Source organism: Embiotoca jacksoni, unplaced genomic scaffold (genome assembly GCF_022577435.1).
Source record: "Embiotoca jacksoni isolate LCO1_2020_lvr unplaced genomic scaffold, fEmbJac1.0.p SCAF_76, whole genome shotgun sequence".
NCBI lineage: Eukaryota > Metazoa > Chordata > Actinopteri > Embiotocidae > Embiotoca > Embiotoca jacksoni.
Window position 1 is genome coordinate 835,658 of NW_027185432.1, and position 71,395 is coordinate 907,052.

The 71,395-nt window shown below is 40.8% G+C and overlaps 4 protein-coding genes and 1 long non-coding RNA gene across 5 annotated transcripts; 4 read left to right on the forward strand and 1 right to left on the reverse strand.

Moving 5' to 3' along the window:
• Positions 1–3,378: 3,378 nt before the first annotated feature.
• LOC138215481 (synembryn-A) lies at positions 3,379–17,543 on the forward strand. The gene is made up of 13 exons (XM_069177668.1): positions 3,379–3,468; positions 4,365–4,412; positions 5,723–5,740; positions 7,321–7,422; positions 7,985–8,547; positions 9,130–9,265; positions 9,915–10,103; positions 11,741–11,835; positions 12,087–12,237; positions 13,841–13,936; positions 14,903–15,047; positions 15,750–16,032; positions 16,782–17,543. The coding sequence occupies exons 1-13, from the start codon at positions 3,379–3,381 to the stop codon at positions 16,939–16,941; spliced, it is 2,076 nt and encodes a 691-aa protein (XP_069033769.1). The 3' UTR covers positions 16,942–17,543.
• A 1,488-nt stretch (positions 17,544–19,031) lies between these two features.
• Positions 19,032–27,822, forward strand: unc119c (unc-119 lipid binding chaperone c). The gene is made up of 6 exons (XM_069177674.1): positions 19,032–19,068; positions 20,098–20,169; positions 23,987–24,100; positions 26,192–26,282; positions 26,939–27,111; positions 27,360–27,822. The coding sequence occupies exons 1-6, from the start codon at positions 19,032–19,034 to the stop codon at positions 27,491–27,493; spliced, it is 621 nt and encodes a 206-aa protein (XP_069033775.1). The 3' UTR covers positions 27,494–27,822.
• Positions 27,823–29,217: 1,395 nt separating this feature from the next.
• On the forward strand, positions 29,218–41,217 carry tspan4b (tetraspanin 4b). Its single transcript, XM_069177691.1, has 8 exons — positions 29,218–29,552; positions 31,872–31,941; positions 32,190–32,381; positions 32,505–32,579; positions 33,577–33,672; positions 37,300–37,413; positions 38,374–38,457; positions 40,398–41,217. Exons 2-8 carry the CDS (start codon positions 31,873–31,875, stop codon positions 40,464–40,466), a joined length of 699 nt encoding a protein of 232 aa, XP_069033792.1. The 5' UTR covers positions 29,218–29,552; position 31,872; the 3' UTR covers positions 40,467–41,217.
• A 968-nt stretch (positions 41,218–42,185) lies between these two features.
• Positions 42,186–51,995, reverse strand: bcl2l12 (BCL2 like 12). Its single transcript, XM_069177690.1, has 8 exons — positions 51,950–51,995; positions 49,158–49,338; positions 48,259–48,463; positions 45,889–46,081; positions 45,577–45,681; positions 44,480–44,556; positions 43,763–44,026; positions 42,186–43,570 (listed from the first exon to the last, which is right to left on the reverse strand). Exons 2-8 carry the CDS (start codon positions 49,334–49,336, stop codon positions 43,529–43,531), a joined length of 1,065 nt encoding a protein of 354 aa, XP_069033791.1. The 5' UTR covers positions 49,337–49,338; positions 51,950–51,995; the 3' UTR covers positions 42,186–43,528.
• Positions 51,996–62,448: 10,453 nt separating this feature from the next.
• On the forward strand, positions 62,449–64,850 carry LOC138215482 (uncharacterized). The gene is made up of 2 exons (XR_011179731.1): positions 62,449–63,654; positions 64,430–64,850. It is a non-coding gene; the product is annotated as an uncharacterized lncRNA (long non-coding RNA).
• Positions 64,851–71,395: the final 6,545 nt, after the last annotated feature.

The window sequence follows — 71,395 nt, forward strand, 5'->3', positions numbered from 1 at the left end:
CCGTTTCTCTACCCGCCCCATGTCTCTACCTCTGTTGTCCCGCCTCGTGGCTCTACCGCTGTTGTCCCTCCCCCGTTGTCTCTACCTGCTCTGTGTCTCTACCTCTTTTATCCCGCCTCGTGTCTCTACCTCAGTTGTCCGGTCCCGTCCTGTCCCTGTTTATTTCTGGATTTGTTGTCCCGCCTCGTGTCTCTACCTCTGTTGTCCCCCCCTTGTCTCTACCTGCTCCGTGTCTTTACCTCTGTTGTCCCGCCCCGTGTCTCTACATCTGTTGTCCCGCCCCGTGTCTCTACATCTGTTGTCCCGCCCCGTGTCTCTACCTCTGTTGTCCCGCCTCGTGTCTCTACTGCTGTTGTCCCGCCTCGTGTCTCTACCTCAGCTGTCCGGTCCCGTGTCTCTACCTCAGTTGTCCGGTCCCGTGTCTCTACCTCAGTTGTCCGGTCCTGTGTCTCTACTTCAGTTGTCCGGTCCCGTGTCTCCACCTCTGTTGTCCCGCCACGTGTCTCTACCCGCCCCATGTCTCTACCGCTGTTGTCCCGCCTCGTGTCTCTACCGCTGTTGTCCCGCCTCGTGTCTCTACCTCAGCTGTCCGGTCCCATGTCTCTACCTCTGTTATCCTGCCCCTTGTCTCTACCCGCCCCATGTCTCTACCTTTGTTGTCCCGCCTCATGTCTCTACCGCTGTTGCCCCCCCCCTGTCTCTACCTGCTCTGTGTCTCTACCTCTTTTATCCCGCCTCGTGTCTCTACCTCGGTTGTCCCGCCCCGTGTCTCTATTTCTGTTGTCCCAGACTTTTTGGACTGTACCTGTGACTCTGAGTTGGATCTCCCTTTTGCTTACTCAGTTGTCACTTTCCTGGTTTTCTAAGTGAAGACCATCAAAACTGAACTTCCTGTCTGAGAGACAAAACGTTATTAATAATCAAAAACAGCTTCCCTCATACAATGAACAGGTCAGCAGGTTTTAAAATCAGTTTATTTCTCTGGAGCATCACATGTTGCACCCACTACTATTACACCATCAGTCAGGAGTTGCTCATTCATGGCGTCACATGTTCCTCAGCATCCCTGGGCCTGGAATCAGATTCAGGAGTGGCCAACATAGTGTCCCATAGTCCAAACCCCAACTATCATGACACTATTATAAATTAAAATGCTGGGTGAATCGTCTAAAACAGCTTCTGAACTTCAGACCCAGAAAATTCCCTTGAGACCAAAATGTTGTTTCTCTACAATCTTTTCCTTCTGATTTATTCAGTTCGCTGTTTAACATTTACTGATGATCAGACATCAGCTGTACACGTAACAACTGATCATCAACTGAATTAGTTCTCTGGAGCCAGACCTTCCACTGTCGGCCCATGCACATGTCACAGGTCACAACCAGAACCGAACAGAGAAAATCAGAATCAATACCAAGCCATCATGTGATCCTGCATAGGGTAGCACCTCTGAGTCTGGTTCTTCTGTTTAAAGGGAGTTTTGCTTCACTCATGTTGAATTGTCGGGTTCCTCCCTATAATGTTGTACCGTTCCTTGAAATAACTTGTATTATAATTTGGTGTATATAAAAAAAAAATGAATTGAATTGAATAGGAAATGGATGGATGGACATCCCACATGAATACAGTCATTTAGTTTTGTAGTAAAAACTATCAATGAATAATACAGTCTCTGTTCATTGCGGAGTATGAAAACATAGTCATTCCACATTATTTCTTCAATTCAAACTGATTTCTTATTTAAAATGTATTTAGTAGGCTGAATCAGAGGTGCGTCACAAGAGCCAGGATCATTTTTGATGTTAAACACTTTTGTCTTGGACTGAATTTCGATTTGTTTCGTTGTTTTCTTGAGACAGCTATTTAAAAAAAAAATATATATATATAGGACAAACATAAAAAACATGTTTCCCTACATGTTATATATAACGGGGACTAATTCCCAGAAATCCACAATCATCTATTGAGCATTGAGAGTCACTCAAAAAATCTATAAGATGGAGCCATTTCTTTTATTATTTTTTTTTAAATAGCTGGTTATATAAATATTATTCTGAGTACTATGTGATTCGCTGCTTCTGTTGTGTATATACCTCATTTACAAAGATGATATTTTATCCTGAGGGCAACGTGACTCTGCTCCCTACATCGATTTTGGAATTTCATGTCTATAAGTGGAGGTTTGAGCCTAGCGACCATGTTTGGGGTGTTTCCTCACACTCTCCAAACTCAGCTCATCTGCATCCCTCGCTGCAAGTGGAGAGTGCTGAGTGCAGTGTGGGGAGGCCAGATCCAAATCCAGGGCTTAGAGCTTGAAGGGGGAGGGGAAGGGGGAAGCGGGTAAGATTACACATCCATGGTTTCATCAGAGAAGAAGTTGTCAGAGGCTGTGTGCGTCCACTCTTCTCCGGAACAACAACAGGTGAGTGACAGGCATCATGCTGCACGGTTCAAACATGGAAATGTTGCAGAACTAAAAGTCTTGAATCTAAAACATTTCATATATTCACTTTATACAGTTTACTGAGATGTGTTTGCATTTTTTTTTTTTTTTTACATTTTTATTGCTGGAAAAAGTACAGTTTCCTTTACTTCTGGTCATAAAACTTTTTCATTGCTATTGTTTCATCAGATCGTTGTCATGATTAATGCATTATTTTCTTGTTATTACTTGATAACAGTTATTTCAATGCGGCGAGATCATTTGGAGTGAAACACAATTTATTAAAAAGAAATGACAGTAATAAGTTCGAAAACGGATCTTCTTTACTGAACTTCTGCATGAGCTTCGTTTCATGTTTCATAAATATTGATCCTTCAGACAACCAAAGATGTGGAAGTGTATCTATCTATCTATCTATCTATCTATCTATCTATCTATCTATCTATCTATCTATCTATCTATCTATCTATCTATCTATCTATCTATCTATCTATCTATCTATCTATCCATCTATCCATCTATCTATCTATCTATCTATATACGTGTGTATATGTATATAGATGTTCTAAGTTTAGTCACAATGAAAAAATACTCCTGGATGATGGTGGTGATGATGATGATGGTGATGTCATGATGACGATGATGATGATGACGATAACAATGATGATGATAATGATGTCGACGATGGTGATGATTATGACGATGATGATAATGATGGCGATGATGATAACGATAAAAATAATGATAATGATGGTGATAATGATAATGATGATAATGATAACGATGATGATGATGATAATAATAATAATGACGATGACGATAATAATGATAATGATGATGATGATGACGACGATGATAATGACGATAATGATGATAATAATGATGACGATGATGATGATGACTGTTCTCTTCATCCCTCCTGCTGGGTTTCAGACATGGTGCCAGACATGGAGCGGATCATTGAGAGCATCGTCCAGGGAAACCAGGACACCGTCCAGCTCCTACTGAGCAGCTACAATACCCAGGTCCCATACGGTTGCTATGACTACTACATCTGTCTGGCACTGGAAATATTCATTTTCGTAACCAGAGAAACAGTCTGCATGACATTTTCAGTGGCTGAATTAATTGGTTTGAAATGATGCTAAAGCAATGAGCATATCGCTCGTTCATCTGCACTGATGGAGCCTGTTGTCTGCACATTATAACATGTTGTCTGATGTCATGACTACGTCTCCTTCCTCTGCACTGTGTTCTGTTGTCATGACTACATCCCCCTCCTTCCTCTGCTCTGTGTTCTGATGTCATGACTACGTCTCCCTCCCTCCCGTGCTCTGTGTTCTGATGTCATGACTATGTCTCACTCTGTCCTCTGCGTGAAGGAGGACACTTGGGTTTTCTCTTTGGGTGTAACAGCCAGTGAATGATGTTGCAGCCAGAGGAGCTGTTTAACTGCTTTCTCTCAGGATGTACTGAAGTTAACCCTCGTTTGTGAGGTGGAGGATTTCTGGACAAATGATGGTTGCCCCTCTCTCTCTCTCTCTCTCTCTCTGTGTGTGTGTGTGTGCTCTTTTCGGTTGATTTTAGTCAACATTGGCAGAATTGTAACAGCCCACTGTCACTCCCTCTAGTCACTGAATATGTTCCAGTTCTATATTGAATACTCACTGTAAGCTGGTTTTGTAAATGTCAGTAGGAAATCAAAATTGAATATTGTAATACAATAATATTGTGTTATAAACACACACAAAAAAAACAGAGGTACTACTTGATTTCCTTCATATATTGTCTTTGTGAAATAGAAGTTGCCGATCGATTGACATGCGGATATTGTATCATAACCTTTTTGGTGCAAGTTGTAAAATATTTGATTTGTTTTCTTCCACTTTACTGAGTCGTGTATCTTCTTGTTTTTCCACAGTATGCAGATTGCTTCTTTTTCAACACTGAGGTGCAGGAGAGAAAAAAGGTCAGCATCTTTAATTATTGTGCTTTTTTTTTCTCAGCGCCCCCTTCACCTCAACCTATCGTACACCTTAACACAACACTTATTCGACATCTGACCTCATCTATTAAAATGTTTGAAAATACCAAACATTTACTGGCAGCATGTATATGACACAGGCCATATTTAAACTATTAAAAAAAAAAAAAAAAATGCTTATTAAGTTGCAGCAGTAAAAAAAAGAAACAACAACAAAAAAATTGTCAGTAAAATAAACAAAGACCTAAAGTAGTGTTAACACATTTCAATGAGATATTTCTGAAGATATTTCTGTGGTCCTTTAAAGGAAAAAAAAAAACTTTTCTGCATGCGCTAAACTTCGCGTGTCCTTTGCAAATGTTTAGTGACTTTATATTTAGGTTGGCCTCTCTGTAACTGTGGTACTGTTGGCAGAGTGATCAACAGGATGTGCTATATACAAGATTAACCCAATCTACAACTACAAAGAAGCAATCAACGTTTTGGAGAACTTTAATGTCGCTCAATGCTTACATTACTGAATACCAAATGCAAGTCCTATTTTGAGGCCCAGTAACCATCCAGTGTTTGAGCAGTGCACGTAAAAATACAGACTGGATGTTATTTTGACAGTTCATTTAGAAGGGGTGGCATGTTGAGATTGATACGTCATGATGAGGGAGGACATCAGTGGAAAATTATTCAGACGAGGAAGATGAGCTTCAATGGTCCCACCTCACAGGATGTTTAACAATAGGTTAGGTTAGGTAGTTACTTTATTAATCCCCGAGGGGAATTTTTTTTTCGCTACAGCAGCATACAGAAGCAATAAGATAATAATAGACTAATAGAAAAGCAATAAAATAGCAGTAAAAAATATTAAATATAAATATAAAATATAAAATGCACAGTATATACAGTATATACAGTACAGTATATATATATATATTATATACAAACAACCAAGAAACACAGTCAACAGTGTTATTGTTATGTGATGGATTTTGCCAGAGGTGAGTTATTATACAGTCTTATTGCGGTCGGCAGGAATTATCTCCTGTATCTGTCCTTGTGACAGCGGAGCTGGAGGAATCTTTTAGAGAAAGTGCTCTGCTGTCCCTGCAGCAGGTGGTGGAGAGTGTCTCAGTAGTAGCAATAGTGTCTCAGAATAACTCGTCTCTATCTCTGATGCTGTGGTTCTGCTGATGCCCCTCTCCTTCCCCCATCTTAATTGTTATCTTTCTGTAATGCTTTAATCTCAACACTGCTTTTAACGCATGCAATTCTGTCGCCGTTCGTGGACAAACTGGCTGCAGCAACGGCGGCTGGAAGAGGTAAATAAAGAGAGAGAGTGCTGACTGTGAGTTTACTGTGTATTACAGTAATCTGAAAGAGTGCTTAGAATGCTGAGTCACTGTGTGTGTGTGTGTGTGTGTGTGTGTGTGTGTGTGTGTGTGTGTGTGTGTGTGTGTGTGTGTGTGTGTGTGTGTCTACGTGTCTGTGTGTTTCAACACCGATGGTTAATCATGTGTAGATGTTCCAAAGCTGCTTGGAGCGTGTGGACTGCGTTGACCTTCATCCTGCAGACATGCTGAAACTACAAGAACTCTCCGTGCAGGAAAGCTTCTGTTCTCTCTGACAATCAATATTATCAAGAACATCAAGAGCATGTGCTCTACTGGGTTAGATTTGACATCCTCAGCCTTATCAGCGATTCTCCAGGAGGAGAATTCTAACCCTTCTTGCCACAGATGATAAAAGTCATCTCCTCCGCGTGGAGTAATCTCAGTGTTTTCTCGATAGTATGAGGGTGAGCGGCTTTTACAATATGAGCCAGTGTGAGAAAAGCTTCCCCAGCCTTTGAAATGGGAGATGCACGGTTCTCGATGGTCATTTTTTTGTTGTTAAAATGAAATTTTCTTTTCAAATGAAATCAAAAATCAGACGGCTTCATGCTGTCAGTGGTCAAAACGTCCGAACCCACACAACTCACGGAGGTCTTCACTACTCCTCTGGTCCCGGGAGGGTAAACTAAACTGAGCTGGCTGCCATGGAAACGTCTTTTCACTCTATTGTTAGACTGGCAGCAGCTCAACTCCAAAGTCCGACTCCTTTTCAGCATTTAAAGTTTCGTCGGAACTGTCAGGTTTAGCGTCGTCACTTGTAGCTTCATTTCCAAATCTCCTCTCATTCTGCTGCTCAAAGACTTCAAGTTAACGTTATCATTGTGCTGCGTTGGACGTGATGTAAGATCCCCATACACAGTGTAGGTCTGCGAGGTTCAGACCCAGTCTGGTTTTTGGATTTGGTTTCAGAGGTATTTAAGTGACGAACTAATTCAATTAATGTGGCCAGATTCCAGACAGGTGATGAGAATGAGACAGGCATAGATGATGATGATGATGATGATGATGATGATGATGATGATGATAATGATGATTATGTGTTGATGATGTTGATGATTGTGTTGATGCTGATGGTGTGTTGATGATGATGATGATGATGATGATGATTATGTGTTGATGATGATGATGATTGTGTGTTGATACTGATGATTGTGTTGATGCTGCTGCTGCTGATTTTGTGTTGATGATGATGATTGTGTTGATGCTGATTGTGTGTTGATTATGATGATGATTGTGTTGATGATGATGATTGTGTTGATGCTGATTGTGTGTTGATGATGATGATTGTGTGTTGATGATAATGATGATTATGTGTTGATGATGATGATTGTGTTGATGCTGATTGTGTGTTGATGATGATGATTGTGTGTTGATGATGATGCTGATTGTGTTGATGCTGATTGTGTGTTGATGATGATGATGATTGTGTTGACGCTGATGCTGATTGTGTGTTGATGCTGATTGTGTGTTGATGATGATGATGATGATTCTCCATCTTGGTCCAACAGTTCAGGAAGAACAAAGTGAGGGACGTTGCTCCTGATTCTGATTCTGATTCTGATTCTGACTTTGACCCAGATGATGACAAACCGGATCTTCTTCTCAGAGAGGTAGGCCAGTGATTGAATCGGTCTCTGGATGTGAGGTTGAGTGTGAGGGTGTGTGTCTGTCTGTATGTGTGTGTGTGTGTGTGCAGAAATGTCAGAAGCACCAGGTTTTTGCAGAAGTTGTCAGTATATCCCACATATCTCATACATCTCGTATAGCTCATATATGTCTTATATCTCATATCTCTTCTATCTCATATATCAAATATTTCTTATATCTCAAATATCTCGTATATCTCATATATTTTGTGTAGCTCGTATATCTCATATTTTGTATAGCTCATATATTTTGTATCTCACATAGCTCATATATCTTGCATCGCATATATCTCATATCTAATACATCTTATATATCTCTTATCTCATACATCTCATATCTTTTGTATCTTATCGCTTATCAGATGTGATAAGTTTGACTTCTCAGCTGTGTCTTGTTGTCGAGTGACTCCTCAGTTAAACGTCTACTGCCTGTATGCTCGTAGTTTCTTTCATTCTTTTCCTCTTCCAATGATGCTTCTCAACCTTCATCGATGTAACTTCTCCGTCTCCACTAAATATTTCTCAGCATCTGGCCGCCGCCCTGCTGTCCTTCATCGGCAGTCAGCTGCAGCCAGCCGTTTTAAGGGTTTGCCTACATACTCTGCGTATCCTGTCCCGTGACCGGAGGGCCCTGGGGCCCTTGGTGAATGACAGCGCCCTTCTCACCTTCGCACACCTGGGAGGCATCACATTACCGCAGGGATGTCCACTGCAAGAAAAGACAACAGACGCAGAAGACGAGTCAGCCCGAACACACGGTCAGATCGGCGGAGGAGAGGCGAGCAGCCACGATGAAGCCGCCGTCGCTGACGCTCAACCGGCGTCCGTCAGCTCGGCCATTTCCTTTTCTATATCTGTGGGCGTGGCTGGTGCCGCCGCCACAAACAGCTCACCGTATCACAGCCCCAAGCCGAGAGGGGATGGAGGTCAGGTGGTGCTCGCCTGTGGAAAGAAAGACAACCGGGAGGAGAACAGCGAGGAGGAGGAGCAGGAGGAGGACGGGGAGGCGTGTAGGAAGGAGGCTATGAAAGTCTTGTGTAACATCATCTATAACAGCCCTCGGGCCCAGGAGAGGGCCAGCGCACTCAGGTGACACCCTCTTAAAATGCGTCCATTTAGCCAGACAATTCTAACAATGAGGATTAAACTTCAGTCGTTATTAAAATCATTAATACCCGAGACATCGGTGAAGCTACATAACACGAAGACAAGTCGTTGGCAAGCACCATCAAAATTGTGTTCCAATAGCTGAATAAAAGTTCGATGCAGTTCCAGTTTGGCAAAATATCTGACGCTCATAAGATTTATAATAATAGTATCTAAGAACTTTAGAATAGAAAACCAAACAAACAAATGGTATCAGTGAGTTTTACAGGATGTGAAGACTACAACTTTTTTAAAACATCACCAATCAACCAATCAACTTCACAGACTTTTCCTTTTCATGGATGCTGCTTGAGTCTGATTACATGATCTTATCTGCTGTGAACTGAGATGAATTGTTTGAACAATAATTCCACCAAATTGCATGCATTGGAACTATTCCTTTATTTATTCATTATATTAAGTATGAGCTGTTTCTATAACACAAAAAAGGTGATTTTTGAATGGTGCTCACCAGCTGCTGATCAACCTCACTTTTTTTTTTTTCCCCCCCTGTTTCCATGGAAGGCTTCTTCAAGGTTTGTGGGAGAGTCTGAAGCGTGGCATCTGGAGTGAGGAGCCGCCCACTGACCACTTTTACAAGCTGAGACTTCTCTTCCTACTGACAGCCCTGAGGCCTGAGCTCCGGCTGCAGCTGCAACAGGTACACGCTTTCAAATCTGAGAAAGACCGGAGTGGATTCAATTATGTTTTTGAAATGTTTTCTTGAGAAAACAAAATCATAATTTTGTGATCCTGAAAAACCAAACATACACTGTGATCCCAACATTTCTCAAACTTCCTTCACCGAATGATTTGACATCTCTTCAGCTTCTCTCTGCAGCTCTTCCAAGAACAGGCTGCTTTGTGTCTGTGTCTTTCAGGTGCATTGATATCAATCAATGTATTACTTATGTACATACATTCACACATATATATATAGAGAGTTGTTCTGCTGCTGGTCATAGAATACTAAGACATTATCATTATTACCGCTTTACAATCTCAGTGAAAGTTTACTAATTATTCCTCATTAAAACCTACTAAGCGTGCACAATACGCGCACCTAATGTAATTGTAGTCAGACAATAACTTCAATAAATTATGTAGTAATAGTTCTATGATCAGGATATGAAATTGGAATAATAACACCACCTGTGCACTCATCATATCACACAAACATGTCAGTTTTCACTCTAATCAGTGTACAGTGCTGCTTTAAAATCAGAAACATTATGAATTTCCCTATCTGTGTCAAAAATCAGCACTTTACATCGTCTTCAGAGCTCAGCGTTGTTTCCCCCCCCCATCAGGAGCGAGGCGTGTCGGTGCTGACCAAAGGCCTGGAGCAGAGCCTGGCGGTGAGGTGGGGGGAGGGGCACGAGGTGCTCACCGACAGAACGGCCCCTCCCATCTCAAGGGAGGCGTCGCAGGATGTCATCGAGATCCTCAAGACTCTCTTCAATATCGCTCACAGGTTATACAGGCAGGAGCCGGACGAGGTGAAGATGCACAAATTTAACTTGCTCACAACTCAAGAAGCCACACATTTTATCTAAATGTTGATTAAGCTGCATGTTTGGCCCGTCATCGGGTACTGTTGGATCCAAGAGCTTCAGCTGATCCAAGCAGCTGCTGAAACTCGGTTAACACCTTCACACTGCAGGTTGCTGTGGTCACATATTGTAGTAAAAAGCAGTCAGAGATGTGCAATTTGTGTTATCATGGGGCCCAATGGGAGCATTTGTTGATCCGTTGACAGGCTGCTGATACTCCAGAGCTGGTTGGGGCCAAAGATTCTCACAAACGTCAGTCAGATGAAACATCGATGAGTCAGGCAGATGAGACAAACATAACTCAACTAGAAGCTCCCTCCGGTCTGCACTCTCTCTGCTGTAGTGGACACTTGAAGGAAATTTTGTTTTATAGATTTGACAAACATCAAAGTTCTGTCAACCTGTCGGCTTCAACTGTCGCTCACAGCTTCACTTCTCCGTGAATACAGTCCGGCCCGTATCAGAGTTAGCTCAGCCACTCTGAAGGGAGGACCAATCAGAGACCAGCGTCGGTGGTTAACCATGTTTGTCCCGCCCCTCCTTCGCTGCGATTGGACGGCCTGTGACAGTTGACGAGCGCAACGTTAATATTTTTTAACTCTCGCTGACTGGAATAAAACACTGAACTCTGAGCTCCTCGTTAAGCTGCTGGAGTTCATTTAACAAATATTTTGTACTCAGTAAAAACCCGGTAGGTAGTTGTAGCGGTGGCAGAGTGTTAGCCAGTTTTAGTTCATGCTGATTGGTTAAAATGAACCCGAGGTCTACGCCCAGTAGGATGGAACGACTTTAGATGATCCTCTATGGAGGGCCAGACCAGATATTCAGAGTTTAAGTCCCATCATGAAAACAAGGTCCAGTTCACACCAGGTTAGGTTCTGTCCGGTGATTGGGTTAAAAAAAAGTTAAATATACTTTACAATATTCCAGAGCAGATTAAAACTAATCCAGTCATCCTCACTTATTGTTATTCTTTACTGTACTTTGTCTTCCTGGACATTAATATATCACACAATCAGGACTCGTTTGCTTCTTACATAAAAATAAAGAAAGTGGTTCTGCTCACTAAATCCATAATCCGTCCATCTACTCATTCATTCACCACTGTGTGTTTGGGTTCTGGTAACAACATCAGTTGACAAAGAAAGTAGGCGAAACATTCTTCTCCCAACACCACATCCTCCAGCTCTCACTGGGGCATCTGAAGGCCAGAGTGGGTATGAAGTCTCTCCAGCATGTTCTGGTTCTGACACGTGGTCATGAATGGAATATTTCCACTGGAAGGTTGTTTGGAGAGACATTCAAATCAGATATGTTGAACCATCCAACTGACTCCTCCACTCCTCAGTAAGAGCGAGCCGGTCTGATAGATGTGATGTTAGATACGCAGCCACAAGCTTTCTAAAGGAAGGGAGAGCGGTGCGTTCACCATCTGCTCTTTGTTTTTAAAAATGGTAAACCCGCCATCCTGGTTATCAAGTCAGCCCGCATGTTTCCACGTCTGTGTGCATATTCACATAAAAGTGACAAAGTCTTCTGGCAGCAGAAACCTGTGATTTCCCATTTGTGTTTTTTTTTTTCAGGAGGATGCTGCCCTGTATCGCCACCTAGCGGCGGTGCTCCGCCACTGCCTGCTGTTGCCATGTGATGGGGAAGACACGTTGGATGAACTCCAAGGGTAAGACATGCTGTTTTAAAATTGAACACATCACTACATTTATTATACAAAATAAATGGAATATTGGACTCGATGTGATTTATAATTTTTTTTCCTATGAAGTGTAACTGTTACTAAACTATCTATCTATAAATAGACAAGGAGATCAATGTTGTCATGTCAGGATGAAGCGGGTTTATGAATGGATGTTATTATGTATAGATAATGTTCTTAATATTAATGTTAAAAAAAGTTTTGACTTCTTTCCACAGACATACAGTAAACATCCTGTCAGCACTGCCGCTGACATGTCTGGACGTCCTGCTGTCTGTCCATGTGGACAAGGCATCCTATAAGTGCGAGGGAGTCAACATGGACTGTGTCCACACATTGCTGCTGTTTATGGACAGACGCCTGAACAGGGCAAGTTATCTGTCCTCAAAAATCACAATCTAGCAATCCAAATATTTTTGTAAAATCAATCACTCCCTGCAATACTTGCCGGAGCTTGCGATTCTCCAAAATTCAAGCAATTTCTCCACAACAGTACTTAATAGGAGCTCTGCTGAAGACTTTGCAGCACAAAGAAAGCCTTTACAAACAAAACTTGCTGCATCAGCAAAGGATTCATGGATGACTGAAAAAAGAAGGGGCAAAACTGAAAGTGAAACTGAAATTTGGTTTTATGTGTCACAACCTGGTTCAAGGCCGCAGAAAAGGAGAGACCACATGAGTTGTAACTAAAAAAAAAATTACAAAAATTAAGTTACTATTTGCAAAACTAAAAGTGAAATAAACTTAAGGGCAAATGAAACAAAGAGAGAGAGAAGAACTGCCACCACCTTATATTGTGGAGACAGAGCAGGTGAGCTTCCATGGTGGCCTGACTCCGCCCACCAGACTCCTCTTTAAGTTATGAAAACAAAATAGATGAGAACTATAATATTTTCAGACATTTAAATAATGTGCAGTGTGTTTATCACGATCACGTACAGTGGAACTCCGCTTGATAGTTTGGCCAATTCCGCAATTTTACAGTGAAAAAAAAAATCACATAAAAGTATTCAATGAGAGTCAAAGTGTCAGTGTTACCTCACCAAACATGTTCGGCCATTTCTCAAGAATTCATATAATTATGACAAAATTTCACATAAATATATAAAAGGATACAATAATGAATTGATGACATCAACATCTTCTTTAAAAACATTTTTTAATGGCAATTATCTTTGGGACAGAAGGGGAGATTGTGACCACAGTGATTATATAGATGACTGTTGGGTTGAAGATGTTTGGCAGGTTTTCATCATTCAGAATGTGCGCCATCCATATTATAAGTATGGTCTAATTTCAAAATCTGATCAAAATCAGCTTTATTGGCCAAGCATCTAAACACATAAAAATTCCTTGTAAATCTTCACTGCATACTTAAATATTATTTTAGTCTGGACATTCAAGGAATTAAACTGCAACCTGACTGGTTGGTGAAGGATTACAGTCACAAGGATTATTAGTATATTAGTAATATATGTTATTAGTATTTCCAGTTTGGTTAATTGTCTGCAGGTCTGTTTTCAGAATAGAATTTCAGCTTTGGACAAAAAGTGATGAAGCCACAGGGAAACATTGTGATATTTATTAGATAACTGCTGTTCATGCAACAACATCTATTGGGAAATCTCTGTTTGCTGCACATTAGACAAATTGAATATGGATCCTGACTTGGTCCTTGATCTCAATGAAAAAGGAGAAACAGGATTTCTGATATAAAGGATGCTTGTCAGTGCTCACCTTATCATACCAGTTTCCCGTGCATACATGTGTTTTGTATTGACAAATAGATTTGGTAATTATTGGCTGGCCATTCAGCACAGACTGAAAGAGACATCAGAGTAGACAGCGATGGTGATGGGTTGGGCCAAAAACCAAATCTTCCTCACAAAAAACACATGTAATGACTTTGAACGTTGCCATCCAGATGTGGCATTCTCCCACTGATACATGTGAAACTGCTTTATGTATACAGGGTCAGACGCTGAAGGAGAAACTGACCCCCGTACTAAATCTACTGACGGAGAGCTCTCGGGTACACAGGGAGACGCGTCACTACTTACGGCAAAAGGTAAGGTATTTATGAGATTTTACTTTGGTAAGAGTGCACTGAACATTTTGAGTATAATCACTGATAATCATTGCACAAGGAAATTATTCTCTTCACTCATTAGAAGTGCGCTTCTGTTCACAGGAGTTTAATACTGCTAACCGTCTTGAAATGACCATTCATTGGCTGAAAAATCTTCTCCTGTAAATTTGACCCCTGTTGTTTAGACGCAGCGTACCTGAACATCCACCTCTCTGAGACTCCATTCCTCAGTTTGTTATATCTATTATCTGGATGCTAATTTGCTGGAGAAACTTTTTAAGCCACAACGATTTTCAAGGCCAACCAGATGCCCTTTATTTTCTTTAAATGGAACCCAAACAGTCAAATACTCTGACTTTACACTTTGAGATATAAAGCAGGTTGGAAGATGCAGATTCAGCCAGAATATTAAAGTATATAGTGAATAACATATTACCTCTCTGGAACATAATGAATAAACAACTTTGAGTTAGTACCTATAACAAGGGTTAACCTTGGTGCTCTGTACAGTCACCACTTACAGCTTATTTTCTTTATATATCTTTTTCATTAAGTGTTTAGTCTGGTTCATGAAAATAAAACATTTTTGAGGACAGCCAGTTGCCAAGTAAATAGCAGAAGATGGTTTATTTTTATTGACCTCAAGGTTATAGGCCCAGCACGCTTCCACTGCACCACTTTACTGTCACTCCTACCAGAAACAATGGTTGAAGGGTCCAGTGGCTCCTCCTCCAGGACTCATGTGGCTCTTCCTGGAGGAATCATGTAGCTCCTCCTCCAGGATTGACATGGCTCCTCCTCCAGGATTCATGTGGCTCCTCCTCCAGGATTCACACTGGTGTTTGTTAATTAAGGAAACCATCAGATTAGAGTGTTTCTTGTCAGGTGACTTTTGCATTGGAGATGCTATCATTGACCTTATTGACCCCCTTATTTGTTTACCAGATTTTACCTCCACTGAGGGACGTTGCCATCCGACCCGAGCAGGACAACACACTGAGGGGCCAACTCGTCCGCCTGATGACGCACGTTGACACGGACGTGAAAGATTGTGCTGCTGAGCTGCTGTTTGTGCTCTGTAAAGAAAATGGTAATGCCACCAGACGAAGTTACTACCACAGCAAAAACCCTGTGAAGCTACTTTTTTTTTATTTTTTATTTAAAACTTGTTTGGATGCTTTTGATAAGTGAAAACTCCCTTTCGAAACATTTACTTTTGAGTCCTACTGAGGAGAGGCTGTCATGTTTACGTGCCTTTTCCCAATGAATTCTTAAAGGCCTGACTGGTGGAACGCTGTGTTTGAGGTGATTTATTGCAAACATGTCACCAATAAAAAGCACAAAGACTCGCACTAACCATGACTGTTTTCAGGCTTCAGCTCTGATTTTAAAGATTGTTTTGAGAAAACCTGGTAATATCTAATATATAATCTGTATATATATGATCTATGCTTCTCAGTTTAATGGGATTAGGATGGAGGAAAGTAAAAGTGCAACTCTGTCCAACATTTACAGTCCTCCTTGGCTTTCTTCTCTGATTAGTCACGCCGCAGGTGAATGTGTATTCGGCCTCTCCAAGGGGACTGTGGTGGATGTGACCGAGTCCATAGCAGAATTTTAGAGCTGTGAGATTTCAGATTGAAATCTTTTAAATACAATGGAATCACTATCACACACAAAAACACGAATTAGCTTTCATAAATATGCCTCAAGAGATTAACTGGACACCTCTGAATGACTTCACATGTGAAGAGAGCTTACAGTAAAGTTTGCATCTCATGTCCCTTCACAGTCCGCCGGTTTGTCAAATATACGGGTTACGGCAATGCTGCTGGACTGCTGGCAGCTCGGGGACTACTGAATGGTCGAAGGAACTCCGTTGAAGGCCACTACGCCTCCCAGTACTCCAGCGACTCTGACTCGGACACGGAGGAGTATCGTGAGGCCAAAGCAAGGATTAACCTGGTGACTGGCCGGGTGGAGGCAGAGCAGCCGGATCCAATGGAGGGCATGACAGAGGAAGAGAAGGAGGCAGAAGCCTGTCGCCTCATCGGCATGATCAACAGACTATCGCAGTGAGTGTGGTTATATGATAATGCAGATCAAATACTCTAAACCTGTAACCGTCTTTCAGGCTTTACCTTAAAAATCTGTGTCACTTCTACTTTTCCGACAGATTGTCAGAATCGGAATGCAATTGACGTTAGTTGAATGAAATTGATAAACAATCCAAATAGGTGTAACACAAGGACAATGGAAAAACAAAATAGAAATGGGATGGTAACGTTTGTGGCAGTTGGGATAAAAATTAAAGTAATTGGTAAATACTAAATGAAATATGAATAACTGACAAGTTGAATGTTTTCAAAAGTAAAGCTGATTTGGTTAAAAGGCTTTTTTCACATTCACATATTCAAATACCAAAATACCAGTTCAGTTTTGAATAGGCACCTGCCAATTTTGCAGAATTTCTTGCTTAGAGACCTGAACCTTGGACCTACTGCTTCCCAACCAACAGCCTCACTGACTGCACAACAGTGAAACGAGAGCGAAAAATCTCTTTTAGAGGATAAAGTTTGTGGTAGTTGAAACAGAAATCCAAGAACTTGATGAATACTAAATTAATTTTGAATGACCTACAAGCATAAAAGGTAACAAAAAAGTTGATGTCTTCAAAAGTAAAATAAAAAATAAAGCTGATTTGGTTAAAAGGCTTCTTCACATATTCAAATATCTAAATACCAGTTAATTTTCAATGAATACACTTGACAGAGTTCTGTGGTGTGAAGACTGATGGATATCTTCCTTTTTGTCTCGTACCCAGAGACCAAATCATTCAGCCGATGGGTGTGACTGCTCAGGGCAGACTGGCTCCATTTTGGGGCCAAATGAGGAGTTACACGTTGGATGAAGAGGAAGATGAAGACGAAGAGGAGGATCTGAATGTGATGCCAGAGGGGAGGAAAGACAACCAGATGAAATAGAATGATGTAAACAGGCAGCAGTACACCGACAGGACGGAGACACAGACAGTGATCTTTTTTTACTTCATTGTTTATAGTGCAGATTTCACTGACTGCTATATCCATACCGAGACGCTGTTAGAGCAGATTCTACATCATAACAGCTGCATTTAGAGATCTGTTGTTTTAAATGGCCATCCTACACCAAAAGTTCACATCACTTCAGATTTGAATCCATTTTTGCACTGACATTTGGGACATCAGCTAACTGCTGCACCAACTTTGAAAGACAGTAAAAGAAATGGCTTTGCGTGATATTTAGAAGAATAATGCTCAAAGAATATATAAAAGGAGAATCCAATAAGACACGTGTGTGAAGGTGTTTGAGTGGGAATGTGAGAACGGGGAAAGACAGAAATTTTAACATACTGTACATTTTTTTCAGTGTGCTGCATCTATGTTGTTTATCTTATTTTTGTAGTAAAGGTTTTGAGCACCATTGCAGAAAATACATTAGGAGGAAGCTGTTTATGTATAAATGAATGTGTGCCCACAGTAAACTATGCTGTAAACTTGTAGATTTTTTTTTTTTCTCATGCTAAGACACAAATTAAATTTTCTCAAATTCAGTATGGCAATTTATCCTATTCTACTTCATATATCAATTGTTTGAGGTGTAAAAAAAGTTCACTTTTCTGTATTTATCAATAATCGTATATTTGGATCTCTTAAAACAATAGGTTGACGAGGTGATTGACAATAATTGGACATGGTTAAAGTTCAAATGAACAGAAAATGGTAGAGAGGAAACATGATTGTCTGTTGGACATGTTGGACCATTAACTTATACCAATGAGTTGGGTTTAAGGATTAAAAAGGACATTTTGACAGACATGCAGGTATAACCTGGCTTATTTCCTAGATACCGCTAAGCGGCAGAAAGACGACTGATAATAATCAACCATGCCCACGACATAAGTGTGTGTGTGTGTGTGTAAACTGTGGAGAGATGCCCACAGAGAAGAGGTACAGTCCTTTGCAGCAGCTGACTGCCATCACAACAGACTGACCAACCGAGTCAACCAGCTGGTCCTAAGAACAAGCCTAAAAGAAAAGGGGGGCCCACAAGACAGTGGAAGACTGGCTGCTACAATTGTGGGAAAGAAAGTCAGTGGGCATGTGAATGCAGGGCTTGTCTGGGTAGACATTACAACCCGTCCATGACAGTCAACACTACACACAGTATCAGTGCAACCACACACACAGGGCTATGATCAACTAGCTCCCTTCCTCCCCAACCACAACAGGCAGCCTGCATCGCAGACTCATCAAGCCCAGGGAGGCCATGGAGAAAAAGGATCAGAACAGCCTAAGTTACAAGCAGCAACAATTTGGCTTTCCAAAAGTCCCTTTAGAGGATCCTCTGATACCAGCTGAAGTTAATGGTGCTACAGTTGAAATTTTAGTTGATAGTGGAGCAACTATTTCTGCAGTAAAAGCTAACGAACAGGTGTTCTTCTAACTTTGTCACCACAGTAGAAGTTTCAGGGGTTTCAATGGGAAAATCCACTGTCCAGAAAATCCAGTGTACATGATGAAAGCTCAGATGTACAGCATGCATTCCTCATTTCTAACAACAGCCCTATCAATCTCGTGGAGAGATTTGCTGTGCAAGTTGCAGGCTACTATTCACTGCACCCCTGATGGTCTATTTTTAACAATCCCCGACCACAGGGCACCCAAATATTGCAATCTGCTGTTGACTGTTGGTATTGTTGGACACTGCCTAATTTCAACATGGAATCTTTCTTTCATGTTTCAAATATTCAGAAAATAGCTAAATCATCACCAGTATGTGCAACATTGATGTCTGCTATGAGACCTGTTTTGCAGTACCATGGCACAGCAGCCCTGAATCCTCCTGCAGAATACACACACTCAGTTGATGTATTTTTTAACACAAAACAATAAATAACATTTGATCAGGCATTGTTTATGGGTCCACAAGGGCGTGAACGGAAATTGTGTGAAGCTAATTTGTCTTTTCGTTATGTTGCAGTGGCCGTCTCACCAGGATATGAGCCACAGCATGTTGGAGAAATGTTGGCAAAATGCCAGTCACTGAGAGATACAAAAATATCTCTCAAGGTCAGACTATCACAAGTCTTGGTAATTATTTGTTTATGTTGCAATTAAATGAACATGTTGCAGCTTCAGCAGATACCTTTAAAAAACAACAGCCACCCCATCCACCCCATTATGGACCCCCATCTGACCTCTCAATCCTCTGGGCGAAACACAAAAGTTATGTGGGTCTGGTGAGTTCTGCTCAGCCTCATGAAGTAACACTCAAAGCTAATGCTAAGCTGCCTGTGATCAAACAGTATCATTTGCCTCAGAAATCAATTGAAGGAATTGAGCCTGTTATTAAATCATTGTTAGATCAAGGTGTTTTGATTCAAACATCCAGGCCGTGCAACACTCCTATTTTGCCAATTCCTAAACCAGGGCGTCCAGACGAGTGCCGATTTGTGCAGGACTCACAGGCTATTAATAATATTGTCGTACCAACAGCTCCAATTGTCCCAGATACCAACTCAATTCTCGTATCATTACCTGCTGATTCCACACACAACAGTCATTGACCTCTGCTCCGCATTCTTTTCCATTCCTTTGCATCCAGACAGTCAGTATCTCTTTGCTTTCACTTACAAAGGAAAACAGCTGGACATGGCTGCCACAGGGCTTCATTGAGAGCCCGGCGGTGTATGCAGCTGCGGTGAGAAGAGACCTTGAAGCGTTGGAATTGCTGGCAGGGAGAAGCCTGATGATTTGTTGATTGCGTCTCCCTCTAAAGAAGCATGCAGAACTGACTCTCTTTTGCTACTTCAGAGATTGGCTGAGTGTGGACACGGAGCATCGCTGGCGAAGCTGCAGTTTTGCCTGCCTGAGGTTATGTATTTGAGTCACGTGCTGAGGAACGGTCAGCGTCTGTTGTCACCAGGCAGAGTGAAAGACGAAAAAAGAAATGTACAGTTTCCTCGGCATGGTTGATTACTGCAGGCATTGGATTTTTAAATATGCCACTATGGACTCACAGCAACACTTCAACAGTACAGTGGACAGAGCCAATGTGCAAAATTTTTCAGGATTTGAAAAAAGCACTCACATTTGCAGCTGCTTTGAGCCTGCCAGATTATCATCAGCCTTTCCATCTGCACGTGCACGAGAGGGATGGCTTCACTACAGGTATCCTGCCTCAGCATCATGGGTCTCCTTGCAACCCATAGTTGCTTATTACTCGTCGCGGCTGTCACCTGTAATCCTTGGCATGCCAGGTTGTCTCAGATCAGTGGCCGCTGTGGCCATCATGATTGAAAGTGACTGTGTAGTGCATTTGTCTCATGCAGTCCTGCAAATTTCAAACACCTCCTTCCCTCTGCATATGACAGCGACACGTTGCTCAGGCTACGAGGCTATCATTTTTTCAAGCCCCCACACCACTTTAAAGCATTAACCACCTCTCAATCCAGCTACTCTCCTTCCTTTGATTGACATTGACACTGATCATGATTGCATTTCAGTTATTGATATGACTACATCACCAAGGCCTGATTTAGAGCAGACACCTATTCCTAATTCAGACCTCATTATTTACACTGATGGCTCTGCTTGTAGACTATCGGACAAAAAACAGCTTGCTGGTTAAGCAGTAGTAAATGATTGGGAAGTAATTGAAGCTCGTGCATTAGCTGATAGTACGTCTGCCCAGGCTGCAGAACTCTATGCACTCACAAGAGCAAGTATCTTAGCTAGAGATAAGATTGTGACAATTTACACAGATTCCAGATATGGTTTTGGAGTTTCTCATGATTTTGGGCAAATATGGAAGATGAGAGGGTTTATAACATCCTCTGGAAAGCCAATTCAATGTCATGCTATGGTAGCGAATCTGTTAGATGCCATCTTGCTTCGTGCTCAACTGCCAATTGTTAAATGCGCTGCTCACACAAATAATTCTGATCCAGTTTCAAGAGGAAACGCGCGGGTTGATTCTGCAGCCAAACAAGCCACTCTTTCCTCTTTCTCCATGGTACATTAATGTGTCTCCACGCAGCCGTCAAATCCACTTTGTCTTCCTTCTTGTAATGATGTCGTGGCAAGGCAAAACCACGCTGATGAAAAAGAAAAGAACGTGGGTGCGAAAAGGTTGCACATGGACATCCTGTTTGTCCATGTTCTCTCCTCCATGTGATAGCACATGTTGTTCATGGGCCCTCACAAGGAGTATAGCTGACATAATACATTCACAATGGTTTGCACCAGGTATCACACTGATTGCACAAACACTAGTGGACAGATGCATGACATGTCAGTAAATATGCAAATAGACTTTGTACATATGCCAGGCTGTCAAGGTTACAAATGCATGTTGGTGATTGTTGACATGTTTTCCAAATGGATAGAAGCATATCCCACAAGGAGGGAAGATGCAAGAAGCGTGGTGAAATGTTTGTTGAAGGGAGTGATACCGAGGTTTGGAATACCACGGGGAATAAACAGTGACAGCCTTTGTGTCTAAAATAACACAGGGTCTTGCAGTTGTACTGGGGTTCCAGTGGCAATAACATGTCCCATATTACCCACAGAGTTCAGGTCAGGTAGAAAGACTGAATGCTACCGTGAAAGACAAACTGACAAAAACAATGATGACAACCAGGCTAAAATGGCCTAGATAGAATAAAGATCAATGGGAACATTGATCTTTATTCTATCCGAAGTGCACCGAATGCAACCACTGGGCTCAGCCCACATGAAGTTTTGATGGGGAGGCCTATGTCCACAGGGGCAAGTCCACCTTTAACACCCCACAAAGTTACTCTACTTTGGACTGAAGAATTCCTGACTAACTATGTCAAAACTTTAATTGAAATACTAAGAAGGTTTTACTTTCAGGTTTCCAGGAGACTCCTCAAGCAGTCAGAGGAGCCCATTCACAAATTTCAACAAACCCAGGAAATAACTGTCCATGATACGTGTTGACTGTGGTCACACTGGACACGTCTTCACCTAATCTCCACGATTTCCATCACAACATCTCCACGTTGTAGTAAAACAGTTTCTGGCTCTATTGAGTATCTGCTGCTCACCATTACATCAGTTATTCAGTCTTCTATTTGTGTTTCTTTATTTTATCATTCATGTCTTAATGTATTTGATAAATAATAAAATAATAAAAGGGACCCACCCAGAACAAAAGTATTTTTTTCCTTTTGCACCGCTGACGTTGTCCAGACTACGTACTCGCAGCTCATCATCATCAGGTGCAGCCGTTGTCGTCTGTGTGCAGATTTAATTGGGGATTGACTTAGATTGTCAAATCCAGACTGAGCTAATCAGTTTAGACACCAGCAGCCTGATCTGGTGGATTATAGTCTCTGCAGCGTCATTTTCCTCACATTGCAAAGAGACGCATTCAAAACAAATTTAACTTGATTTATTCAGACCACTTGCACCAAAGAAAAAAAGGAATTGGCATGCCAGATGGAGAATCAGGAAAACAGCAGAAGTGAAAATGGAGATGAGGAGTGCCTTTCTGAGAATGGAGAGAGCGGAGGGGAGCAGGAAGAGGGAGAGATGGTGGTAGATGAAGAGATGGTGGTAGAAGGGGGCATGGAGGATTGGAACGGCTTTATTTTAGGGGCAACAACTTTAGGTGAAGCGGAGGAAGGGGAGGTGGTGGCCCACTGGAGACCTGGTGAACCAGTGAGCCCACAGCATGTCTTATGGCTGAACAGTTACACTGATGGTGAGTCTGAGAACAGATCTATCATCATCTGAAACATGTTGATGTTATCATGGAGCTGAGAGGAAGAACCCCCCCCCCCCCCTCCACACACACACACACACCCCATGTTGTTGTACTAAAATATGCTTTTGTGTATACACATTCCACACTTGGGGATTTATTTATGTGAAAAACTGCTTTGAAAAATCTTGCTTTGAAGTATTAGATAGCGATTATATGACTCTCTGATTCGTGCACTTCTCTCTGATTGGTGCACTTCTCTCACTGATTGGTGCACTCCTCTCTGATTGGTGCACTTCTCTCTGATTGGTGCACTCCTCTGTCTGATTGGTGCACTCCTCTCTCTGATTGGTGCACTCCTCTGTCTGATTGGTGCACTCCTCTCGCTGATTGGTGCACTCCTCTGTCTGATTGGTGCACTCCTTTCCCTGATGGGTGTTCTCCTCTCTCTGATTGTTGCACTCCTCTCTGATTGGTGCACTTTTCTCTCTGATTGGTGCACTTCTCTCTCTGATTGGTGCACTCCTCTCTGATTAGTGCACTTCTCTCTCTGATTGGTGCACTCCTCTCTCTGATTGGTGCACTTCTCTCTCTGAATGGTGCACTCCTCTCTGATTGGTGCACTCCTCTGTCTGACTGGTGCACTCCTCTCTCTGATTGGTGCACTCCTCTGTCTGATTGGTACACTATGACACATCACGTTAAGGCATCTCTGTGTTAAATCAACTGTGTTAAAAGAAAAAGTGCATGTTTACGCGTGTAATGGCGTTTCCTTCCTACAGCGGTATGTCCTTTACACCAGACACGCCAATTTTGAAAGGAGATTTTTGCCATTGTGAATCCATCAGTTTGTTCTGAAGAATGAGGTGATGCAAATCTATTTGAACTTTTTTCAGAAAGACTTGCAAATTCGCATCGCTGCTGGTGCGAACAGTTTTGTGTTATGGCTCGTTTATTCGTCACGTCTCCGGTGTGGAAAGACCTTACGAATGTGAAGAAGTCTGATCACTTCATGTCTACTTAAATCCCACATCTTCACATCCACCAATGTTACGCAATACCCAACGTAATGTGTCTCATCTGTTAGTGGACATCATTTTTTTAGCTCATTAGTGTGGTGGCGAAAAAGCATATTGAGCTTCTCAAGCCAAATTTACTCTTTCCAGTTTCTCTCTTGAATCCACTGCCATGTAAAGTATAAAACACAGCAGAAGATGTTTATTTTTCTTTTACTGTTGTTGGTTCGATGTGTTGCAGAGTTCCTGTGTTCACCCGAGGACAACATCTACAATGTAAACTTCTCTCGCTTCAAGATCAGGGACCTGAGCAGTGGAACCGTCATCCTTGACATCAAAAAACATTGTTCGACAGGTACTTTTTCCATTTTTGTTCATACATTTGTAGAATTGCAGCAGAGTGTTTTTCAATAGAATTGTAAAAGTCTAAAACCTTACTAGTAAAAGTAAAGGCACTTTCAGACACTTTCAGACACAACACCTCTGCACTCTGGAAACCTGTTATTTCCACTGGCTTGTGCAATGCGCCAAGCAAACCACATTCAGCACAGGACCAAGCCTTTGAGGAATCCATGCATGGCCAGTAGAAAAACCTCTGTCTGAAATCCTTGAAATTGTACAACACAAGTTTGTGTTTGCATGTGAGAAAAGTATTTTCTTCAGGTAGCTGGTAGGTCGGTAATATGTGTAGTCTGTAGTACATGAAAAACAAAGCTTCGGTTCGTTACGTGGTTTATTGAGTGTTTCTTCCAAGTAGCTCTATAGACCTATTCAAGTTTCATAATGGAGAATTGGATTAGTCAGCCATTCACACAGAATATTTTACTACAGAAAGCTTATCACCTTTTCTCCATTTATTTACAGGATGAGTGTGAAAAACTGGTCAAATGTCAGTGACAGATTTACATATTAAGGAGAGAAAGCCCATGTAAGAGAAGAAGAGTTTTGAAATGTCCTTCCTAACTTCCCCGGGTACCAGCAGTCAAACGGCCGCATTAGTCCTGGCTACCTCCATCCAAAATGTATTGGAAAGTATGAATAACACAAGCCTGCTGAAAATGTTAATACTGGTTTTAATTTGTTTGCTGAAAATACATATAAGCTCTGGCAATAGTGAGTAACTGTAGTGTCCAATCTGATCTCAGCCCAGCTTCTTTTTTTTTTATGAACTGATGATTGTTTATGTACGTATGTATGACTGGACTGATCCGAAAGTAGCGGGTCAATTTATTTAGACTTTAGTTTATGTTATAACGTGCTTACTTCTGTTTCTAGCAACAACAAAAAAAGATAGAAAACAGCAACAGCAAAACCTTAAATTCAATTTTCAATTCCAAATTATTTATATAGGGTAAAATCACAACATGCATCATCTAGAAGTACTTAAAACAGAACCATATAATATTTTAGAGTTACCCGACATAATGAATGGTTCCCACATGACCAACAGGTGAAATGAAAAACTACCTTTTAACAGGAAAAAAACCTCAAACCCAGTTTAGAGGTGGGCTCTCATGCAGCTGTTTGTCTTGTAGTTTATCTCCTGTAATTTCCGACACATCAGACTCACAGTTAAGAGGCCCCGCCCCCTGAGATCCACAGCAGCTGAGACGCACTGGAACAATGAATTAATCTGACACGAATCATTGGGGTTCTGATGTTCGGGTTGCTGTTCTTGTGGTTGTTTACTTGTATATTTTTTGTGACGTAGCCAACGTGTTCATTTGCATAAACAGTGGGCGGAAATGAGATCCAATCTCAAGTGGTCACCCAAGGACACACGTTGATGCGCAGTAGAAACACTTGGGCCTAAAGTTGGCCACTTTGTGATCCGCTCACGGCCAGGCCGAGATGTCTGGATTGAAATAGCCAAATGGAAACAGCCTCAATGAGTCTGGAGAAGTGTTTTGACTGACATTCACATTTCCAAGAGCCTTAGCATCTCTGTCTGAGGCCAAAAAGGGCAACCGGGTGTATTTTACCTGACATTTCTTGTGTGCAACTCAGGTGCTGATGTTGATTAAGTGATAAAACTTGGAATATTTACTCACGGTTATATTTTCCGCCTCTGCTTAGTGCACGTCATGCCACAGGAGCAATCTCTGAACTTCACAGACCATATTGGACCTGATCCAGATCTAAAAATCACTATAAATCTACTTTGATTGATAAAATCTGTACTAACATATCGTAGAGAGGCTAAGACCTATTTTAAACAGATTAAATCGCCACAGCTTCTTCACCTCTTTGCCACATTCACTTTCTTGGATGGTGACTGTCTGTAGACCTCGACTGTTCTGGATTACTAGAAAACTACATTAAAATACAAAAGCAAAGTGATGTGCTCTTAAAGCAAGTGGTGCTTCATGGGGAATTATGCCTTTATTCGTTTTGCGTTAACATCTTTTCCAGTTTTTTCTTAAAATGTCTCTTTATTTTTCTCCAGAAATCCAAGACATCATTCAACATGATACGAGCAGATCCATCCAGTATCACTTCTCTCCCGCTTTTCTGGCCCTCAAAGAGATAGGAGCTACGTAAGTCTGACGTCTTATTCTTAGACCAACTGCTGTGCATCAAGTACTGGAACATATGACGATGTAAAGTCATGAATGAATGTAAAGTTTATGTTTTTCACAATCCCCTCATTGTTTCATGAGAGTCTTACCTTTTAAGTCTTCACACACCGGAGACAAATATTTTGCATCAAAACTATTCACACTGACAGTGACGTGAATTTGCACCCATTTTGATTTTTTTTCAAGCTGAAATAGTTAAAAAGGAAGAAAATAGATTTTTTTCAGAAAAAGTTTTGGATTAAAAATGGGAAACATATCTTTGTAAAGTTGGCACAGCTGGTATTTATATGTACCGCTGTAGGAAGAAAAATGCCCATGGCAACAACAGAAGTCCAAGGAAAAGGTGGGAACACGTTTACTGGACATCCCAGGAAGACACTTTCACTCATGTATCACCCTTAACATGCATTCAAACATTTATTCACACCCCAGCTTACTGAGGCAAATGCACAGAGGATCAATTCAAGTGTCAGTGTGGACATAAATCTGAAATGACTTCTTTGTTGTGGACATGCAGTTGATTAGACTTGATGTCCTTGTGTTTTAGTTCATCATATGTCATGACTGTGTATGAAGTGTTTCTCAAAGGTGTCGCTCAGCTGTCTGTCTCTCAGGTTGGAGTTCACGGTGGGCAGCAAGGCGCTCAACCGCTTCCGTCTGATTGAGAGACATTTTTTCCGAAACCTCCTGCTAAAAACCTTTGACTTTGAGATTGGCTTCTGCATCCCACACAGCAGAAACACCTGTGAGCACATCTACTGCTTACCTGACCTGGAACCAGACATTGGTAGGTTTATACTGTATACTGCTGCTGATTTACACGCAAGTAATAGCAAAATTGATTGTTTTATTGATGTTCCATTGTTTGTATGATAACATGACATGTTTCAGTATATCTGCTTCAGTATGGAAAAAGGCTTAAATCTTACACCTGAAAATGTCTGAAATCTTACACCTGAAAATGTCTGAAATCTTACACCTGAAAATGTCTTAAATCTAACTCTAACTGAACTTAATTCTCTTTGTTCTGCTCAGTCGAGGAAATGATTGCCAGCCCATTTGAGACACGCTCGGACAGTTTTTACTTCGTCAACAACAACCTGATCATGCATCACAAAGCCGAGTACTCCTTCAGCCCACAAAGAGAAATTGACACACTGAGTGAATGAAGCTGGAGTCAATAATGTGTCTGTTTTTGTAACATAAACTGTGTTGAGCAATTCGGTCTTTCAGTAATGTAATTACGTTTTTCATCGATAAGTAGTGTTAGAAATGACAATTTGCAGTTTAATGAGGACATTACTGTTACTAATTCCTCTAACACTGTTATTCTGACAGTTTGTCAGCTTGTTTGCCGTCCAATTGGGAGTTAACGCCGGTTGGCGGTGGCACATTCAGGCTTTAGCTACGGGAGTGTGTACATTCAGGAACTGCCTAGAATTGAATGGTGTGTGAACCTACAGTTCAGTTCAGGGCTTCTGGAGAACTATATGCAGTAAACGAGCCTACACTAACTGCTTACGTCTTCAGTAAATTATTTGTAATTAGTAATGAATTACCATTTTTAAGTTACTCGCCCAACACTGTCCACATATGATGCTAACAGTTTGTACAATTATTACTTTGTATGAAATTTTGTGTGGGGAGAGAAAATCTTGCAGATTGTTCCTACTTTTTTTTTTTTTTTTTAAATATGGACAAAAAAGACCAAGAACAAGTATTGTTTTATTTAAACATTGAAACTTACATCATATTTACATGTGCATTTTCTCTTCGTGCAGCTGTAAAGTGCTAATTGGAATTGTGTTGTATCTATTACAATAAAAATAATTGTCATCCGGTTTACTTGTTTTTTTTTAAAAAGAGTAATTAACACTACATTTTTAAGATTTTAAATGAATCATTTACTTTTCTTTTCTTTAGTCCCAAAGAAATTTCAAAAAATTATTTGCTTTCATCCATGGGCCTTAAATACAAGTCACATGTTCACTTTGCTCTGGGCCAAACCACTTATACCGAAATGTATAAACAGTAAGCACACAGTGGAGACAGACATTGCATGTTGTTTTCTCCATAATTCATAGAACCATAATACGACCATAGAAGTGCTCTTCGGTGTCACATCTCACAAAATCTCTTAAGTTATCTGTATTCACCCCTGGTTTCCGTTTAGTTTCATTTCCTCTTTTATTTTGAAAATACTCACCGTCTCTCTCATTTCAGACACCGTAACTTCCGGTGTCTCGTGTTTTCCGCTGTCGTTCATTGTCATTCAAGGGGCTTTCTTAATTTTTACTATTTTATACATTATAAAGGAATACTGAAGACATCAAATCTATGAAATACAGTATATGGAATTATGTTGTAAACAAAAAAATGTTTTGCATTGAACACTTTATTCTCTCAATCAGCTTAATGAGGTCATCACCTGAAATCGTTTTTTTCAAACATCACAGTGTGATGTTGAGCAGATCCATGCAGACATATTAACTTCAGCAATTTCAAAAATAGTCAAAATACTGAGCAGTGGCGAGACAAAGAAACTTGGAGCCTTAGAATTATGTGATCATTTATGAAAACGTTGTCTTTATGGCTGCTGATTAGGATAATTTTTCCCTTGTGTGAGATGCAAAGGCAATGATTACATCAGACTCTGAAGCGTGATCATACAGAATCACTACACATTTAGTCAGGAAGTGTGCATGTTTGTGTGAGCATTAATGTCTCCTGTTTGTAAGAGAAAACAGGAGAGTGATCTGATATTTCTGGAACAAAGAAAAGCAGCAAGAGGAGTAGAAGAGGATGAGGTTTGGAGTCTGTGGCCTGGAGGAGGGACAAGTACTGTGAATAAATGGGAAAGGGGAGGGAACTTGGAGAGAAACACGCAAGAACACACATCTGGAAGTAATCGAGCAGAGGGAGGGAGGAAGACAAAGACACGGTTGTGCCAGAAAAAAGGGAACAAAACGAAGAGAAAAACCTCCAAGATGGAAATTATATAAAGTCAGTTTAAATTCAGAATTCTGTGGAAAAAAAAAGATAAGTTTACTGGGGAACGTGACCAGACACAGTTTGCCAGTGAAGAAGAGGAAGAGAAGAAAGGAAAGCTAACCCAAGCCAAAGAAATCTGAAAGGAAAACTGAGTAAAGGTCCAAACCAGGAGGTAAAAGGAACCCAGATTTACAAGAGGAGCGTTATAAAAGACAAAGATTTAAAACTCATCTTCAGGTAAAGTTAATCTGAACTGCAGTTTTGACTCCACAGATTCATAAACAGAAATGGTCTGGAAATCAGAAACTCAACGCTGTTTCACGAGCATTTTCAACTATGTTTAAATGAATACGTATTTCATCCCAATGATGCGTTGCAATATAGTTTGCATGTGTTGAATAAAATTATAGGCTCTGTATTTACTTCTCCCATGAGACACTGTTCATTAGGCTGTCGAGACTGTAAGGAAGGGGGGTGGAGTGGGGATTGGGGACCAAAACAAGCAAACAAATAAACAAACAGACACCATTTAAAGACATACATCTTCTATCACGATGTAAAGCAGCTGTATATCATACCATTAAATTCAACTATATTTCTATAGCTCCAAATCCTAACATGAGTCCTCTCAGGGGGTCTTTACATATTCAGGTGGAGATGTTACAATATTATAGAGAGAAACCCAACAGTTCAATCATTCCTACATAGGAAACTATATGTTTTTGTTCTTTAGTTTGAAGAACTTGTTCCCTCTGATCTAACCTTTACTTTTATACAGTTGATACGATCTAACCCTTACTTTTATACAGTTGCTACGATCTAACCCTTACTTTTATACAGCTGGTACTATCTAACCTTTACTATTATACAGCTGGTATGATCTAACCCTTACTTTAATACAGTATAATACAGCTGGTACGATCTAACCCTTACTTTAATACAGTTGGTAAGATATAACCCTTACTATTATACTACTGGTCTGATTTAATCCCTACTTTTATACAGTTGGTACAATCTAACCCTTACTTTTATACAGTTGGTACAATTTAACCCTTACTTTTATGCTGCTGGTACGATCTAACCCTTACTTTTATACAGCTGGTACAATCTAATCCAAACCCTTACTTTCATACAGTTGGTACGATCTAACCCTTACTTTTATACAGCTGGTATGATCTAAGCCTAAACCTTACTTTTATACAGCTGGTACAATCTAACCCTTACTTTTATACAGTTGGTCCGATCTAACCCTTACTTTTATACAGCTGGTACAATCTAACCCTTACTTTATACAGTTGGTACGATCTAACCCTTACTTTTATACAGTTGATGCAATCTAACCCTTACTTTTATACAGTTGATACGATCTAAAGTTTACTATTATACAGCTGGTACAATCTAACCCTTACTTTTATACAGCTGGTACAATCTAACCCTTACTTTTATACAGCTGGTACAATCTAACCCTTACCTTTATACAGTTGGTACGATCTAACCCTTGCTTTTATACAGTTGGTACGATCTAACCCTTACTTTTATACAGCTGGTACAATCTAACCCTTACCTTAATACAGTTGGTATGATATAACCCTTACTATTATTCTGCTGGTCTGATTTAATCCTTACTTTTATACAGTTGGTACAATCTAACCCTTACTTTTATACAGTTGGTACAATTTAACCCTTACTTTTATGCTGCTGGTACGATCTAACCCTTACTTTTATACAGTTGGTACGATCTAACCCTAACCCTTACTTTTATACAGTTGGTACGATCTAACCCTAACCCTTACTTTTATACAGTTGGTACGAGCTAACCCTTACTTTTATAGTGTCATAGGCAGTTTCTACTGCCTTTATATGAGATGTTTGTGTTTATTATACATAAGCCACATGAATAATGTCTTTGTGGCATGCTGGATGTTTATGTTATGCTAACCATATTTTTTTAAGTGGCCTTCTAGCACCAACCTCATGTTTTTCGAAGCATGGTTTCCTCACAATTTTGCTTTGTTGGTTAAAGATCTGCGCTCTGAGTTCTCCGGCAGGAGTCATGGGAAATGCCTCTTGGCATTAGGGTCTAGTGAGTAGGGGAGGGAGCTTCCTTCCTCTTCCTGTCAGCAGTTTGACTTCCTGTGTGGGGTCAGTGGTCGGTGTAAAGACCACTCAGTCAGGGATAAATCACACTTCCAGTATACGATCATGTTTGCAGACACACAAACACACACCATCCACATTGGCTGTAAAGTGACTTCCTAAGATGATACCAGGGCAAGAAAATGGGCACAAAATGTAAAATTTTCCAATTGTGTGACCAAACACAGCTGGTTAACACACCCATCTACTCTCCAAGAAAACCCAAAACTTCGTCATGACCATCATTGAAAGACAAGGTGTTATGTATTTACTCAGTCAGTTAAGTGGCCAGCCATGAGAAAGAAGAAGATATTGAATATTTCACACATTTTAGTTAAAGAGTGAATAAAGTTGCTGCTGATGCGAAGCCTCATTTAAACACAGTTCTGATGCTCCTCTCTTTACCTCTTTCTTCTGCAGGATGTCGGCGTCTTGGAGGTGTTTATGCTGCGTCAAATATTTGATGTTTGTCTTCAATCTCATCTTCTGGGTTAGTGTTTGCACAAGTCAGTTCCAAGCTGATGTCATATTTAGTTAGTTCGAATTATCTAAAGATTAAATATATTTTGAGATTTTTTTCTGCATCCTCTACCAAATTTTGTTTTGCAAATGAAATGAAACGATTCAACACAGTTCCATAGACGTGACAAATCAATCAAACCTTATGCTGCATTGATTCTCTGACAATTTTACACCATTGCTATAGTTTGACACAGCTTTTGACTTTACATTTCAAAGCTTGGAGGATGTGGCTTGTTCGGCGTCGGAGTCTGGCTGTCCTTCACGCAGGCAGAGTTTTCCTCTCTTCCTTTGTCCTTTCCGTCACTCTCAGCTGCCAATCTGCTGCTTGTCGCTGGTGGTATCACCATGGTGACGGGCTTCCTGGGTTGTCTCGGAGCCCTGAAGGAGCAGCGCTGCCTGTTGTTCATGGTAGGACGTCCACCTGACAGAGAACTTGTAAAATATTCTCCTCGAACAAGACGATGGGAAATAAGTATATTTACCAGACTATATTTTAATTTCAGTCTCCAACTGCTCTTCTACTTTCTGCAGTTCTTTGTGATCCTGTTGCTCCTGGTCCTGACGGAGGTGACTCTGGTGTTGGTCATACACATCTTCCATGATAAGGTGAGGTCATCATCTCCGAGGTTCAGTTCAAAGCTTCATGTTTTTATTGTCAAGTGTTTGATAAAATGTAAATAAGAATAAGATTAGAATAAGAATATAATAAAAAAGAATAGATTAATTCAAAAGTTAAATCTCAGTAACCCACCTACTGTATGATTAATAGTTAAGAGAAATGTTAATCTTGAAATTAGCAAAAAATTAAAATAATTTTGTTGAAAATGAATAGATTCATTTTTTAATCAATTGACAAAAATATATTTTTTTCTATAATTTTGATGATTAATTGAAAATAGTTATTAGGCAAAAACCAAATGTGAGGTTTTTCTTCAAATTTTTAAAAATCTTTTATCACTATATTTGACATCACTGGGAATTTGACCACCTCATTTCACTTCAATTCAACGTATTCATATTGCACCAAATCAGATCATAAGTCATCTCAGCGCACCGGGTCCAGACTTGAGTCTTATAGAGGGGGAGACTTATAGAGACAAAACTCAACGGTTCAACAAATATGAACTTGCATTTGGCATCTGTGGGGAGGAAAAAAACTCCCTTTAAACAGGACACCCTTCACCAGTGATAGTCTTAGATCTTCGTCAGCTCATTGGGGTTAGGTCGGAGAGGAGAGAGAGAAAAGAACAGCGTAGAGCACCAACAAACAGGAAACGGTGGGCAGGTTGGTGGGCCAGTAATCTCAGATCAGAACCATGCAGGTACAGGGTTTTTGTACAAAACCCGTTCATTATTTGTTGCTCTATGTACACACGACCAATATCAGCAGAGGCTCTAACTTCCTCTCACAATCCAACACAAAATAACTTGCAACTCTAAATTGTGGTAATGTGAGTGTGAGTGGCTGTCTATGAGGTGACCTACCTGGATGTACGCTGCCTCACTGCAGAGACTAAATATGTATAGATAGAATAGATAGAATAAATGGAGGGACTGTTTGAAGGAGTAATAGTGTATTTTTTTTCCTTTCTCTTTTTGTTAGCTGGATTCCAAAGCACAAGGTGAATTAAAAGAAGGTATGAAGATTTATGAATCAGAACCTGGACTGAAAAAATCATGGGACAACGCCCAGAAAATGGTGAGCACTTCAATCAAGGATGCATGGCTTCTTACACTTACTTACTTCTTCTTACTCTTGCTAAGATGGCGCCGCGCTCGCGGCAGCCTGTTGCAGTAGCTCCCCTCCCCGAGTGTGTTGTTATTAGTATTTTTTAAGCCTTTCTCCTCTCTTCGGAGTTGTTTTTTTCCTTTCTCTCGTGTGTTAAGTTAACGGTCAGACAATGGACCGTAATTTTTCCACGTTTCTGGATGGGGGCACTGTTATTGTTTACTCGCGTGATCAGCTGATCGCGCTGAGTCGACCTCTACTGCTGCTGCCCGGAGCGAGGCCTGAGATCCCCGTTGAACTTTGGAGAAGACGCCGGGGTTGCAGAGCTGGAGCTAAGCTAAAGGCGGAAAGGAGGAAATACAAACCATCGGTACCGGCGATCTTAATGGGGAACGTGAGGTCGTTGGCCAACAAGACGGACGAGCTCGGCGCGCTGGTAAAGACCCAGAGGGAATACCCGGAGTGCAGCATCATGTGTTTCACCGAGACATGGCTGCACTCACATTTCCCGGACCACAGCGCGGCCGTACCTGGCTTCAGGACTGTTCGGGCGGACAGAGACGTTGTTCGGAGCGGTAAGAAGAAAGGTGGAGGGGATTGCAGTCTATGTGAACGAGAGGTGGTGCAATCCCGACCACGTGTGTGTGAAGGAATGTTTCTGTAGCCCGGACATTGAACTTCTAGCCGTGGGGATGCGCCCTTATTATTTGACGAGGGAGTTCACGTCCGCCATTGTTATCGCTGTGTACGTTCCTCCATCAGCTGACGCAGAGGCAGCAGTGGACACCATCCACTCCACTGTGGCTAAACTGCAGACTAAGCATCCCGGTGCGTTTTTGGCAGTTACTGGAGACTTTAACCAGTCTGGATAAAGTACTGCCAACTTTGCACCAGTATGTGAACTGCCCCACACGGAACAATAAAACTCTGGACTTACTGTATGCTAATGCCATGGATGCATATAGTACTACTGCCCTCCCCCCCTTGGTAGATCAGACCACAACCTGGTCCTGCTGACTCCCAGGTATGTCCCCCTGGTGCAGAGGCAGCCTGTGACCACCAGGACTGTGAGGAGGTGGACACAGGAGGCTAAAGAAGCCCTGCAGGACTGCTTTGAGTCCACGGACTGGAATGTGCTGTTTGGACCACATGGGGAGGACATCAACAGCATGACGGACTGTATCACAGAATACATTAAATTCTGTGAACACACCACCGTACCATCCCGGACTGTAAAATGCTTCCCCAACAATAAGCCGTGGATCACCAGTGACCTGAAAGTTCTTCTTAATAAGAAGAAAGCAGGCTTCAGGTCTGGGGACAGGGAGGAGCTCAGGAGAGTGCAGTGCCACCTGAAGAAGAAGCTCAGGGAGTGCAAGGACTCCTACAGGAGGAAGCTGGAGGCCAAACTCCAACAGAACAACGTGAGGGAGGTGTGGACCGGTATGAAGGAGATTACTGGGTTCAAGGGGAGAGAGAGACAACCAGGGGGCTCCCTGGAGAGGTCAAATGAACTAAACTGTTTCTTCAACAGGTTTAGTTCACCACCCTCATCTGTCTCCTCCACACCTCACACCTCCCAAACACCTCTGCTGGCTCCCCCCCTCTCCCCCCTCTGCGCCCCCTGGTGAACTGCAAAGAGCCCTCAATCTCAAAGGGCTCTTCCTCCATCGACACCTCGACCCCCCCCCCCCCCCCCCCCCACACACACACACACATACACACACACACCCCTCACCCCCCTCTCTGTGACGACTGGCCAGGTTAGGAGACAGCTGGAGAGAATCCACCAGCGCAAGGCTGCAGGACCTGACGGCATCAGCCCCGTGGTCCTAAAGACCTGCGCCGTCCAGCTGGCTGAGGTCCTACAACACCTCTTCAACCTGAGCCTGAAGCAGGAGGAGGTCCCGGTGCTGTGGAAGACGTCCTGCCTGGTTCCTGTCCCCAAGAAGACGACTCCATCTGGCCTCAATGACTACCGACCGGTTGCCCTCACATCTCATGTGATGAAGGTGCTGGAGAGGCTGGTCTTGGCCCACCTCAGGCCGCTGGTGAAATCTTCTCTGGACCCTCTGCAATTTGCGTACCAGCCTCGTGTGGGAGTGGACGACGCCATCATCTACCTGCTGCAACGAGCTCAGTCTCACCTGGATGGAACCGGTGAATCTGTGAGAATCACTTTCTTTGATTTCTCCAGTGCATTCAACACCATCCAACCACTGCTATTGAGTGAGAAGCTGCAGGTGGTGGGGGTGGACGTGCCCACCGTCTCCTGGATCACTGACTACCTGACAGGCAGACCACAGTTTGTCCGTCTGGGCAGTGTACTGTCTGATACGGTGGTCAGTGGTATTGGAGCTCCTCAGGGAACTGTTCTGTCTCCTTTCCTGTTCACCTTATACACAACTGACTTCCAGTACAACTCAGAGTCCTGCCATCTGCAGAAGTTCTCTGATGACTCTGCAGTGGTAGGATGTATAAGGGATGGACAGGAGGATGAGTACAGGGCAGTAGTGGAGGACTTTGTGGAGTGGGCGGGAAGGAATCACCTGCTCCTGAACGTGCCCAAGACCAGAGAGATGGTGGTTGACTTCAGGAGGAAGGTGACGGCTCCACAACCGCTGAGAGTTCTGGGAGAGGAGGTGGACATGGTTGAGGAGTACAAGTACCTGGGTGTGTCCATCGATAACAGACTGAACTGGAAGACCAACATCAACGCTGTCTACAAGAAGGTGATGAGTCGACTCTTTTTCTTGAGGAAACTTCGATCCTTCAATGTGTGCAGCGAGATGTTGGAGATATTCTACCAGTCTGTTGTGGCCAGTGCATTGTACTTCGCTGGGGTCTGCTGGGGGAGCAGCATTAGAGCCGGTGACACCAACAGACTTAACAAACTGGTTAAGAAGGCCAGCTCCATCATTGGCTACAAACTGGACAGCCTGGAAAAGGTGGTGGAGAGGAGGACGCTGAACAAACTATTGTCCATATTGGATAATCCTGTCCACCCTCTCCACCACCTGCTGCAGGGACAGCGGAGCACTTTCTCTAAAAGATTCCTCCAGCTCCGCTGTCACAAGGACAGATACAGGAGATCATTCCTGCCCACTGCAATAAGACTGTACAATAACTCACCTCTGGCAAAATCCATCACAGTACAATAACACTGTTGACTGTGTTTCTTGGTTTGTTTGTATATAATATATATAGATATATAATGTACTGTATATACTGTGCATTTTATATTTTTTACTGCTATTTACTGCTATTTTATTGCTTTTCTATTATTCTATTCTATTATTTTATTCTATTATTTCTATTATTATCTTATCGCTTCTGTATGCTGCTGTGGCGAAAAAATTTCCCCTCGGGGATTAATAAAGTAAATACCTACCTACCTACCTACACTGTATTAATATAGAATTATACTTGAAGCAGCAGAATAAATGGTATACAAAAGACTGGTATTATCAAAATGTGATGTCAGTTTATTCTCAGTATCCCTGTGAAACATGTTTTCTATACTGACCAGTAAAAAAGCACGTACATGGGTCATGTACTTGACTCACCTCTTTGTATCTTTACGTTCTACGTTCCCAGTTCAAGTGCTGTGGTGTAACCAACAAAACAGACTGGTATGACGTGCTGAATGGAACGCTGCCCTCATCCTGCTGCTCGGTCGGGATTGAACATTGTGTTGACGGATGGAGTGAGGTTGGTTCGCTGCTCAGCTGTAAAGGGGGGTGGGGAATGGGGGGTTGGGGGGGTACCAAGAACAGAGAGTATTAGCTAAAACATCAGTGACTAAGTTGCTGTTATTTTTTTTTAGATTAATTTAGATTTTGTCTAAGTAGACAGAACCTAAATTTGTTGCGGCTCTTATTTCCATGCATGTGAATGCGCACACGTGAGGACACACTTTGTAAAACATACAGTACACAGAGTGATGAGGACCACAAGTTTGAGAACAGCCACCCACAAAGTGTGTGTTTTGACCAGCACAATGATAACCTGGTGTGTTTCCAGTGAACCACCTCTGTTTAACCCAGTACCATGGCAACGTGTGAAATAGACACACCCATCCCACTATGGCAAAACGTGAAATAGCTACGCTTTGGGCTGTCTAGGCGTGAAATTTAAGCATTTTCCTGTAGTGGATGAAAAATAAACTTGCTGCCTGCTTTGAACCATGTTTCTGGGAAAATTTTACTTTTAGCAAAAACAAATAGTTGGGGTTAGGAAACCAAAAACAACTCGTGAACAATGTTGTCATCTCTTGAATTTGAACCTCGTCATTCAACATGTGATGCCACCACTCCACCCCTCCTACCTCCTACCAAAATGTTCTTTTGTACTCAGCCTAAATATCTCTGTTGCAGTCCCTTGGTCACATGATCCTTCGTGACTTGACATTTACGCCCGTGTAAGTTTCTCACTTACAAAACGTGTAACTTTCACCCCAAAGCGTGGCTATCTGAAGCGGACGGGTGTGGCTATTTAACGCTTCGCTGTGATGCTGGGTTGCTCTGTTCCCCTGACAAACAGATGTATGATAAGAGTAACAACGCAACATGATATCAAACATCTTTAATACTAAACTGGAATTATCTTTTAAATAGCTGAGATGGTCCGCCTTACTCCCTCACCTCCTCTGTCTCTGTATGTCCTCTGCAGCCGTGCTATCAGAAGGCCAGACAGTGGCTGCTGGATAACATCCCCTCTGTCCTGGTGTTTGGCGTCTGTATTGGAGTTGTGCAGGTAGTTATCTCCAATATTTATTCATCAGTAGTTTTACATATATTCATTCTGTCATGTGAAAAACTTGTATCTTTAACCCTTGTGATTTTTTCCCCCATCTTTTGGGCCCTTAAAACCTCAAAACCAATTATGGCAGAAATACATGTTTTCTAGGCGGTGCACTTCACACTATGTCTGGCAGGAGGGCGTGGGCTCTATTTACAAAAAAAATGTTTTTACTGTTAAGAAGACTCTCCTGTACACACTCTTATGTATAGCTTAAGGTGTTTGGACCGTAGACTGGATATAAAAGTGTTTGTAGCTTCCAGGTCTGAAAAATGCAGAAGTACCTTAAGCTGCAATACCACAGAGTGCCACTAGAGGTCAGCTCCAAAAAACCTCCGGCTCCATAGACTCCCATTAAACTTCTCTCATCAAATACAAAGTCCATAAAATGTCTCCACCAGTTATCTCGGTGCTGTTAGCTAAAGTCACTCCTTATTAGTTTTCTGGAGGTCCATCTGAAAATAATCCCTCATTAATTATAAAATAATAATAGTCTTCAAAAAGATGTGTTTTTTGGGGGGGGGGCGTGTCTGTTTGATTGACATGTCTGTGGTGCAGTCAGGTTACAGCTATTGGTGGGTGAGAAGTAGTATCGTCAGGTTTCCAATCAGATCAGTCAGATCCACTGCTCGCTCCTCCCCTAGCTTGTCCAAATATGGTCACTTCCTGCTCCAAACCGCTCCGAACTAGCAAGATGGTGACGCATTGGAGGCTTCATAATGTTCACAAACCAATGGGTGATGTCACTGCTGGCTGCTGATTGGTTTGGACCATTAAGGCTTTCATGCTAGAAGTTATAGCATCAACATACCCACCTCTTCCCAGTGCAGGTACTGCGTTGGGCTATAGGCATCATATGCTTACATTGTGTTAATATGGGCTCTTGTGAGTGTGTATGTTTGGGGCCTATCACATGTCTTGTATGCAAATTATCATACATTTTAATGTAATTTAAAAAGAGATAATAAAACATCTAAAATATGTCATAAAATGTAAGTTTTAAAGTGTCCGCAGAAATTTACAGATGGACCCCATTCCATTTTAATCCTGTGTTCAGAGTAAGCGTTTGCTAGAAATTGGTATAACAGAGGCATATTTACATTTGGACATCTACAGGAGCACAATAACATAAAATCCGTTGAACAATTGAAATCATCTTGGCCTCCTTCAGTGCACATCTTTGAAAATTACAAGGTAGCGATTATATCAGAGTATAAACTTACCCGTTTAGAGGATAGCAATAGATATGATCTATCTATAATTAAACATTTAAATGTTTTAATCTAGATATTATTTTATTCTAATTCACCTAAAACTACCTTTTTGCTGCCAGTGAGGAATTTATGCTCGATGGTGTTGTATTGATAATTATTGCATTGCATTTTTTGTGGGAATTAAATATATGCCTTAAAATAAATTACAAAGGCCACATGTACTATTCCCACTGCATTGAGAAATAGCCGCATTCTCAGCATCGTAAGATGACAACCTAGTTTGAACGAGGAGTCAAAGGTCAAAAGGAAACATCCATTTTTATTCTTGGGGGGGACCACAGCTTTCACCATTTTGCAGTGCTGTGATTGCAGCTCCTACCTAATCCTCTGTGATTAGTATGTGTGGCCATTTTAAATTGTTGGTCACTCGAATTTGCATGAGACCAATGGGTGGTTTCAGTGTCATCCAACTGTTACCTGTATAAAATCAGGGATACCTCCACTCTGACCGTCACTTGAACAGCGAGGAAACGTTTCTCCCTCCAACCTTTGAAAACCAGTTGAACTGATTCAACTCTCTGGGATTTTATACCTGGATTATTGGGCATGCATCAAGATATTCATAAAGTTTTATACTTCTGCTGAAGTAATTGACCTGTACATCTTCTCTTCTCTTGTCAGATCCTGGCACTGGTGTTCTCCATGCTGATGTATTGTCAAATTCTCTGCGCTGAGAAACACGTGCACTGACTGCAGACCAGCTGTTCACTCACCAGTAATGGGAAGTTTATCATAAAGTCCTGATCTGAATTTGAAAAACTCGTTGGATTATAAAGTGCCCTTAAAATTTGCTGAAACCATCAGTGGAAATATCCAACACTGGCACTATACCCAGTAATAACAGAAGAGACAAAGCTAATCCAACATCATTAGCTCTGTTATTTCCCTATATACACTCTAAAAGCCTATAAATCTAGAGGCTTTTACATTTACAGATTTTATTTCATCTATCAAATATGAAATTACAATTCAATTCATTTTCATTTTTCCATGATAATGTCAAAAGCTGCATAAAATGCACTGACCCAATAACCTACTCTATTTCATTAGTTCCTGATACATTTTGATAAATATTGTTATCATGTCATGTGACCAGAGAGTATGTGGCTGGTAAATGAAGTGCTAAAGCTAATACCATGAAGCTCCTCATATATTCATGTTGCAGTGTGTTGAACGTGTAAGATTTCATTTTACCACTAAAATCCATTAACTTCCTGATAAAACAACTTCCAGTTTGGTACATTGCTCCTGCAGAGCAACCTGAGGGGAACCGCTGGGTCCAATGTATCTTATAGTTCAGGGGGAAAAGACACACACACATCTGTCTCCCCTTATTTTTTTTAGAATATTTTCTGATTTTAGAGTGTTTTTCTGAAATTTGTTATAAATGATCTTGAACATATTTCTGTGGAAATAAATAAGAATAAAAGCGCTCTGGGTATCCAGCTGGGATGGCCTACTTGTCAAAAACCTTTTCCTTATCATAGTGCTCGAGTTCACACACAAACTTAACCAGCGGGTTCTTAAGTTAAGGTTCTTTCATTCTTTTGTCTTCTTAACATCCTGGATAAATAATAAAATCCATCCATTCATTATATTTATCAGCTTTATTCCTGTAAATGGTCATGGAGGGACTGGAGCCTTTCCCAGCTGTCTGTAACAGGAAACCAACACAGAATTAACTTTTGAATCAGCGTGTCTTTGGACTGTGGGAGGAAACACCCAGAGAAAAACAGGCACAAGGAGAACCACTGCACCACCTGGACACTGAAATTATGATCAGTGAGTAAAGTTACATAAAAAAAACAAAGAAAACAAGATTTCTATGTCGCACCAAGTTCACTTTCTTCATAACTTCAAGCCTTCAACTTTTTTCCTTTCATATGCATCGTTTGTGATTCTGATTTTACAGCTGTTCAGTACTCCTGCTTTAATCAAGTATTTGATCTAATTACTACTTTAACATTTTAAAATATGGTCATAGTAACTCATGGTATTTCTCAGCCATTCTCCATCCTTATTTGCCTTGGGTTAATCCAACTTCATCTTTTTTTATTGGAGTATATCACGTAGGTCATATTTTCTGTTGTAGCTCAACAGTCAGATATAGTTTCTCATTTTTCATTTGTATATGTTCATAGAGCCTGTTTTAATCATACAGTTTGGTGATGTCAATGATTGCGAGATATTTAATGTAACTGTTTTCAGATTCAAGAGATTCTCCAAATATGGAAGAGTTTTGTTTTCCAAGTCAGAGGTCATGCACTTGTATCAGTGGGATCAGTTACCTCTTGTGATCTTCCCCACTATATATGCAAATATGCACGTAAAATAAACATCAAGTAAATAAAAAACATGAATATGTAGAGAAACGAGAGGAGTTGAAGCAACAGATTGGAACATCCTGACTCACTCAAACCTCATTTTAATGCTCCACCATATTTCACATCTGTAATTTATTACTGTCAATTATACAATCTGAATTACATTGTCATACAAAATCCGAAGTGATCTTAAAGGAATAAATCATGTCATAGACCAACTGCACTTATTTTCGTTTTCTTAAATTCCACTTTGTTGTGAAGCACAATGGGTTTTACATACTTCATGTCAAGCGACTTAGTAATAAATAACTTGTAAAAACAAGTGACACTAAAGTCATGATCATATTATGTATAGTTTTATATCCATTGGCTTTAAAATATGGCTTTAAAACAACATGAAGGAGTTCAAGTGTGGTTTCACCTTTTAAATAGTATAAAGAACACAAAGGTTTCATCCATCCCAGTACCACATGATGTCCTGTTTCTGCTACTGAGGTCTCCTTCCTTTTAGTTCATATTTTTTATTTATGTCTAGTTATGACAAAGGACATCTGTAAACAAATATACATTTAAATAAAAATACTTAAATAGCAAAAAAAACCTCATACACCTAGTGCAATGCTGCTATATAGAGAGTTTCAGATGCATTCAGCTTGGCTGAGAAACAAAGGAAGTCCAAATGTGGATAAGATTTCGCTCACAGGAGGACAACACGACAACATTTGACTGTTTCTTTGACAGAAAATATAAAAACAGAATCTCAATAGACTGTACGAAATACACATTTCTTCACATTGTGTGACTTCAATTATTTTCAACCATAAATGATGTAAACAATAGAAAGAAGAATTAGAAACAGGAGCACCATGAAATTAGTTTGTGTTCACTGTTAATCTGTGTAAAAAAAATCTGTAAAAAAACACCCGTAGACCATAAAACCTCCCTGCAGACTGAATTTCTATCAGGATCGTCTATTACTGAATCTAAAATCCTAAAACAAGTGAGGATAAAAATCTGTAACTGCTTTGAGATTTTCACTGGGTCACTTTTTTCACACAAGTACGACAACTTTCTTTCTTTTCAAAATACTGACCCTCAGGTTTAGAAGGAAATGAATCACAGCTTCACCTGTAACAAGTGGAAGTATTTCACTGAGTAGAATTACTTACTGACCGTTTAAAAAAAAAAAAAAAATTAAATAACCAACACTGGTAACAAAAACAAGCTTTCTTCATCTTCTGACCGTATAAAAGATAAACCTCTGATCAAAGTACTGTCTGTTGCTCAGGTGCCAGATCAACAGGAATCAAAGAGCCTTCTGGAATATGTCAACAGTCCTGATGAGCTGCATTTATCTCTCTGTCTCTTCATGTTAGTGTCATGATCCACAGTTTAAGCTTGTAGTTGGAATAAAGTGACACCTGGAAGTCAGTCGTACTCTGCAGGCTCCTCCAAAACAACCACGTTCTCCTGACGGATGAAACAAAAGAGTTTGGAAAAGTATAAACAGGAAAATTAAGCTCAAAGGGACCACTTATGTGAAGAAATATGCATATTCATTGTATAAGATTACAGCCTATAGTAATATAAAACACTTGCTACTGTGTTCTCTACGGCATTAAAAAGTGATTTAATATCGTGCAGGCGATGGACACCGCTCACCCATCCTCCTTGGCTCTTGATCCACGGGGCGAAGGTCTCCATGTAGCACTCCGCATAGCCTTGAATTCGCTGCGTTCCTGTGGCCGTCACTATCCGCCGCGACACCTCCATTGTGACGGCCATGCGTCGCAGTGTTGGACTGGCTGTCGGCGGCAGGGCTGCGGCCTCGGACACCTGACTGCTGCTGAACGTGTCCACAAGTTTGGCGAATGATGCGTAAGAAAGACGAGCCAAGCTGGAGCGCAGGAAGGGGTCCGACTGGATCTGTTAAAAACGGGCATTTAGAAATATATGACATCAACACATGAACACAAATACTGTGCATGTGAGGAAATCTCGTACTACCTCTCGAACCATGTTGTTAATCGGCTTCTGCATTTGTTGTTGCTACTGAAAACTCTCCTTCAACAGATATTTTGGGATATGTACAGTAGATTATGTAACTGGTTTTGTCACTCATCAGTTTGGCAGATACATCTAGGAAGCTGGACTCAATAATGTCCCAGCCAATATCTTCTTGTGTCGGGAATCGCAGAGCAGCTCAAGTTTACAGAAGTTTACGGAACTTTCTCGAGTCAAAAATTCTCTAAATTAAAATTGTCCTCTCAAAACAAAGACCGATTAATATTTGACAGATGGATAATGCAGCTTTAGTATGAACCACCGATTAATATTTGACAGATGGATAATACAGCTTTAGTATGAACCACTACCTACCTTAGTGTTGATAGAATCTCCCTCCAATGAGAGCACTTGAACAAGCTGCTGCACCACCGCCTCTTTATCACACCCTGCTGAAAAAAGAAACAACAAGTTTACAGTAGATGACAGAATCCTGCAGATGTTTAACTCTCATTTACTGTTTGGGCGCCACCATGATTCTATAAACACCACTGCTGTGTTCCAAATCGTGTAATTACACTTTGCACGATTTTGAGAGCATAAATGGGTTAACACTGAACTTTGGAAACATTCAATGCAATGAAAGTAATCAAATGGTCAACTCCTAATGGTCAAACAAATCTAGTCTACATGTGCACCATTACTGCTGTCGGACCGAAGCCATCAGCATGTTTAATGGGTTCATTAAACTGAGGGAAGGTGTGCGGTTTGAGATGACTGTAATGTACGAACTTGGAAGTGTACTATATGTGAATGCACTAAGATAAGTACTCCATTTGGAACACAACACAGGTGATTAATGTCTCATCCAGTCACATCACTGGTCTCGTTGCTATGAAACCATTGTTGCTAATCACAGTGAAGCATGACGGCAAAAAGCTGAACAAATTTCTGCAGGAAATCCTATTGGATGTATGGATATATAGATGGATGGATGGATGGATAATGGATGGATGATGGATGGATAATGGATGGATGATCGATGGATGAATGGAAGAATGGATGACGGATGGATGGAAGGATGGATGGATGCATGGATGGAAGGATGATGAATGGATGCATGCATGGATGGATGATGAATGAATGGATGGATGGAAGGATGGATGAATGGATGGATGGATGGATGGATGGATGGATGGATGGATGGATGGATGGATGGATGGATGGATGCATGATAGAAGGATGGATGATGGCTGGATGGAAGGATGGATGAATGGATGGATGGTGCTGAGCACAATTACCTCAGATCACAGATGGACGGAGCCATTTGCAAAGTAAAATCGAAACTGCCTGACTGACGACAGATCTCATGACTTGTATTAAGTTCTGTAAGTTCTGGTTTGGGTATAAACATCACAAACCTGCTTCTTTAATTGGGTTTAGATCAGCCAAGTCCGTGTGCATGCAGTTACCTGGAGACGGCAGAACTCTGGGACTCAGTCTCTTTATGCTGGTGGAGTTGTGGGCGATCTTCTCCAGCTTCTCTGCGACCTCATTGTAGAACTCCTGCAGGTGATCTGTAGCAACACACACACACACACACACACACACACACACACACCAAATCTCAGACCAAAAAGGTTTCTGTCCACATTTCCCCCTTTTTTTTTTTTTTTTTTTTTGCCACTGAGACACAAATTGTGTTGTTAGTGTTCAGAAAGAAATGCTTGCAGCTACAGACAAAGCTGGTTTGTGTAGACTGATAATATAATTGAGGATCTTACTGGGAGACATGATGTCCGGTGTAGGAGGCCCATCTTTGTCCTTCTCTTTCTCTTTCTCTTTCTCTTTCTCAAACTTTGACCGGAAGAACTGGGACAGCCTTTTTCTGATCTTCTTCTTTTGGTTCTGCTTCTTCTGCAGTTTATTCTCACCGTCGTCTTCCTCTGATGTAGAGGAGGGAGATATGACATCGTCCTGTGGAAAACAGGTTGTTTCTTGCTTTTAAAGGTTTGGGTCTGGTGATATAATTTCACCAGTGGACTTCAGCTCCAACTGCTGCATCACCAGCACATTTATTAAACGACAACTGATTCTCATCCAAGACATTTGGACACAGTTCCTTTAATATCATACTGACACTATATGACATGTATTTATTAGACATATATGACCAGTGATCACACGTTTAGCTGCACAGCAAATTCATTTCTGGAGTGAAATATCCGAGAGTTAAACAAAGAGTTTGATTTTGGGAGTTTATTTTCTAAGTTAGACTCCAGCTTGTGAAGTGATGGGCAGAAATTATATTTAGTTTTGTTAAAACATGCTGTTTATTAATATTTCAATGAAGACGTAATGATAAATAAAATGGGGCTATCATTCAAAATCATAAGTGTACAATTTAGGAACGTAACATATATACCAATCACAGTGGCTCTAATACATTGGTTAGTTTGTACCTTGTTACGCAAAGTTTTCATGCAGTATTAATTGTTGCACACTGTGTTTAATCACACTGCATATAATTGTTAAATGTAAATTTGTGATGAATATGTTGTTATCTTGTTGTCAGTCTTACCTAAAACCTTTATAGTGTGATGAAATTGTAACTCCATGAATGTCAAACAATACACACTTTTAAGTGTTGACTGTTAACACTGAAAGAGTTCACATTCAAACAACTCAAGGTTAAAGTAAAATGTAAAATGTAAAATAGGAGTCGAGTTTTAACTCCCAAGGAGTTCAAGGTTCAACTCCTGAAAAGTGTTAAAAATCAGCTCCAAGAAAAGAGTTCCTTTCACTCTGCTTGAGAGTGAATTCGAAGATCTCACATGTACAAGCAAAAAGAGTTGATTTGAGTTTATTCCAAAGATGTGAATTTGCTGTGTGCATTGTTGTCATTCAACCGCTGGCTGTCCAGAAAACAGTTGGGAATAAAAGAAAATAACTGCGGAGAATTATGATTGAGACATCCATCCCACTCTGGATGCCGCAGCTCTCATATCGCCACGTTTTTTATTAGAAAACCTAAAACAGGAGTTAAGACCAGGAGGTAAAGTTGCCGTTCGCATTCTTCTCTGCAGCTTCTTTAAAGCTCCAAAGAATAAAAAAAAACAAATGGAGACGGTCTGCTCCACCTACACCTCCATTAAATAAAGCAAAAATCTACACAAGTGAAGTTATCCATAAACCCTCGTAGAAATGAATACTTTAACTGAACAGTAAAACAGGACAATTAAATGTGGACTATTAACTATTAGATGTCTGCTGTCTAAGACTCTGTAGTGGATTTGATTCCTGATCAACAAATGGCTTCACTTGGTTTTCCTGAAAACCTGGTTGCAGCAGGAACACGTTAGTCTAAATCAATCAAACGTAGATATTGTCACAGTTTTGGTCTGTCTGCTTCATCTATGTTGGGGTTTTAGTGTAACTCCATCCATCTGTATTTCTTTCATCATCCCCGTGTGCCTCCCTCAATTCTATTTTATTTATATAGCGCCAAATCACAACACAGGTTATTACATGGTACTTTAACACATTAAAGTCCTTACAGCAAGACTTTACAATATTATAGAAACCTCCGACATAAGCAGGCTCAGAGGTGGGTGGAGCATCTGCCTCGACCGGTTGGGGTGAGAGGAGAGCAGAGAGAGAAAAGGACAGCATAGAGATCCAAGACATGAACTGTTGGTGGAGACGACAATCAAAAAGCAGCTAAAGAATCAACTATGATTTCATATATATACAGCATCATATATGTAATACATAAAAATATGGTTTACTCATCCATATTTTCTGTATACATATATATGTACTGATTTTATTATTATTATTTATCAATATTATTAACTTTGTAGTTTTCAGTTCATTTTGTTTTTTCAAACTTTGGTGCAACTTCCAGTCTGCACCATTACAGGATTTAAGGATTTGAAAGTGTGATGAATGTGAAGTGTGCTTACTTTTTCAATGGGACTGATGTATTTCCTGTCATTTACTTTAAATGTAATTAATTACTACAAAATGTCAATTTCATGTCATTTGCTTGAGTACTTCATCTGTAAGTGCTTTTTTAAACAGGATTGAGTGTAGACGTTTTCTTATTTTTTCCCATGTTAAGTTTCCCCAAAAACAGAAACAACAGCTCTTACTTCTATTTGGTCCCTGAGGTGTGACGGCTTCGCCTTGTTGTCTCTGTCCAGCGAGCCTTTTGGATCTTTGGCGCGACGGCGCGAGGTGCTGCGACGAGGTAGTTGCTTTATAAAGTCCTTGAATCCCATCTTCTTCTCGTCTGCTGAAGTGACATCTTCAGCCTGAGAATCCCGCTCATCCTTTGGTTTCGGTTGTGGCTTGGCCCTTACATGGAAAAGCATCAAAGTGTGCTGAACAACAGGATTCAACACAATTTTGAATTGGGCACCACAAAATGACACCTGATGTAAACAAAGTGTGATCAGAAAAGTTCACCGAGGGTTCCTGATGCACACGCAGCAGAGAGAAGCGATAAGTTTAGTGACAAAGTATTCCACGTCACGGCACCTGATCGACATCGGCGCCCAAGTTACTCCACCTGGAACGCGTGCGTTTGGAATTTGATGGTGGGCCTCAAACTGGACCAGATAGCGAAACATCACAATTTTGTGTCAAACCTGACAACAGAAACCCTTGAAAGGCTTCAGAAAGCCGGTGTTTTACGTGGCATTTGTGTTTCGGAGCGAAGAAACTAAGAACTAAGAGCGTGCTGCTGGTTTTCTTTGGCGGGGTTGTGTCACCGAGAATTCTACTCACTAGATTTGGTCCCTGTGATTTCTTTCTGTTCCCCAAAATGAAGTTAAGCTGCTTGTTGTTTGGACTCTGTGGATGAGATCCAGCACGAATCCCAGTGCTCCACATGAGCTGTGTCGCTTCACAACGGGACTACATTTAAAGATTTAAATAAACTTACTGACAGCTGTAAATGAGCACAGAAATCTATTTCCTAAAGGGATGGATTCAAGTTTTCTCTCCATTCTGAGATTTATATAATCAAAGACTTGATGAGTGACATTACATGTACTGGTTGTGATCTATGTAGGCTCCCCCCACTCTGCCGGGCCTTTCCTTCAGGGGAATGGAAAGAGTTCGATGGAGGAAGGCTTGGAGGACGAGATGAGTCTCCGCCCGGATCTCCACCAGAGAGATGGAGGAGACGGAGGAGACTGAGGAGCAGCGTCCCGCAGACTCTGACATCACTAACAGAAAGGGAGACCAAAAAAAAAAAATTCATTTTCATAATCTGTGTCAATTAAGGAGAGACCATTGTCCAAAACATAAAATATAACCGGGCTGTTTGTATATCGTTAAGTTTTACAACAATTTATACATGAAGAACAGAACAAGCCACTTCAGGCATGAAAATTATGGTTAAAATAAAATGTAGGTCCTCAAAGAATTTATTCTGACAACTTTAGGTGATTCCCTGATGTTTCCTCGAGCATCACCATCACCAGGAGGTTCACATGAGTGGAACAATAATGAAAAGTGTAAACAACTGTTTCAATAAAATGCCAAGAAATGTGTGACTGATGTCCATGTTCCCCTCAAGATAAAATTAAATCTGGCCAATCATCGATTTATTACGATGAATGTTCTTGACATTGATGCAACAACAAGTAACAAGTGTGGAGCTGAATTTATTTGAGGAAAATATTACATCATAACCAACCAATCCAAAAAAAATCTAGTGGTTGACCATACAGATTAAATCTGCGATTGAACTACCGGTAGATATTGATTTTCATACGGTTCTAAAATATTTAGAAATTAGTGATGGCCTGAAGATTAGTGCAAAAAAATGGGTTACTGTCCTTTAAATCTGTCATAAACAAAAATAAATGTTGTTTATAAATCAGATTAAGCTTTGTACTCATTTTTTGGGGTTAATTTCTACCTAAAACAAAAATCAGTAACAGTTTTTACCAGTGCAGAATTAACAATCTTGGGTTTGTGGATAAAGGACACCTAGGAGAAGTTAAAAATACAATCACTGTCCCCTCAACTGGCCAGAGGGAGAATCTGAAAATCTTCAGCAAAAATTGAAACTTGTATTGGCACCCTAATCAAAATGTTAATGAGAACAAACAGCCTGATAACGCCATGTCCTCATTAACCTTTTCTAACAATTCTCCAAAATGTTTAAACCTTTTTAAAGTTTGCTGTGTCAGGTTGCATTAAAATGCAGACCAGTGGGTGAAGAGGCGACTTAGAAAAAAATAAGTTTCCACGATAATCACGTTTCATGAAATACAGTCAGGTGAAAGTGAAACGAACACAAAACAGCTGAGACGATCCAGTCTGTTAACATTCCTTCAACGAACATTCTTTCGTTGTCGACCTTCTGTTTGTGTCAATGGTGCCACACAAATAAAACCACTAACAATACTTTGGTCAACAACTGAGTTATGTAATAAATCCACTAAATTGACCTTTGTTTTGAGGAATATTATGGACTGGAATTGTTAAAAAAAAACAACACAGAAATATTTACTTTCAAAAGATTTAAACACTGGATATCAGCATTCACAAAAGATGTAAAACCCTTTTAGGTTGAAAGAACTATTAATAACTATTAAATCGAAGTGCAGCATTTTATATTGGCTTTGAACTTTCTGCAGCTTCAATACTGCTGATGTGGCACAAGGCTGACCACTTAGTTTTTATATTTACAGGTGAATCTCAGAAGAAACACAGAGCAGTACAACTTGTCAGACATCTGAAGGTCAATGTTAATTGTTCCTCTGTGGAACTGGATGAATAAAAAGAACAATAAATTATCGAGCATTGCTGGCATGGACTTTGTTATCAGGGTTTTTTTAGTTTTTGTTTTATCAAACTGAGCAGCCAAATATAATCCTTATTTAATCACAAATGTGATATTGATAAAGAGAGCAACAAGTAGTTAGGATGATGTTTCTATGAATTATCTGATGTCGTTTTGGATTTAGTGCGTTGTTCGTTTCAGTATTTTGTTTTGGAGTCTCATGCTGTGTATCTGTCAGCTGTTGTTGTTGTAACTATTGTAAATATGTTCTGAGGATTGTTACAGTAGCTGATGGTAATAAACTTGTTTTTATTGTTGTTAGTATTGTAAACATGTTCTGAGGATTGTTACAGTAGCTGATCGTAATAAACTTGTTGTTGTTGTTGTTGTTGTTAGTATTGTAAATATGTTCTGAGGATTGTTACAGTAGCCAATGGTAATAAACTTGTTTTTGTTGTTGTTAGTATTGTAAATTGTTACAATTGTATTGTAAGTCGCTTTGGATAAAAGCGTCAGCTAAATGAAATGTAATGTAAAAATGTAATGTAAATATGTTCTGAGGATTGTTCCAGTAAACAAACTGCTCTCATGTTGAGGTCTCTGCTGCTTCCTTGACTTCATCATTCTTTCACTTTAGACAGATTTTCTGAACCCCCCGCTGCTCTAATTTATTCATCTTTAGTTAGTCGGAGCTGAAATAGAGAAACGTTAGTGGGACCGGTGTTTTTTACCGGGACGGATTGTTTCCTTACCGGCCGGCAGCAGGACTCGGTTTTCACACCGAGCACCAGGAAACGAGATCGCGGTCTTTTCTCCAACCACACCGACCTCTCCGGTTCTAATGACTCCTTAGTGACGACGAAGTAACTACGAGGTTAATACGACTGTAACTAAGACTGGAAGTAAACCCGGAGGATACAATAAATGTCCGGAGAGACTCGGGACAAAACTTTTTCAAGTTCACCAAAACTTTGAGGTAACTTTACTGGAATGTAAATCAAGACCTGAACATTGTTTTACTTCAATGAGACAACTGTTCGTACCTCTGCTGGGAGTGTTTCGGCTCGTCGAACTGAACCCGACCTGAAGTATGTCCTCTTCTCTCTCTTTATGTGCGCAGCTACACTGAACTGCGTGGTAACGCGAGGAGCAGGAGGAGGGGGGGAAGGAAGGGACGGGAGGGCAGGGGAGGGAGCAGCTGTGCTGCTATTTTAACCAGAAGACTGCCATCCATCATATTAATTATATTTGTCTCTTCCCTGCGTTGTATTTCTTCGAAAAGAAAAAGTTATTATTATTGTTATTATTATCATCATTATCATTATTGTTACGCTATTATTATTATTATTAGTTCGTAGTAGTAATTCAAGTTAGTCAAGTAGTAGTACTTATTAGCTGTGTTATTACAATTATTAGTAGCCTATAAACTTTCTTTTCTTTTTTTTAAATTTTCCGTTCATCAAAACTTTGACACTTCAAATTCTTGTTGTCGCTTATTATTTTATATATAAATATGCTGTTTTTGAGTAAAATAATGAAATCTTACTACCAAATCAGTATCTCAACAAATATTTATCCTTTTGGGAGAATAATCTCCTGAATCACCTTCAATACTTGCTTCATTTAAAATATAGGACTAAATGAAACCACTTCCTGATTGTCACAGACTCTGCCTTAAATGTTTGAATCAGACTCTAATGACATGTTCGTTTGATTGTGCAGCAAAGAAAAACCTTCTCTGAACTCACGCGATCCCTCCCACACAGATCTGACTGAGGATAATGTGTCATTGTGACTTTTTAATATCAGAAAAATACTTTTCAAGATTTGAAGAAGTTCAGTTTTCTGGCATCCAAATAGCTTTTTCTTGCTGTTACTACATTCTGTGTTGTTGTTAGAGAGAATTGTGTTTGGTACACATTTTATATTCTGCCATATTTTATTGCTTACATCAAAAATATTCAGAAGGAAGATAATAAAAGAAAAAGTAGGCATACACTATAAAAGAGGGATGTGGTGACTTAAAATGCACCACCATGCTTGGATTAAACTTTATTATTATATTACATTTAGCTGATGCTTTTATCCAAAGCGACTTACAACACACTGATGGTACACCATTGGGAGCAATTTTAGGGTTCAGTGTCTTGCTCAAGGACACTTAGACATGTGGACAGGAGGAGCTGGGATCAAACCACAAAACTTCTGATTAGTGTGCAACCCACTCTACCAACTGAGCTACAGCCTCCACTTCACTTGTATGATATGTGAATGTTAACATTTACTAAATGACATGTTTAAATGAAGCTTCCATTCTTTATCACTTCGGTCTTCTCATTTATCTCACAGCAAGTGCCAAGCAACCACACAACGATACAAAAGAGTAAAACACAAAACTGTTCTCATGCAATATTATTGTGTTTTATTCACGTCAACACAAGGACATAACAACAAGTTGACAGTGAAAATAGAGTCGACAGGAAATTATGGAGCAAATAACGCCAGCAGTTCTCGGCACGGCCCCCCCCAAACCTGTACAGCGTCACTGCTATCAAAAGACACTGGTACAAGGATTGGGAGTAACCAGACCAAGACAAATTATAAGTAATGACATCAGACTGCAGAAACATCTCAGCGACAAGTCATTCACTCAAAATCCATCAAGACATGTTCTTCTTAAAAACTACTGAAAAACAATGTTTCAGAATTTGGATCCAAGCAGAAGATCATTACCAGTCAACACAAAGGAAGTTAGAGAAAAGTCTTGCAACAGGTTACTTTCAAGATTTTTTTTAGAACTAAATCGCTGACAACATGATCAGTCAAATTAAACTGAAAATAAAAAAATTAAAAAACGGGAAAACACGAACACCAAAACACTTGCAGTTCCAAAATGTTGAACTAAAGCCAATCTTTTTCCTGTGTTGTTTGTCACCTTCACCACGAAGCCGTTTCCTCCCTGCAGCACATAGCGTCACGCTCTCATCTGGTCGGTGCTCTCTCTGCGCTCACCTAGCTGCCATCTGCCCTCAGCTCGTGTCCCTGTCTCCTGATCCAGGTTCCTGTCCCTCTATCTATCCTCCTGTGCTACCCCCCCACCCCCCGTTCCCTCCCACCCCGTCACTCTGTCTCTCCCCCGCCCCCCAAAAAAAATCTCTGTTCATAGAGCTGGGGCCAATGGGGAGCCAGGCAGCAGGGTGAGGCACTTCCTCTGTGACAGGAAACTAACAACAAACAGCCAGAGTCGGGGGGAGGGGGTTTAATGAGAGAGGGAGATAAAGAGATGCTGATGTTTGATGGCTCGAAGTAGAGAGGTTACCGAAAGGTCAGAACTAAATACCTTTAGTGTTTCTAAAATAAAACAGACTTTACTTCTCTAACCGTACAATATAATTTACTGTCAGATTTCTCTGATCCATCATTTTTGTGCTTCTTCCAAAACTAAAACTTTGGTATTCTGTACTCAGGTGACTGTTTATCTCAGGTTGATATATAGATACGCTCCCTGACTCCTTCTCTATATACAGGACAGGTTCATAGTTTCTACAAGTCTGTCTTCAAATAATATTAACATGCCCATCTGCATGTTGAAATGTGAAGTTCACAAAGAAACTCGATATAAAAAAGTAGTATACACCAACTCAGACTGTCGTACTGTACGGGTATATACATATTACTTTAAGACAGGCTTGTGAACCTATTCTTTAAAGTAAGCCTGAAACTAAAACAATCTGCATATAACTTCACAACCTTTTAAACTACAGTACAGACATCCTTTTTCATTGCAAGAAACAGTAACACCTTACATTTGCTCCACCTGCTCTGACGTGTTTACTTTAATGACAATGAAATGGTTTAGAATGACTTTGTATGCAAGTTCAATTCAATTCAATTCAATTTTATTTATATAGCACCAAATCACAACACAGGTTATTTCATCACTTAACAGCAGACCTTTACAACATTATACAGAGAACCCCACCTATTCAACAATTCATAGGTAAGCTAGTAGGGGAAAACTCCTCTTTAAGGGAGAAAAACCTGCAACAGAGGGAAGGAAAAAACTCTCTTTCAACAAGAAGAAACCTCCAACAGAAGGAAGGAAAAACTCTCTTTTAACATAAGAAACCTACAAAAGAGGGAAGGAAAAATGCTCTTTTAACAGGAAGAAACCTCCAACAGCAGGAAGGGAAAACTTTCTTTTAACAGGAAGAAACCTCCAACAGATGGAAGGAAAAACTCTTTCAACAATAAGAAACCTCCAACAGAAGGAAGGGAAATCTGTCAGGAGTTCAGTTTTGTCCTCCGTTTTGCCCCCGATCACCTCTCCTCCTGTGTCCCCTGTCTTTGTCTGTGGCCATGCCACTCACCTCCCGTGGCCACGCCCCTCACCAGTCCCAGCAGATGCAGCCACTCACCCCTGATCACCACCTGCAGGTGTACTGCATCTCCCTGATCACCTCCCCAGACTATATGTAACCTGCCCCTGCACAACTCTGGTTGTCGGTGCATTTTTGTTAGCCACCCGTCCGTCTTCCGTCTGCTCCCCGTCAGCTCTCCATCAGTCCTGTTCCTGTTCCCGTTCCCCCGGCCTCTGTGTCTCCTGCGGATATCCCCCGTCAAAATCACCAGTCGGTGGAGTTGCCCTCCCGGCTTGGAGGATTGTTGACGCCGTCCCTTCCGCTGGTCTGCCGGCTGCCCTGTTACCCGTGTCCCCCTGGAGCTGTCGGTTGAGTTGCCCTCCCGACTGGACGTAAAGTGGACACGCTCGGTGCCACCTTTTTGGTTTGTAGTTTTTTGTTTGTTTTTTGGACAATAAAGACTGTATTTTTGGAATTTGAAAACCTTGAGTCTGCGAGCTTGCATTTGGGTCCTGGAAAAACACCCCACCACATAACAAAATCGTTCTTTTAACAGGAAGAAACCTCCAACACAAGGAAGGAAAAACTCTCTTTCAACAAGAAGAACCCTCCAACAGAAGGAAGGAAAAACTCTTTTAACAGGAAAAAACCTGCAACAGAAGGAAGGAAAAACTCTTTTAACAGGAAAAAACCTCCAACAGAAGGAAGGAAGAACTCTCTTTCAACAAGAAGAAACTTACAACAGAAGGAAGGAAAAATTATCTTTTAAGAGGTAGAAACCTCCAACAGAAGGAAGGAAAAACAGATACAGGTTACAAGCTTCTGTTCAATACAAACATCAAAATGATCACAAAAAAAAATGGCCTCTCAGTAACTTTGAGTGTGAAATGGTGGTTGGTGTCAGGCAGACTTGTGTTTCTTAAAACTGCTGATCTCCTTTGGATTTTCAGTCTCTAGAATTTACACAGAACAAAAACATCCACCAAGAAGCACTAAATTAATGAGATTAGAGGAGAATGGCCAGACTGGTTCCAGAAGACAGAACATCACAGAATCCAGATCAGCGACGGATTCCCATGAATGTGCAGCTGATGAATCGGCAGTTATGTGACTGAATCACATCAATGTGGACCAGATTCTCAGAGGAGCGTTCACAAACATCTTGTGCAATCTCCGACTCCTGCAGGAACTGAGGCTGTTTCAAAGCAAAGTCCTTCCCAGTATTAGTATGGGGTTCCTAATAAAGTGCTTGTTCGGTTAGTGTTTTCACATTGTTCTGCTCATAAAGGAAAGTTGTTCTCTGTTCACGTAACTTAAAAATGTGGACGTACAGCATCATTTTTTGGACATTATAACTAATGTGGATCGTGGATACACGAACTGTGTATGCATCAGGACAGCACAGATACGGTTTAATTCATGGTGGCTCCGTCTCATTCTGTGTCTCTGTAATCTATGGTTGGTCTGAAGTGGAATTCAGCCGTCATCATTTCCCTACTGTCATAGATTTATGAGTTATACGGTGAAAAAGGCCTTCATCATCCTCATTACGATATGTTGTCAATGCTATGTTCACCAACACTATCCATTGTTAAACTCTGATTAGTTCTAATAACAATGTCATCGGACTTCCTTCCTTACTGCCAACGTCATCACTGCAGCCACCAGCAAGTGTTGCTTGTCTCTCGACTGTACAGTGTATCCGGAAAGTATTCACAGCGCTTCATTTTTTACACATTTTGTTATGTTACAGCCTTATTCCAAAATGGATTAAATTCATTTTTTTCCTCAAAATTCTACACACAATATCCCATAATGACAAAGTGAAAATAGTTTATTTAAAATTTTTGCAAATCTATTAAAAATAAAGAACGAAAATATAACGCGTACATAAGTATTCACAGCCTTTGCTCAATACTTTGTTGAAGCACCTTTGGCAGAAATTACAGCCTCAAGTCTTTTTGAGTATGATGCTATAAGCTTGGCACACCTATTCTTGGGCAGTTTCTCCCATTCTTCTTTGCAGGACATCTCAAGCTCCATCAGGTTGGATGGGGAGTGTCGGTGCACAGCCATTTTCAGATCTCTCCAGAGATGTTCAATCGGGTTCAAGTCTGGGCTCTGCCTGGGCCTCTCAAAGACATTCACAGAGTTGTCCCGAAGCCATTCCTTTGTTATCTTGGCTGTGTGCTTCGGGTCGTTGTCCTGTTGGAAGATGAACCTTCGCCCCAGTCTGAGGTCCAGAGCGCTCTGGAGAAGGTTTTCATCAAGGATGTCTCTGTACATTGCTGCATTCATCTTTCCCTCCATCCTGACTAGTTTCCCAGTTCCTGCTGCTGAAAAACATCCCCACAGCATGATGCTGCCACCACCATGCTTCACCGTAGAGATGGTATTGGCCAGGTGATGAGCAGTGCCTGGTTTCCTCCAAACATGACGCTTGGCATTCAGGCCAAAGAGTTCAATCTTTGTTTCATCAGACCAGAGAATTTAGTTTTTCATGGTCTGACAGTCCTTCAGGTGCCTTTTGGTAAACTCCAGGTGGGCTGTCATGTGTCTTTTACTGAGGAGTGGCTTCCGTCTGGCCACTCTACCATACAGACCTGCTTGGTGGAGTGCTGCAGAGATGGTTGTCCTTCTGGAAGGTTCTCCTCTCTTCACAGAGCAACGTTGGAGCTCTGTCAGAGTGACCATCGGGTTCTTGGTCACCTCCCTGACTAAGGCCCTTCTCCCCCGATCGCTCAGTTTGGCCGGGCGGCCAACTCCAGGAAGAGTCCTGGTGGTTCCAAACTTCTTCCATTTACGGATGATGGAGGCCACTATGCTCATTGGGACCTTCAATGCTGCAGAAATTTTTCTGTACCCTTCCCCAGATCTGTGCCTCCATACAATCCTGTCTCGGAGGTCTACAGACAATTCTTTGGACTTCATGGCTTGGTTTGTGCTCTGACATGCACTGAACTGTGGGACCTTATATAGACGGTGTGTGTCTTTCCAAATCATGTCCAATCAACTGAATTTACCACAGGTGGACTCCAATCAAGTTGTAGAAACATCTCAAGGATGATCAGTGGAAACAGGATGCACCTGAGCTCAATTTTTAGTGTAATGGCAAAGGCTGTGAATACTTATGTACATGTGATTTTTTTCGTTTTTGATTTTTAATAGATTTGCAAAAATTTAAAAAAAAAATGTATTTCATGTTGTCATTATGGGGTATTGTGTGTAGAATTTTGAGGAAAAAAATGAATCTAATCCATTTTGGAATAAGGCTGTAATATAACAAAATGTGTAAAAAGTGAAGCGCTGTGAATACTTTCCGGATGCACTGTAAGCATGTAAGTCATAATGGGACTTCTAACAACAATATTTTAGATATTATATTATACCATTTGATTGATTGATGAAAGAAAGAAAGAAAAAGAAAGGATCAATCAATCAATCAATAAGGAAAGAAAAGAAAGTAAAGTTCTACCCTGATATGTTCTTCCGTGATGGATTCTGGTAAATGTGAAGGAATGTGATGGGAGGTGATGGCGAGCTGGACGGCCGGGTGCTGATGGAGCGATAGAGACGGACTTGTGTTCAAAGAGTGCTGATAAAGAGAAGCGGTGCTGGGCGGGGTGTCTACGGGGGATACTTGTTTATGAAGGAGGTCTAATCCCACTTATTATCTTCTTCAGCATCCGTGCACTCTTGCACAATTATCTCTAAACTGCATCACCATAGCAACTAAACAACCTGGCTATATCTGACCTTATATGGTCAGGTCGGGACCCGTTCGTACGACCTACGGTGTTGTTGTTGTCTCTTCTTTCATTACGCTCGTCATGATTCCTTCTTCCTGTATTTTTTTTTTTTTTGTCCTTTATTCATCTCGTTAACGACACGCACTCTGTCTTGAAAGAATTATTTTCGTTAACTGTTTTTCAGACTCATTTTCATTCGAAAGCGGGAAAACCAAAGTAGTCAAATAGCAAAAGAAACTTTGGCCCTTTCAGGTCGGTGCTCTTGCACAAGTCTTATGTTAAACCTCATTAAAGATCTATAAGGTAAAGAAACCTCAGCTCTTTTCTCTCCTCGGCTGATGATGTCCCACCTCGCCAGTGATTGACAGGCCTCGCAGTCTGCTAGTTGGAGCTTTATACTTGCATTAAAGTGTCTGCGAACAGGAAATCCACAGTCACATAGACAGGAAATGCTGCTGTGCAGACAGAATTAAACAAGACATGTCGGGTAAACACATGCAGCCGCTGTAAGCAGCAATGTTGGTTCAAAACAATATTCAGTTTCTCACCAGCAAATGAAAACTCAGGCTTCTCAATATACCAGCAGTATTTATATTTTACTGATGTACAACAGATGGACCCAACGTAACCGATTCATGTTACCATCCGAAGCTAAATTGTATTTTTACAGACTTTGTTTTTAAGCAAAAAAAAAAAAATTTGGTCATGGGTAAGAAAGGATGAATATTGCTATTGGTGTCATAATAAACTTCAAAAACACTCCATCATTTGTGTCATAAATGGGAATATTTTGCTCAGTGTGAGTGTACGACATGGCTTCAGTGGTGTATTGGAAAATTATTTACTGAACATATATACTGCATGTGAAGAAATCAAAATTTTAGGACATTTTAAGAAGAGAATCAAGAGTTTGTGGCTTTAGTTGTATGATAGAAAGTTGTACTTAAAAAGTTTGCACACTTGAACTGAAAAATCAACATGAGCCGTACTTGGTCATGTCACGTTCCTTGTAAATTTGATCATTTACCGATGTGATAATAGTCATGTGCCTCGTGAGGTCATACTCTTTGGAAAACTGTGCTATACTCGTAGTTTTAGTTTTAGTTGACTTTAAACTGTCAGAGAGGATATGAGGAACAGCAATCTTAATAATCTTGGGTGGCACGGTGGTGCAGTGGTTAGCACTGTCGCCTCACAGCAAAAAGGTTCTGGGTTTGAATCCGGTCCTGGGCCTTTCTGTGAGGAGTTTGCATGTTCTCCCTGTGCTTGCGTGGGTTCTCTCCGGGTTCTCCGGCTTCCTCCCATCATCCAAAAACATGCACCTCAGGTCTGTGGACTGTGCTGACAGGTCATCATTGTAAATGAGAATTGGTTCTCAATTGATATTACCTGGTTAAATAAAGGTCAAATAAAAATAAACTATGGACAAAATGAGACAAACAACAGATGAAGCATGAGGATGAAGTGCAATAATTACATTAATTAAACAGTACTGAAAGAACATGAATAAATTAATATGTATTTGTGGCAAGTGGCACCGAAGGTAAAAAAAAAAAAAGGGGAGATGCCTTAATTTAGTGAGGTTTAGAGATACGGCTACCTGCGGGGGGAACGCACGTTGCAACTCTTGATTCCTGCCGGTGGAGTTAGGGAGGTGCACACTATATTCAATGCAGGCACGCAAGAAGCTTGGTAGGCGTAAGTTTATGTTTTTATATGCATACTAATTCCAGTTGGAATATGTGTGTCGTGATTGTTTTGTGTGTTTATATATTCCAGACTTGCATTCCGCTTGGTCTTCAGGCGGCTGGTAGTCGGTGCGACAGAAGTATCATGTAGTTTTAACAAGGAGTTTCTGTGTGAGTTTTGTCTCGTCCGTAACTGCCATAAAACATCTACTGCGGTAATACGACCCGCCGAGTGCGCCACAGTTTGTAAAGCCAGCGTTGGATTTTTCTGTTGCGCCTGCAGGAATGTAGTTACGGTAAAGACGACCTCGCAGCAAATGAAAGGTCCTGAAAGATGCATAAGCACTCATGGTAGTGTATTCATAAAGACGGCCTCTGATTCAACGTGAGTGAAAAGTGAATATAAACGGAAAATGGTGTAAATATACGGCAATGCCTACCAGCGAGGCGAAGGTCCTGAAATATACATTGTAGTTGTGTAAATATATTTCGGAACAGCAATGCCTTTGAGTGAGGCAAGTGAAGGTCCCGGAAGATAAATAGATAGACATAGAGATAGATAGATAGAGAGCTAGATAGAGAGCTAGATAGAGAGCTAGATAGATAGATAGATAGATAGATAGATAGATAGATAGATAGATAGATAGATAGATAGATATTTAGATAGATGGATATATATTTAGATAGACAGACAGACAGATATATATTTAGATAGACACAATATAGACAGACATATATATCTTGATAGACTAATATAGACTAATATATAGATATAGATATATAGATAGACTAATATATACTTAGATTTATAGATATTTTGATAGATAGACAGACAGATATGTATTTAGATTGATAGACATTTAGATAGATATGACAGACAGACACATAGATAGATATTTAGATTGATAGATATTTAGACAGACATTTAGATAGACAGATAGATATTTAGATAGACACAGACCGATATTTAGATAGACAGACAGATAGATAAATCTGGCTGCACATTGAGATGAGCTGATTATTGCTATATTTACAACTAAATATAATATATAAGCATGTTTTATTTCATAATGTTTGTGTTCTTTTAAGCACCAGTTTTGAAAGATCTCGCACTAATAGCCCCTTTTAGACAAAGAAGTACACAGTTACGGTGCATTTTTCTGACCTTTGACCTTCTACCATACAAATTCCTTATTAGGTTAAGTCACTGTTGTCATGACATATGCTGTTGTTATATTACTGGTTCAACTTTTTACTAACATTTTCCTGGATTACCCTGGAAAAAAAAAAATCACACTTTGAGATTAATGCAGTCCTTTTCTCTGAACTTTGACCTTTAATAAAGCAAATTCCTCAGGGAAGTTCAACTTTGCCATGTCATCTGCTTACTAATGTGTTTTTCTCTGTCTGTTTTGGTGACATTTTGTTTAAAGGACTTTGAAAAATCACACTTCAAAATTGAAGATCAAAATATAATACATTCCTTTGAACTTTGACCTTTAATCAAAACAATTCTTCAATAGGTTAGTTTTTTTTTTTTTTTAATCACAATGACTCCCCTTGGTGGTCAAAGGTAAATGCACAGGCCGCCGCATGCCAGCCAAGCTCCTAATTTGTGTGTCACCTCTGAGGTGTTAGAATGAAGTCTTCTTGGAGGTGACATGGTCACAAGCAGGTACTTGGTCCAGGGTAGATAGTAGAAAGGTCTAATAATGACAGCAGACTCCAGATTATTTTGAAGACATATTGCTTATATTTTGAAAGAGTCAGGTTGCGACTTTAATGCACCTCAAAGAGTTTCTCTGGCGCTACTCACCACTATATCACAACAATGGCTGTATGTATTTATTAAATCCCAGTGGGTGGTTTCAGTGTTACAGCACCCATGTCACAAAAACACAAAACTTAAGGACATTCAGAAGTTAAGACTAAAATAAATCTTCGGACTTCAAAAGGTGCCTTGTAATATTCTGTAATAGTCTATTACATAGTTGTATATTGGTTTGAATGCATGTTAAGGTGTTTCTTTAGAGTGGCTTAAATTCTCATTTAGTGGAAATAATGAACAAGTGGATTTATATAGACATATAAGGTACATTATTGGGGTCAAGTTTTAATGCTACAAACTTGTGTTTAACCGGCAGCATTATGTCATGACAGTCAACAAACTCCCATCTTCTCTTCAGCATGATGCAGCTCTTAATAAATGGGGGCCTCTGGTGGTGGCAGAGTGTTAGTGCATGAAAACCTTTAAAGATGCTGTAAAGCAAATTGCAAGATTTGCTTCTCAATACATTATATACGTGTGAAATTAGTTGCTGAAAGCATGTGCACAGCTTTTAAACTTTGTCGCACTGAAATGTGGAGTTAGACCGTAGAACAGTTTCTCACCCGTCTTCAGCTCAGGTTTTTTTAGGCGGAGCTAAAACCCAATCTATCTACATCACAACAACCTATCTACGTCAGATCACAGCCGGTTTATATAACCTTCTGCATGGCTCCTCCTCTCACACGGTGAAACGCTATAAAACCCTGGAGCTCATTTGCATAAGAGGTCATCCACCTTAGTTCTACTCCTGCTGTAGTCAAATTGTTATTGTACATCAGCTAGCTGCTACAGGATGTCTCCCTCCACCCGCAAGTGCCTCTTTCCTGGATGCAAGAACCTCCAAAACAGCGCTGCATCGCTATTTAAATTCCCTACTGATGAAGGAAAAAGAGGTGGATTGATTTCGTGAAGAGTCTGGCTAAAGGAGACCGTAGGGTTAACGCCAACAGCCGCCTCCGCAGGGACCGGAGACGGACGGAGTTCACAGACGCACCACTTCTCCTGCAGCTCAGAGCCGATCCAAGTTTCACCCTCATGGCCGTTCATTTTCCGCTCGCACCGGCACCATCCACTGCCGCTGGACCGGACCGCGCCGCCGGACCGCCGGCAGTCCAGCAGGCAGTAGGTTCTGTGTGCTTGTTATAATTATACTAGATAACTTTTCCACGGTAACTCTGCTATATTTAGTCTGCGGTGCAAACCGCTAACGTGATTTTACTCTTTGTAGAATAACTTTATTTTGGTGAAATGGGAGCTAATGTGCTAATTAGCTTGTATTGAGCTCATAGCAGAGTTCAGAGGAAAATGCTCCGATAACCGCAGATTTTTTTTATGCCTGTCCATCTAGCTCCGATAAGGAACTATAATATATGTAACTCTGTATTTTACATGTCGGGGTGATGGTAAACATGAACCAGAGGAGATCTAGTCCTCACATTAATGAGGGTTGTTGTTTTTGTACTCCGGTGTAACGTTACAATCACCGACCCTCTCGGTTACATGTACCGGTACCGGTCCGGATAAACGAACCCAACTACATGTGCAGGAGGCCGCAGAGAGCAGGTGGAGGAGGAGGGACATCAGTGAAGGAGAAAGACTCGGCTCGACCTGAGCAGGTTCAAAGTTTGAATTGACGTGATGTAATGAATTGATGTGATGTAATGCAGCGTTGTGCATGTTGCAGTCGTTATAGAACTAAATCAACTCCTCCGCTCTTATTATCTCCACTATTGTAATGCAGGTGCATTAGAAGTAGTTGGAGACTCACTGTCTGCTGTCTCTGGTGTCCAGTTTTACTCCTGTGTTACAGATCAGGGGGACATGCTGGTTTTGATTGCATCTGTATGTTTCACTCATTGGACAAATAAATTCTAATTCTATTGTGTTTTCCTTTAAGCAGGCTGCTCCATCCACCAGAGACAGAGTGCCCGTGTGACATCATGCATAAAGTCACCGAGAGGTTGGATGTCAGACGGACCACTTAGTTGGGAAAAGAACTGCAGCCACAGGACTGTCATACACAACACTGAACACCTTCCAGCGAGTGGGCGGAGCTTCAGCTCCTTCAGGCGACACACCCCTCCAGTCTCAGAGCAGAGAAGACTGATGATTTTCTCACGATTTCAAAGCCTAATTGAACCAACTTGTCGGTGTTTTTTTTCATTCAAATTTGGATGGGTAGTTAACAACCCATACTTCTGTGGTGTGATGAACTTAAAACTCATTTTCATTTCTACTTTACAGCATCTCCAGGAGGAGCTTGTGATGGCGAAGGAATCCATCAAATGTAATAAATAACAAATATACTTCAAAAAGAATGTTTTCTTCTTCCAATTAAAAGAAATATAATTACAAGATTTATAAACATTGCCAATATATCCTGTTTTTTTTCCTTTACTTAAAAATAGGGAATTAATTCGGTAACTAAAGCTGCTTTAGTGTAGCACAATTCAAAAGAGAAATATTGCACCGACAGCTGTAGTTATTATTAATCTAAAGATGTACTGTAAAATGAACTTTTAATGTAACATGCATACTTTGAAGATTAAACATATAGTTCCCCGTTTAAGGCCTGTGAGCCTTTACAAAAAAGCAGTGTCATAGGACTCTGTCAAATTTCAGATACCTATTGTCCTCTGATTGTCTCAAATGGTTTTATTTGATTACATATTTGGGGCCAAGTGAGGGACTTTGATCTACTATTCTTTAAAAAAGTAAAGGTTACTAAAAAAAAAATCCACAAAGATGAGTACAAATTTGTGAAACATTGATTTCTTTTTTTAGATTTCTAGATTTAGATTTTATACACTTTATTAATCCCCGAGGGGAAATTTCTTCACTACAGCAGGGGGGCTCTCAGGGGGGAGATGCTGTAGCAGGCTGCCACTAGCGCGGCGCCAGGTAACCTGACCTGAGGTGCATGTTTTTGGATGATGGGAGGAAGCCGGAGAACCCGGAGAGAACCCACGCAAGCACAGGGAGAACATGCAAACTCCGCACAGAAAGGCCCAGGACCGTATTCGAACCCGGAACCTTAAACCTTTAAATTTGTATTTCTACCAATTTAATCATCTGAAAACCCTTCAAGATTATGTTGTGAAAACTAACCCACCCAGCTACAGCACATGGATGTATCAGAATTTTAAAACCCAATAGTGTGATATTTTCAGCATATAGTGTGTACTTTTACTTTAAATACTTGGAAGTTCATTTAGCTGACAATGCTGCTGGTCTTTTATCTTTAGAAGGAGGTTGCAGGACTTCACTTGTGCTGTGTTTTTACATATTTACATTGAAAGCTTTACTTAAATTAAGTATTTGCAAACTTCTACCTTTGTATTGTTTGTTAATATTACTAATAGTTTTGTATTTTGAAGGCAAAAAAAAAAGTTATCTTCTTTCCGTCGGGAAATAACCAGATTTCCAGCAACAACACGACTCGTCCAAAATGTTCACAAATGCAGGTAATGTAGTATTACTAGGTTTTAGAGTACTACTTGTATGTTTTTTTTGGCTAAAAATATCAGGAAACAGCCAGTCTGAAAATAGAAACATTTAGAAGACTCCGTTAGGTAACTGACATGTGAAGACAATAGAAAACAAAAGTATAACGATTAAAAATCTTTTAAAGAAATATTCACTTTTCTAGCTGGTAGGAAACGCTTTTAATTTGGAATACTAGAATCCCTTTGTGAATCCTTTAGTTTGGTCTCAGGTTCCAGATGGACATGTGTTCAGACTGCAGTTGAACATTGATGGATTACCACTGTTCAAAAGTTCTAATATCCAGTTGTGGCCTGTTTTGGGTTTACTTCAGGGTCGTACAAAAGAACCAGTTACTCTTACCCTCTTTTGTGGGACCTCAAAGCCATCCACACGAAGTGAATACTTCAGAGATCTGGTTAATGAAAATCAAATACTTGGCAAGGGGCTTTATCAAAAAGTGGTAAGCATTTTTTTCCTCAGGGTGAGCTCTGTTATTTGTGATGCTCTGGCTTGAGCTTTAATTAAGGGGATTAAGTCACACACTGGATATCTAGAATGCGACAAAATGCTTTCAGACAGGGGTTTGGATCAATCAGAGGATACACTTTGCAGAGGTTAATATTCCTTGCAGAATGGATACATCCTTTATCAGTATGTCTGACGAGGGACACCACACTTGACAGGTTTAAATATTGGGATGAAAACATGCTTTCCCACATGATTATATGCATCTAGTTTGACTTAGCGTCATGAGAAAATTTTAGATGTGTGGCACACGTCAGGACCTGTTTGTTTAATCTCTGCTCGTCAGAGTGAACTGATTTCAAACGCACTAATGTGCTTGAAAGATTCAATTCAAGTTGACTTTGCTCAAAATCCTCAAAATTGATCACAGAGAAAAGCAACAGAGCTGAGGCATTTTTTTTTTTTTTTACTGTACATGTGTCCTGTGGTTCCTCCTTGATGTGCTTGCAATAACATTATATCTAAATTTTATGCTGCTATCTGTGTACATTTTTATCTCATCAAGTTCAACATTGTGTCTGACCTTAAATGATTTTGCCGATGGTCTTCTTGTGTCATTTGTGCAAACATTTTAGTCAGTTGTATGGTCCAGAGCATTGTTGTCCATAATATTCATGGACTAACGCATCTTTGTGAGGACGTAAAGGTTACATGGAAACCTGAAACTTTAATATCTGGTTTTCCATTTGAGAACTACTTACGGCAGAGGAAGAAAATGATAAGAATTCCACACCGTCCGTTTGTCTCAGGTCATTCAAAGACTCAGAAATGAACAGTTCTGTCAGAAATGACAAAATGTAGAGAAAAGGGGGACTTCGTGTAGAGAGCACAAAGATGGCTCTGTACCAGCTGGTTTAAAAAAAATGTGTCCCAATTTCAAGAGGTAGTCATAAGGGCTTCAACAATCAACATCTGCTGTGAGCCAGAAAACTGTTAACATAGGCAAACAGCATTGCTTTAGTGATGAATATGGTTTTGTCTGATGACAGCACCTATGTAGTTTACAGAGAATATGAGCAACAGGAACCTTTTTTTTTTATTATCCCATAATCTCTACTGATCTTGGGGGCTTCCTCCCATCACCCAAAAACATGCACCTCAGGTTGGTTGGCGCCGCGGTTGTGGCAGCCTGTTGCAGCAGCTCCCCCTCGGGATGCTGCTGTAGCGAAAGAATTTCCCCTCGGGGATTATTAGAGTACAATAAAATAAAAAAATAAAAAATAAAAATCTTTGTTGAAGATGTTAAAACAAAAAAAAACTTGATGACAAAATAGTAAAGTACGAATTTTACAAAATATGTGGTAAGAAAAAAAGGGGGGGTGGTCAAGGAGTCAGTGGAGGAAGAGCCCTTTGAGGTTGAGGACTCTGTGTCCATTCAGCTCAACAGGGGGGCCTGAGGGGGCGGGGGGAAGGCAGCAGAGGTGTTTGGGAGGTGTGGTGTGTGGAGGAGACAGTTAAGGGCTGTGAACTAAATCTGTTGAAGAAACAGTTTAGCTCATTGTTCCTCTCCAGGGAGCCCCCTGGTTGTCTCTCCTTCCAACCTTGAACCCAGCAATCTCCTTCATACCGGTCCACACCTCCCTCACGTTGTTCTGCTGGAGTTTGGCCTCCAGCTTCCTCCTGTAGGAGTCCTTGCACTCTCTCAGCTTCTCCTTCAGGTGGCGCTGCACTCTCCTGAGCTCCTCCCTGTCCCCAGACCTGAAGGCTGCTTTCTTCTTATTAAGAAGAACTTTCAGGTGATCCATGGCTTGTTGTTGGGGAAGCAGTGTACAGTCCGGGATGGTACGATGGTGTGTTCACAGAATTTGATGTATTCTGTGATACAGTCCGTCATGCTGTTGATGTCCTCCCCATGTGGTCCACACAGCACATCCCAGTCCATGGACTCAAATCAGTCCTGCAGGGCTTCATTTGCCTCATGTGTCCACCTCCTCACAGTCCTGGTGGTTACAGGCTGCCTCTGCACCAGAGGAACATACTTTGGTGTCAGCAGGACCAGGTTGTGATCAGACCTACCAAGGGGGGGAAGGGTGCAGTAGCACTGTATGCATCAATGGCTTTAGCATACAGAAGTTGCAGGGTTTTATTGTTCCGTGTGGGGCAGTTAACATACTGGTGAAATGTTGGCAATGCATGAGTGGTTGAAGAGTGGTTAAAGTCTCCAGTAACTGCCAAAAATGAACTGGGATGCTGAGTCTGCAGTTTAGACACAGTGGAGTGGATGGTGTCCACTGCTACCTCTGCATCAGCTGATGGAGGAACGTAAACAGCAACAACAATTGCGGATGAGAACTCCCTCGGCAAATAATATGGACGCATCCTCACGGATAGAAGTTCAATGTCCGGGCTACAGAAACTTTCTTTCACACAAAAATGGTCTGGATTGCACCACCTTCACATACATTGCAATCCCACCACCTTTCTTCTTACCGCTCTCTACAACGTCTCTGTCCACCCGAACAATCCTGAAGCCGGGTACGGCCGCATTGTGGTCCGGGAAATGTGAGTGCTGTACTCCCGGTACTCCCTGTGGGTCTTTACCAGCGCGTCGAGCTCATTCATATTATTGCCCAAGGACCTCACGTTCCCCATTAAAATCGCCAGTACCGATGGTTTGTATTTCCTCTTCTTCGCCTTCAATTTGGTGCCAGCTCTGCAACCCCGATGTCTTCTCCGAAGTTCCTCTAGGATTTCAGGCATTGCTCCAGGCAGCAGCAGCGGTTTACTCAGTGCAATCAGCTGATCGCGAGAGTAAACGATGCCCTCAGTCCTCTGTGCGTGGCTCTCCCTTACAAAGAGGGAAAAAAATAACAGGAAAGCCACAAGAAAATTTTAAAAAAAAGTTACGGTCCATTGCCTGACCGTCACTTAAACAAAACGTGAAAGAAATGCAACTTGAAAGAAAAAAAAAAGTGAAAAAAGTATTGAAACTAAAACATACACCTGAACAGGCTGCCACTAGCACAGCGCCATCTTCTTCTTAATTCTTAATTTCTTCAGATGAGGGTCTCCTGCCAGCAAAGGACCAACAAGGCCTCCAAAGTCTTGAAATCCAACTTCAGGAATCTGACTTTCGATCACAACTGGTGAGTGGTGAGTGGTGTGTGTGTGTGTGTGTGTGTGTGTGTGTGTGTGTGTGTGTGTGTGTGTGTGTGTGTGTGTGTGTGTGTATTCTTTCTTACAAAAGGGGCACACATGTATGTTATTTTTTCATACTTTAAATAAACCACCTGAGCCTGATTGGTGGAAGTGACGTCAAGGATACAGTTTGCCGTTTAATGAAGCACATTATCTCAAACTCCCTTGCAAAGGAAACCAATTGGAGAGGAGTGAATGGGAAAAAGTCTGTGGCTTCCCTACAACCAGACAGTCGTAATCGGTAAATGCTCCTCATAGTTCAGGTAGAATTTCACCTCATTTTATTTGTCTGTACCAACTGAAATTTGAATGTCTTTGGAAACTTTTCTTCCACATCAGCTGTCGTAAGGAAGAAACCACTGACATCGAAGGCTTCTGAACGTGAAGTAGAAATGTTCATGAAGAGGTGGTTGCAGCTGGCAGCGGAGAGAGAAGTGAGCAGAAAACGGCGAGCCAAAATCCTAGAAGCCCAATGAACTTGAATTTAAAAACTCTAAAGCACTGAGCATTGATGTTAATTGATGATTGATGATGGAAGTTTTAATGTAGCACAAGAATACATTGTTTTATGACCAAGTACCAGACATTTTTTATTAAAGTTGAGCCGAACATGTTTAATTTGTTTTTGACTTCGAACAGAAATACACGTAAATGTATGTCAACATATTTGTGTACCTATCAGGGGTTATTTGTGTTGCACTATCCTCTGTTCCTCAATGTGTTTTTTCTTTTTCTTTCATCTGTCTTTGTGAAAAGCTGAAAATGATACTGGGGTAGTTTGTTTATGGTTTAAGCAAGATACAGTCTACAATTTATTAGCACTTGCTAATGTGTTTGTGTGTATATATACACTTCATGGCGATATTTTAGCATTTAAGAACTGCAGCTCAGCAAAATTGTATTAATATTATTAATTTACAGAAAACCTGAATATCATGTTTCAGCTTGAAGACATATGATGAAAGAAATGCAAAAATACCCTGTGGAACAGTAGTTAGCCCAGAGGTGGGGTGAGATTTTGGATCTCCATGGCAACAAGACAACCCATCATGCAGTACAGAGGCCGGGTCTGGGCCAGCTGCACATTCTTAATCTGATATCAGTATTTGGGCCAGAGCTGGGCCAAAGCTGGGCTTAATTATACAAAATTTGAATGTTGTAGTATGTGGGCCAGAACTGGGCCACAGCATTTTACAATATGGTCAAACGCATTGAGCCAGGTCAGGCCCACTTACATTTCATCTGACAGTCATGCTGTATATAGGTCAGTATTGGGCCGAGGACCTGGGCGTATACTGGGCCAGAAGAAACGCAATCATGTGGCCCAACAATGGGCCAGATGAATTTTGCAATCAGGGTGAAGATCTGTAAAATCAGCAGTTTGGAGTCGGACAGCTAAGATTAGTGTCACCACTTCAGTATCTGATCACAAGTGAAATATGGTCAGTCTCTCCTTCTGTTCTCTGTTATGGTGTTGAATCGGGGACAGAGATGTGTTTTTACCGAACATGGTGTTCACTTGATCTTTCACCTCTTTGATGTAAGATTCTATCAGTGTTTTATCCTGTTCAACATTTGTGTGAAATGTTCTCACAATTAACAAATTAATTCTTGTAGTTATGGCCACAAACATGTTTCATGAGGTCAAAGTAACCTTTGACCATCCAATTCTAATCAGTTCATCCTTGTTTCAAAGTGGATGTTTGTGCCAGAC

What these genes read in the sequence shown, in the direction of transcription:
- unc119c (XM_069177674.1), top strand. Translation starts at nt 19,032, where the DNA reads ATGCCAGTCACTGAGAGATACAAAAATATCTCTCAAG. An exon ending in GAGGGATGGCTTCACTACAG is followed by an intron (nt 20,170 to 23,986) that starts GTATCCTGCCTC and finishes GATGTGTTGCAG; the next exon opens with AGTTCCTGTGTTCACCCGAG. An exon ending in CAAAAAACATTGTTCGACAG is followed by an intron (nt 24,101 to 26,191) that starts GTACTTTTTCCA and finishes ATTTTTCTCCAG; the next exon opens with AAATCCAAGACATCATTCAA.
- LOC138215481 (XM_069177668.1), top strand. Translation starts at nt 3,379, where the DNA reads ATGGTGCCAGACATGGAGCGGATCATTGAGAGCATCGTCCAGGGAAAC. An exon ending in ACAGGCAGGAGCCGGACGAG is followed by an intron (nt 10,104 to 11,740) that starts GTGAAGATGCAC and finishes TTTTTTTTTCAG; the next exon opens with GAGGATGCTGCCCTGTATCG. An exon ending in TGTGCTCTGTAAAGAAAATG is followed by an intron (nt 15,048 to 15,749) that starts GTAATGCCACCA and finishes GTCCCTTCACAG; the next exon opens with TCCGCCGGTTTGTCAAATAT.
- bcl2l12 (XM_069177690.1), bottom strand. Translation starts at nt 49,336, where the DNA reads ATGTCAGAGTCTGCGGGACGCTGCTCCTCAGTCTCCTCCGTCTCCTCC. An exon ending in ACCGGACATCATGTCTCCCA is followed by an intron (nt 45,682 to 45,888) that starts GTAAGATCCTCA and finishes GTGTTGCTACAG; the next exon opens with ATCACCTGCAGGAGTTCTAC. An exon ending in CAGAGTTCTGCCGTCTCCAG is followed by an intron (nt 44,557 to 45,576) that starts GTAACTGCATGC and finishes TTCTTTTTTCAG; the next exon opens with CAGGGTGTGATAAAGAGGCG.
- tspan4b (XM_069177691.1), top strand. Translation starts at nt 31,873, where the DNA reads ATGTCGGCGTCTTGGAGGTGTTTATGCTGCGTCAAATATTTGATGTTT. An exon ending in AGCGCTGCCTGTTGTTCATG is followed by an intron (nt 32,382 to 32,504) that starts GTAGGACGTCCA and finishes TACTTTCTGCAG; the next exon opens with TTCTTTGTGATCCTGTTGCT. An exon ending in GTGTTGACGGATGGAGTGAG is followed by an intron (nt 37,414 to 38,373) that starts GTTGGTTCGCTG and finishes TGTCCTCTGCAG; the next exon opens with CCGTGCTATCAGAAGGCCAG.